Source organism: Volvox carteri (assembly GCF_000143455.1).
Source record: "Volvox carteri f. nagariensis unplaced genomic scaffold VOLCAscaffold_3, whole genome shotgun sequence".
Classification (NCBI taxonomy): domain Eukaryota; kingdom Viridiplantae; phylum Chlorophyta; class Chlorophyceae; order Chlamydomonadales; family Volvocaceae; genus Volvox; species Volvox carteri.
In genome coordinates, this window is record NW_003307546.1 from 1,790,736 (window position 1) to 1,855,723 (window position 64,988).

Below are 64,988 nucleotides of genomic sequence, written 5' to 3' on the forward strand. Positions count from 1 at the left end.
GTTGAGACAACACGTCAGTCCAAAATGTGAGTCGAAGCATATGGTTCTGTTGAGGTTGAGGAAAAAGACTCCAAAGTCGACATCAGAATAGAGATGGCTTCTCGGCTGGGGCTGATAGGCCGCTGTTTGCTTACCGAGATGTTTATGCCGACATGGTGCCCTCAAGAGACTCGAGGGATGAGCATTGGCCTGTCGCCTGCAAGCAAAAAACATGACCATTCATGAAGAAGAACGATTAGAAGGAAGGCATGCTGTCGGAAGCTGGTGTCGAGTAGGTCCGCGACCGTAAACGATAGTGGATAAAAGTGCAGCCCGCAGCCACTTCTGTTCCCCCTTGCGCGCAGTCGCACACGCGACCTAAGCTATGACAGCAGTATCTACAAAGGAAGGCCTGCGCTAAACAACAAGCAGGGGCGGCGCGGTTACCTGGAGAAAGGTTCGTGTCTACTGAGATCGGAGCGGGAACCCGCGAGCTAGGTATCAACAGCTGCAGGAAGTCATGCAAATTAAAGAGAACTCTGCAATCTTTGATGCGTTGAACTCTCGAACCAAGTATGCAACATCAGGGGGAAGACCCTCGCCCGACGGGCCCCCTGGAGCATTGGAAATTCTCCTCTTGTCCTCCATACGTGTGAAACTCGTTATAATATATTATTTCTATTTCTTATGGTTGTCATTGGTTACAGGGTTTGCATGCTTAGCAAGCGTTTGGAATCTACTGCTCTCTTTCATCTCGTCTATGTGGACGGAGGATTGAGCACCACGGCAGACCGTCTCGGTTATGGCTTCGCGGACATATAGAGTCAGGCTTCGTGCCGCGTCTATTTTTGCGTGCGTGAGGAACCCTGCAGCCAAGTTGCGTCACCATAACGTTCCCTGGCGCGCTGCTCGCCTCTGTTATCGACAGTAACAGCGTATACACTAGCGGCCTTTTACTGTCGGGTGACTTTGTATATCTTCTGTGAAATTGGGGCCACCACGTGAGCAGTAGAAAGGGCGAATGTCTGTAGATGAGTGCGAAAATATTAAAATATAATTTTACGTCGAGGGAAGGGCCAAAGACACGTGCTAGGATAATGCCCCCTTGCATTCGAGCGCATCGCTGAGTTCTCGACATGAGGAGCCACAATTCCAAACCCCGGCTACTCCCTTCCCTGAAGCGATATCAAGCTTTATGAAGCACATCTTATTGTTTGGCAAGACGAACCATTCCCAAGAGGGTCCTTGGAAAGGGTCCCTTGCACGAGAAGAGTCTTGCCTTGCCGGGAAAACGCCTCGAGGAAATCCTTGCCCTCCCTTCAGTACTGCCACATGTCCTGTCGGCCTATCACCTTTCGTCTCTGCTGGGCTCCGCATCGCCTTCTCATCATTGCTCGCACAGTTGTCGCCCTGCTACAGCAACCTCCCACCTTAACCCTCCCCACTCGAAACGTCTCCCTCCCTCAATCCTAACCAGTCAACCTGGGAAAAACAGTATCGGTCTTCACAGCATTTGTAAAAGCCTCACGAACAGCGACGGCGCGTACACGCGACTGCGCAAGTCTGCCTCATCCAGGTCATGCCCCGCCTCCACGCGTCCCCACTCATCCGCTTGGAAATCCTCTTCCAGCCGCGCAGCCGCCAACGCCTCCGCCGGCTGGATATGCCCCCGCAGCAGCGCCGCCGCCAGCACCACCGACTTGCATGTGGAAGTGAGCTGTTCAGCTGCAGCCAGATGCCAGGCGTCCAGGTCTGCTCCACCAACTCGGCCAGCCAGCAAACGAGCGAGCACCCGGAAACCCGGACGCGACGGAAACCGAGAAGAACGCAACCGCCGTGTCAAACAAGGTCCAGCGGAAAACGGCAAACGGCAAATCAGGCCGAAAGATAAAGGGCAGAAGCGGTGAGTGATAAGACGCGCGGAAACCCGACATGCAAAAAATGAACATGGCAAGATGTGAAAAGCAGATTGACTGGGACTCGGGGACTGGAAATGTTGGCCGTCTAGCTGGTAATATGAGAGACAACGTCTGAAGTAAAGATACAGCGTAAAGCCTGCAGGGCTTAACTCTGCTACACTGCTGCCGGGAACTATCCTCTATCCGTGGGAACCGTCAAACTGCTCTAGACCGTACACAAAACAACACAACGCACCACAGCAAACATACACATACCGCATTTCCTAATCCTCACGGCTTGGTTCACTACATAATACACATACATACGTACATACATTCATACACACATGCCACGCAGGGGCAAAACTGGTTGGGTTTAGATCCCAGATGCTCCTGACACGTTCTCAAGCCGGAAAGGGTCTTCCATTCCTGCGTCCTCCCGTACCTGCCCTCATTAGTCGGGCCCACCTTTGCCCATCGACTCACCACCCGCATCACAGCCCCGCTCCACCCCACCCCAGCCCTCACCCTCCAGCCAGCCCCGGACTCCCTCCACCAGCTCCTCGGTCTGTGGGCTGCCCGCAATGCTGCTGGACATCACGAAGCGCCAGCCCAGGTCTTGGTGTAGCGCGTTCAGAAGGGGCACGAATACCTGATGGATGGGCGGGGTTGAGGGACCGAGGGCCGAAACAGGAAAACTGGTAAGGACAAGGAGGGGGTAAGGGGGAAATGCATACGCATATGCATGAACGCCGTCAAGCTATGAAGCCGTTTTAAGGAGCCGCACAGTTGCTTATAGCACACGCACGTACGCACACACACACATACAGCACTTCGGCCTGTTCCCATATCTTTCAAAGCACACAGATACACGCACACGGGTCACCACGACACGCACACGACACACACATCGCCGCACACGCCTACCTGTTTCTGGCGCCGCGCCAGGGCGCCCTCCTCGTAAAGACAGCACGCGGAGTCGGTGTGGACGTAGTTAAGGATGTGCGCGATGACCTTCTCACGGGGACGCGGCTAGCGGACGCGGAGGGGACGGTAGGGACACCGGCGGTAGGGACAGCGGCGGAACGTGGACCGGGGGGAGGACCCGGGAAAAGGAAAACGAACGACGATCTCAACCAAAGTTGGCGGAGGAAGGCGGGAAGGCGGGACTTCGGAAGGGACACACACACACACACACACATATATACATACCTAGTTATGTGCGGTCTACACAATTTCCCAAAAGGACTGTGACGAGAGGGTCAGTCACCTGTGGGCATGAACCTTTCGTTGGCGGGAGGTCTGAGTCGCCACCGCCACGACCGAATCAAGCCAAGTGGGTGGCAAGGCACCCTCGCAGCCGCCTCTCCCTAGCTCTCCAGCTCCCAGGAAAAGAGCTGGTGCTTGACCCACCCAACCCAACCCAACTGAACAAACTGGCCGCCTGGCAAAGAATGTGTTGTTTCGACAGTAGGTGAGCATATCCGACTGCCCCTCCGTACCGGATCCCTCACGTCCCCCGTTGGAGGAGATGAGAGACGGAGCGGAGCAGAGCCGGAGACGAGGATGAACCAGGGCAGTCCTGGGTTGCGAAAAGTGTGCCGTACGGCAGGTGTCGTATACCCCTACTACGCTGTAATATACCGTACCTGGTCTAGCGCATGCGCCACCAGGCTCATCATGGGCATGGTATGCAGCTGCGGTTTGCCCTTTTCCTGCGATGAAGGAGGGAACGATAGCGAATCGAGGGATGGGGCGAGGGAGAACGGAGGGTGGGAAGAAAAGGGAGCGGAGGGGAGGGCGGGGTACGTGAGCGATTGTGCCGGTGAGGGCTTTATGTACAGTTGTTAAAAGTGGCAAAGCTAATAGTAATAATGATAATGATGATGTGTGAGTACAGTAGCTGTAATGGCGATTGAATCAATCGCACGCCACGAGGTCGGCAGTGTAACCCCCCAATCAAGTTGAAGGTACTGTAACGAGGGGCACGCGGCGTTGCGGACCTCACTTCTGCAATCCCACAGGCAGATATAAGCATAGGTTCAGGACGAAGTGCGGCGGGCTGCGGGCTGCGGGGTTGGCGAGTTCCAAGTGTTTCGCGGCATTCCCTCGGTTCGGAGCCCGTACCTGCCATTCCCACTCCGCAGCCACCGCTAATGCTAACGGTAAAGTGGGAAGCACCGCGAGCCGCTTCCCCGGAGTTCGAACAGGTTTAGAATCCAGCATGAGCTGATAGCCCGCCTGTGTGTCAAGGCCGGGTGGCTGGATTGCTCGGATGAAACGGGGTTAACATGCGACACTCCAAAAAGACATACGTACGTTATCGTGAGACGGTACAACTTTTGCTGCCTTGTAGAACCTAGACGGCGACTGCACTTGCGTGCCGGTGTGCGCATGGCGACAGATGAACAAATGAGGTAAGAGCGCCGACAGATGTGAAATCGCAGGGCGTGCTACGGAAAGCACGGCGTCGGTAGCATGTCTTGAAGTCATGTTGAGCACGACGCGTGATGGTTGGAAGCTCTCTGGGATGCAAGGTTTGGCCAATCTGAAACCCGTGTATGCCGTATTACAATTCTTTCTTGAGATAGAACGAAATGTGATGGCGACTTATCAGGTAACGTCATTGCAATATTATCAGGTTTATCGGCTTAATCCTTGCGCTACAAGTACTCGACGCGCACAGGCCCTCAATTGCCACAGAGGCTACAAGTCACATCAGCCCTTACGTGACGATCCTATTAATGTACACCATCATAGTACTTTAGTTACAGGCGAAGTAAATAACTCTCTGCAACGTAGCTTACGGAGAGCGGCGGTAGGCACAGCGATAGTCGGACTAAGTTATTATGAAGTTTAAGCTTCCACAGTATGCGTTCATCCTCGGCTCAAGGGGGAATGTCAAAGATCACGTGCGACGTTTGCTGGTGGAACAGCATGAGGTGGACCGGACGGTGTTCAAGGCTATGGTGACAGACAAGTCACTGCCGCTGGACATAAGGCTGCAGGTGCAGCGGCTCTTCGAGACAGAGGTTCCCCGCGATTCTGCCGCGACGCGTGTCGTCAACCGATGTGTGCTAACTGGTCGCGCGCGCGGTGTGCAACGCTTCACACGTCTGTCACGTATCATGCTCCGCCAGCTGGCGCACAACGGCTTCCTCCCCGGCATCTCCAAGGCATCCTGGTAACGCTTCTTGGCAGGGGCAGGACTGTAACCCCTGGCCCTTGGCTGTGAGGGGCGTTCAGCCCTTGTGTGGCAGCGATTCACTGTCCAATATCGAGCTTCACCGTGGTGCGAAGCAACAAACCCACATTTGCTGACGAGGGGAGACAGCTTAGAGATTCCTCAATCGATGTCCCAGTTGGGCGGAGGCGTGTGGGAGTCTATGCTTAGGCCTTTATGACCGCCTTTATCGTTGCTTGACAGATGTGAATCACCGCAGCTGTTGGACGTTTCATTCCCAAACCTGTGCTGTGCTGAAGCGCTGGTCGCACTGGGCCGTCCTGGAGGATATCGCCGTAAGCGAGGCAGCGTGGGAAGACGCGTGTCGGGAGGAGCATCTGGGGGATCTCAGGGCAGGATGGGCACTTAGCGGCATACAGGTCATGGTGGCGAAGTTGTGGCGGTAGTGGCGTATTGACCGATCCAGCGGCAACCGAGCCGGCTGCCGGCTCAGCCGCCTTCGGGTAGCGCTGTAATCCCTAGGCAGGCATTGGAAACGGTGTAGAGGTCACGTTGGTGCGGGATCGTAAATACCCTGTCGTCATGCGAGATGCCACACAGGTGGCTAATGCAGAGGCACGCTGGTCCTGCTTGGCATTCTGACCCGCGGGTCGTTCATAAGGGCGTTGGAGCGGGTTAGGTCAAACAGTGTATCGCGCTGCTGTGGACTTTAACGGGGCACTGGTGGTTATTGCCAGCCTCGGGTTATCGGAAGCAGTGTGTTTGTTCTGTTTGCATCAGGTGCAGTGAACCAATTCACAGTGCTGCAGCTGGCATTGCCCAGCCCACTCCTCTTTCCTTACAGTGCAATACTGCGAAGCAAACAACATTATGAAATGCGAGACACGTCCCTGTCCTTCCACAAAAATCGAAGCTCACCCGCACTCAGCAAGGTTATTCTCTCAACAATAAAAGATTCAACGAAGGCCGCCGTGCCACCGCAGCATCAGCGCATTCGTGCAGCGGACTGCGATCGGCGCCAACACTCTCCCTCTTTCTCCACGCACGTTATACCAAGGCTGCCGCCGGATATGCCGTACATGCCAACAAAGCACGGTACTGTACAGGGCGGCCCGGTGTACTGTACAGTAAGACAAGCTGCTGAAGTAAACACCTCCCTCGGCTTCAAACACCAGATGACCAAAAATACGACCAACAAATTCTCTCAAAGCGCAGGTACAGAGGGGCAATTACCCGCACGCTCCTCTCATCCCACCTCACCTCGCCCTAGCACATTTGCCTACACCTCGCCTCTTCCGAGCGCCAACGTTAAGAGCACAAGCAACGATTCAATAGCAACTACTATATTACCATGCTACCAATACCGCTGAAAAGCCTTCCCGCAGTTCAACCCTTAGCTATCCATCTTCCAGCCCACCAAGCGCCGTCCGGAGGCGCCCTCCGCTGCCTGTTACTTTTAACCTTTAACCGGACAGTAAACTCTTAAACCCAAACGCGGTTCAGCTCATCAAACGACCCCTCAAAAGAAGATTTCAAAGAAGCATTCCGCACCAGCGTAGGTCAGCTCAGCACACACACACAAACATATATTACACACACGCAAACGCACACGCAACGGCACCTCCTTAGCTGGGGTGCCGCCCACAACATGCACAACGCAGCCACAAGATTTGGGCCACTGCGCGCCCACGGTGGCACTGCCCGCCGTTGCAAATCGCTCTCCCTGCGCGGCCCCGCGGATCGGTCGTCCAATCAAGCGGCACCGTGCGATGAAGGAAACCCTGCCGGGCCAGCACAGAAAAGGGCAGTGCAGCGCCGAAGCCGCTTTGGCGTGCGCAGCCGAGCCGGGCCCAACTCAGGCACGTCAGCGCACCGCTAAGCAAAAGATGCGGACAGGGCAGGACTTACCGACAGACAACCGGACAACGGCAATCTACCGTACCAAAGATGGACGGTAGAACAGCCGCCGCCACAGGCAGCCTGCGGCCCTGAGGATGCGTAACGCTATGTGACGACGTCGACAAAACACCGTGCAGGAGAAGCTAACCATGCCAAAGACGTCAGGCTACCGCTGCCGCCGAAGTTGGCACGGCCCACCTCGCCCTTTTCCCCCATCCATTTCACATCATACCAACCCGCCATGCGCATCCCCCCCTCCAGCCTCCACCAGCCCGCAAGACTGGAGACGTGCCCCTGTCCATTCAGATACCCAGATACAATACGCGTGGAGATGCGCCGAACAGGATGTAACCTAGCTGCACCGCCGCTGCACCGCGCGCCTGCCAGTGTCAGGACGTAGCTGGGAGATACGGGGCCCCGATACCAAGAGAATACAATTAAAGCAACGACAAAATAAGGTAACTGTGGCCCTGCGGGGTTGGCGCTCTCTCCAAAGGGGAGCCCGACTAGGGGCTTGAACGCGCCGCGCCCAACCACCCGCCCCGCTGCGGGGTACGACAACAGGGCAAAGAATACGACACAGAAAGCGGCATGCGGCATGTCGCAGTAGCGATAGGTAGTAACAGTAGTGAGTTGACCAAAAGAATGCCATACGCCTCCTTCACGCACACCGTGAGGGCCTTCAGCAGCAGCAACAGCAGCAGCCGCTGCTTTGGTGTGTTGCTGGTGCTTTTGCTTCTGCTGCTAATCCTTCCCTCCTTTCGCTTCTGCTGCTAATCCTTCCCTCCTTCGGAGCCACGTATTGCATCCCCGCAGCTGCAACGAAGCCGGATTGGTGAACAACAGCCCAGCACAGGATTCGCACCATGACCACCAACCACATCCAGCGCAAACTATGCCTTTCCAAAACAAAACACACGCGCTCTTAATATCCATGGGCGATTCTAAACCCCCTAGCCCATACCCCGGCGTAAAGGAACCTTTTATGCCGGCCCCTCAATTTGCAGACCTCCCTTTGATTCTCTTTCTCCTCACAGTGCCGCTGCCCAGGTGCCATCTCACGCAACTGCTGGGACCGCTCTAGACGTCTGCACTTTCCCCTCACACATGCCCTCACACATGCAACCGTGTTGAACTAGGGCCCAAAATGCAGTGCGGTAACCCCGGGAGGTGATATCGCAACGGCCTGCCTGGGCCACCACATCATCCTGGGCCCACACAACGGCGCCAGCCTCTGGCCGATGGCAACTCGTTCTGTCTGTCCCTGCCATCTGCTCGCCACCCATCATGCCGCACACGACTGGACCCCCCGTTCAGGTAGTTCAGATACTAGGCACTTCTTTCTTCGGTGCCCAACAACACCCTTCCCTCCGTGTGACCATTCCAGAGCCCAGCCCCAGAGCTGGGATAGCCGGGCCATTCATCCCCCGAGCCTCGCTGCTAGGGGCCCGAACTGACCCAGGCCACAAGCCGCCGTTCACAGGAAGCCAAAGGACTTCAGGGCCACGAGCGCCGTCAGCGCCGCGGTCAACGTCGCCGACACCGCATTGACGGCATTGTTGTCCAGCAGCTTCATGCCCGAGATGTGCACCACGTCGGGCCCAGGGCGAGACATAACGCGGCCGCGTACGGTGTCGTACCCACTGTACTGCAGCGTGGCGCCCAGCAAGGAGTCCAGTGCGCTGCCGAAGAGACCCGCCATGAGGCCTATCGGGATAAGGCGCCACTGGCCCGCCGCCACGGCACGCTGGCTTTCGAAAATCCACAATGTGGGGGACAGCAGGCCTGTGGGATTTGCCAAAGTCCACGCGAGTGAAGCCAAGAAAGGAAGTAGGGGGTATCCATGGCCAGAAAAGGTGGGGAGGTCACCTGGGCAACGAACGGAAGTTACACAGGATGCCATGCCAGGAGAGTGAGGAAACGTGCCGGCAAGGGGCACGTCTAGGTATGCCAGGCGTTACCCCTTACAAACAACATTGTTTGCCAAAGCGACTACACTTCCCCCCTCCTGCCTGCCATCTGAACCCGCCCCAACCGACCGACCGACCAACCGACCGACCTGCCAGATAGAAAGCCAGTCCCACAAACATGCCGCCCATGATGGACGCACTGAGGCCCAGCAGCGTCACACCGCCATTGGTACCCCGCCGCACTGGCCGCATCGTGGTGATCAGTCGGGGCGTGTCCGCGGACAGCGGACCGAGCTCACTGGCCCAGGTGTCGCCGCAGCAGCACGCGTAATAGCCCAGGAAACCGCCCATCAGCCCCGTCAGCGCAGCGGCGCGCCAGGGCTCCAGGGCGGGGCCGCTGGCGGCGGCGACGGCGGGGCCCAGCGGCAGGTCGACACAGCCGGCGAGGATGCCGTACACGACGGCAAGGATGGTGGGCACCAGCCCGTTGCACAGCACCTATGGAAGCGAAATTGCATGTTGCGGCGATAACGGCGAGGGTGTGTGGTCAGTGACGCGGGGAAGGGCCGAAGAGTTGCACAAAGTAGGAAAGTGGAGTGGCACTGAGGTGGATGCGGCCTGGGCGATGGGGCGCAGCCCAGGATAGCGCCAAGACACAGACCCTCGACGGCTATGTGGGCGATCCTGTCTTCGATACAGCTAGTTAGTTAGGATGTCACGTCTTGTGTGCCAAAAACCTGGCAGACGCGCTGTGCCCGGGGCTTTCTTTTGTATTCCCCGACGAAAGCTGTAAGCCCGGCTGCAGTGTAGGCGCGGCTGCAAACAGGTCTCCGTACAGTCCCATAACCCACATCCATGCCATGTTCACTGCTTTTTCACTTCCAGCCAGCTGAACCACCACCACCACCATCAACGTCATGTTGCTGGCGCCCGCGATGTACGACCGGGGCCGGTGTACATCAGGCGCAACGTCGCTTACGGGATTTGCGACGACAAGTCCTGCCCTGTCTGCAATAGATTTCCCCATTTTTTCCCAACGTCTTGGTCTGTCCGCCCTGCGGGTTGGCTATCCCAGCCCTCCTAATCCTTTCACCTTCAGGTTATCTGTACTCCCCGTCGCCAGTAGCCCACACACAAATCTGGCATAAGCACAAACCATGTACGCAGCTCTTCACACTCCCAACACGACAAGCAATGCCTCCAGCCTGGCGTTCACAGCTCCGAAGTATGAGCAGAGCTGATATCGTATCACGTACTCACTCCCCCGCCTTCCTTCCCTGTCTCCAGCCTAATAATCCATACCTGCACCCAGGTACGCTGCCCTCCCTTCTTGGCGTTCTCATCCAGACCCTCCTTGAGCTCCTCTTTGTAGCTGGTCAACTTGCTGGACGACAGGAAGAACGCAACAAGCGTGGCGCCGAACCGCAGGCTTGCGCCAAGGGTGCCGAAGCCAACTACGAACGCCGCTGCGGCACCACTGGGGGACAGCGCGCCGCGTCGCAGCCCCCAGGCAGCGATTGCCGTCGCGCCCGCGGCGGCGCCGACCCACTGTACGGCAAGGCCAAACGCGTGCGATGCCAGCATGGCGAACGCCATGGCGCCGAGCGCCGCGCCGCTGCGCGCCACCGCCAGCACCCGGCTCCAACGGCCCGGTGGCCGCGTCGCGCGAAGCGACTCCAGGGCAGCAGCATCTAGGGAGCTGCTGAGGCGCTGGATATCGTCCAAGGAAGTTTCGGCGCGCTCCAGGGCGGCTTGGGCGCGTGCCAACGCCGCCGTTACCTCGGCGGCAGAGTCGCTGCCGTTGGCGGCGGCGATAGCCGCGGGGTCAGGGGAGGTTGTGCCGTCGGCCGCCGCGGCCCCTCTGTCGACCGTGCTGGCTTTAGTGGCATGGTCTCCGTTACCGCCGGCAGCGTCCGCGGTCCCATTGTTGGCGACGGGGAAACGCGTGAAAGGCGTGTTGACTTGGCGGTAGTGTTCGCTGTAACTATAGCTGCGGGAGGCAAGCCCTTGGCTACTGCTATCGACGCCGTGGGAAAGCGCCGGCAGCACGCTCGAGTCGTCGGTGTCGTGCACAGACCTCGAGGATGATCCCGGTGCAACTGCACTATCGGCGGCCGCGCCACTGCCGGTAATGCTGCCGTTGCTGCTGGTGCCTGCGCCAATGGTGCGCGCGGGTGCATCTACGAAGGCCGCACTGGTGGAGAGCAAAGCAGCTGCCGACTGGCCCGAACCCCCGCCACCAGCTACACTGCTACCGCCGGTAGAGACGATATTTGACCGATACTGACTCGATACTGAGGCATGGCCGTTGCTTGCGCCCACTGCTGGAGGCGTCGCCGGGCCGTCAGCGAAGCGGTAAAGAATGGGCGCGAGAGTCTCGTTGACATCGCTTGAGGGAGGGAGACCCGAAGGGCCCGGACCAACGGCTGCTATAGGTTGCCTATGCTTTCGAAAGGTGCGGACTAGAGTAGGTGGCGCTTGTGCGCCATAAACGGCGACTCTATACCAACGCTGCCCAAAGCGGGCGCTGCATGTGCGCATCCGAGCGCCGGTTGGGGCCTCCATTCAACCTAAAATTTATCAAATCATGAAGTGAGGAAGGGACCATTTGCAGGTCACAAGCGAGCGCAGGCGTGAGGTCCAAGCTAAACGAAAATCCGCACCTTTTGTTCAAGCTATACAACAAATTAGGCAGCGACTGCTGTGCGATACATCTGAAGGCATTGAGTCACAGTTGAAGCATTCCTAGCCGGCAGGATAGGCAACACTGATGAAGCCAGCGCACAAACAGGTTCTACACAAGCAGCTGTAGGTGGTATGGACAGCAGGTACACTGAGGTTAGAGTTCTTAAAGTAAGGATGGAACAGAAGCGAATGGGAACACTGTGGACAAAGTAGGTGTTTTTTCCTTGACAAAGCAACCCTAGATATTTGCCAACAAGGTCGAGTGGACCAAAATAATCCTATTGTGTGACAGTTCTACAAGGAAGTAGTTGAGTGCAGGCACCGTTATCGCGGTGCAGTTAATCAGTAGACCGTACAAGGGAGAGGCATCAAGGTCCACCATACTTTCGCAGGCTGCAATCTTAGGTTAGCTTACCGCTAGAATTTTAACGGAGCTTGCTTTGCGCGACGCTTCAAAGGGGTCCTCTCGCTAGGCTCGCCTTAGCGCACGATCGATAACCTGCATGATTTTCTTTTAATTAAGAGCTCCATCGCGCGAACTGCGCGGTTGTTTTGCTGAACTGAAAGATGTTGGCGTGCGCGACAGTCGATCATTGCGATGTAGCAACGGCGTTGGGCACTGCTCCTCACCTAGCCTCTCGCACGCAAGCTTTGGTGGACCGCATAATTAAGGAAATTGCGCTCAACCCAGAGCTGGGTTTCGTCCTCGGTAGGTCAACTGTGTTGGCTCGGCAAGCGCTCGTCCACCGCTCCCAACCCTGCACATCCTTTCTTCCACAGGCTTGTCGCTGATCTTGCCCTTGTTGCGATGGGTCTTCGAAAGGACAATTTACAAGGTGTGGGGGCTTCCTGACCATCTTGCGCCTTACAGTTGCGCCGTTGGGCGGGACCCCCTAGCCAACCGTCGCGTCGCAACTGCTTTTGCACACCTATTTGAAGGTTCCTGATGATCCTAATCCAATTACCCCTTTGCTGGTCTCAACCAGCCATGCCCTCCTTCTGTACATCTTATCTCCACTGCCCCAAAATCCGGACCCGGACCCTTTGGCCACGCGGACCAACGCAGTCCTCCACTTGGCACATTGTGGACTTGATCCCACCAAGAAATCTTTATGCCAGCGCAAGCACCATGCCCCCTGCTGAAGCCCATGCCCACTGCTGACGCCCCGCATGCCGGTGTTGTGACTCTGCAGCCCATCGCAAAGCGCGTCCTTCGAGGGGCGAAAACAGAGCGAATCACCAAAATGTGTGAATCCCTATGGAAGGTGCGAATGGAAGCTGCCGACGGTGGCCGGCTCCTGGCCGGGTCTCGGGGCTTTGGGTACCATTATAACGGGCCGGGTTTCTCGGGCCTCCTGATGCCAACAACAGTATCTGCCGGCAGCAGCAGTTGCTGCTGTAGCAAAAGCACTTTTTCCGACGTCTGGAGCACGTTTCGATTGCTGCAATAGTGGCAGCCATTCGATAGTCCGCGGCTCAGCGTCCAGCTGCGGCCATGCTGCGGAGCTAGGGGCGGGCGGGCGGGCGCCCGCTGAAGGCGAGCGTGCTGAAACGACAATGATGCTGATGCAGTTACCATCTCAACTTATACATACACATGCCTCAGCGGTGGCACAGTTCAGCATGCACCCTGCCCTGTGCTGCAGCCGCTCTGTCACCCACGGCACCTTTGTGTGCCCCGCATCATTCCCCGTCTGCCAAAGGGCTTGTTCCGTCTTTCCTCCACGGCGGATGAATAGAGGGAAAGAGACATGCAGTCTTGAGACTTGATCTGTAGCTCCCAAGAAGAGGGAGAACCTCTTTGCGGGACCTTTTCGTGCCTTGTTGGCGTTTGACCATCCCCGTACCCCCCTCTAACCAGCCTGGGCCTGCGGAATTTCCTTTCCGTCCCCCTCCGCCAGGGTGGACCTGTTCATATGTTTGCACGTGCTGGTCTCCACGCAACTCACCACGATCTCGGCCGCGTGGGTTAGATATCCGCTATCCATCCCTCTTTCCCCGCACTCTTCTCTCTGTTCACATTTTCCTCGGTCATTCGCTCCTTCCCATTTCGTGTTTCTCTTGTGTTGGGCTCTTATTACCTCCCTAAGTATTTCCGAGTCCATGCATCACCAATGCTTCCCAGTTTCCCCCAACGCCTCTCGCTCTCTCTCCAGATGACGGCATACGGTTCCATGCTGCTGCTGGAGGTGGCCATCGTGCACCGGGAGTCCTGGTTCTGGAGGCCCAAGGACTACTGGGTGGGGTGGCCTAATCAGCCCGAGCTGTGAGTGTACCGACCCGTGGGTCATGTCTCATGTTCGGGTGCGGCAGGGGCAGCGTTGTCGGGCGTTTGCCAGCGCTCGGGAGACGGCAGGATTTCCGGAGGAAGGGCCAGCGTTGCGGCAAGTGCCAATGCCAATGCTGCAGTCGGAAGGATGGTATTGCGGTCAGCAGCAGCGACCTGCGAGGGCCAAATATCGCACAGCCTTCGGCCTCATGGCCCTTGAGGGTCCCCTCAGGGCTCGTATGGGCCCCCAGGCTACACCTTTTGGGGAGTCAGACGCAACTCCAAAAGGTGTAACATAGAGAGACACACACACACACATAGACACATTAGCTGGGGACCTGATTACCAATAAGTTGGAGCTGAATTTCCGCGGAGGTACTCCGGGGCGTAGGAGGGCTGGGGAGGGGAGGGGAGGGAAACCGTTATCCTGCCTTCCGTGTGGCCGTGGTTGTATCACAGGAAGGAAAATTCCATGTGCAGGCATACTGTGTGTCACTTTCGTTGGGCTCAAGGTTGCTTGGGGCCCAGGAGGCCCCAGGCAGGGCCAGGGTCACAATTCTAGCATTTAACCGGGCAGTTCAGCCCTAACCAGGGATCTTGGCTTTCCTTGATTGCCTTACCTGGCAAGGCGGCCCTCTAGCCCTGCCTGTCTTGCCATGTCGCACCGGCCTGGAGATGTCGCACCCACTGCTTTTCACCTCGTGTCTCCGCCCTCTTAACGGATGCATAACGTGCTGAGGCAGCACGGGTTAGCCTTATCCGGCCCCGTCACGCTTGGCGGGGTGAAGGTTTTCCTTCAACATCCACCCCTCTCCTCCGCCAGTGTCCATGTCCCAAGTCGCGTCTGGGCAGCTACCTAACCACTGCGCCGCTGAACTGCGGCACCTTTCTAGCTGTGGAGCTCCGCACAGCCCTTTGAGCAGCCAACTTATACACATCCGACCCTCTCGAGATCTGTGCACATCCGCCACCGCCCATGTTCTCCTGTGCCGTCCTGTCCCATCCTCCGGCCTCCCTGGGCTGTGACCCCAGGCCTCTGATGCGGCTGTTGTTCGGCGTGCAGCTGGCCTACTACATTTCCACCACCTTCACCCTGGCGCTGTGGGAGGTGCCCCGCAGCGACTACTGGGTGATGCAGACGCACCACTGCTGTACCGTGGTGCTCATCTATTACAACTACGTCAGCGGGTACGTGCGTGCGCCCTTCAATGTCGCGTGGGGTGGGTTTTAGGGTAATGGCAATCGGGGCCTGACCAGAACAGAACATGACGCAGGGTTACTGCGGGGGGGCCAGGGCCTCCGTGATAGCGCTCGGGTTGTGTCCAGCTGGCTGCCCTGCGGGATGTGGGAATGAGAGGGATGCGCACCTAAAGGTTTTAGAAGGATGCCTTTTGGGGTTGGTCCCACCCACTACTATCGAGCTCCGCTCTCTTTCTCTTCGCCACTTCGCGTGTAGTTCGTGAGGCTTGCAGATTTGGAACTGAGGGTGGCCCTCGGGGAACCACCAAACGATGGTTCAACCTACTTTTAAGTATGTGAATGTGTTCGTATTTAAATGAAACATGTCTCTTTCCCTCTTCCTCTCCCTCTCCGTCCCTTCATTCTTCCTGACCGACCGCCCATCGGATTAATCGCGCCTGCGCGCCGCCAGGTACCAGCGGTGGGGCTGTCTCATCATGCTGCTCCACGACATCAACGATGTAATTATGGAGGTGGCCAAATGCCTCAACTACGCTGACTTGCACACAGCAGCCAACACAGCCTTTGCGCTGTTCGTGTCGGCCTGGGCGGGCTTGAGGCTGTACGCCTTCCCTACCTTCCTCATCCGGTCCACGTTGCTAGACAGCGTGCGCGTGCTGGGCTACACGCCGCCGCACCACGGCCTGCTCAACAGCCTGCTGTGCGTGCTATACGGCTTCCACATCTACTGGTTTGGTCTCATATTACGAGTAGCCTATATGACGCTACGGAAGGGCAAGGGCGAGGATATAAGGGAGAAAGAGGAGTGATGTGTGGGCGTGAACGCGTGCCTGCGTGCATACGTACGCTGCTTAAATAAGGGATTTAGCTCCCCGTAGCATGCATGGGGTGGAAATAGAGGGGACGTAAAGCAGGGCCGGGGATTGAAGCTATAGGTGCGCATGAGGGAACGAGGATTGTTTTCGTGTTACAGGAAGGGTGAGCCGGAGAGTTCTGTCTTGTGAGCTCTAGGGTGGAATGTGTGTTGCAGGACTCTGTGTCGTGGTGCAGAGGTTGGCAGGATAGACAGACGTACCTAGGAGAGGGTGATATGTTTGTAGTGCGGGGAAGCATGCGCGTCGAGGATTGTGGCGGCTGGGGGGAGACTTGGACTTGAGACAACTGTTGGGGACTGTCAGCATATTAGTCAGGCATGATGTTAATTATAAGGTTAAGTTGGCAGTGTCAAGATGCAAATTCACATGCTTACGGTCAGGCGCTGCTCTGGTGACTAGGCTTTGCATGTGCGGGCAGCTTGATTCGAGGGCTCCGTAAGGAGAGAGGGGGAAAGGGGCCATCGGCCCTGCGATAAAGGGGCCAAATGAATTCCTTGCGGATGGTGCCGCCGTCCCAACACCGGAAACCCTGCATCTATGTTAGGATGGCTACTGAGAGGCCCGATCAGAGATTGCGCATTTCAAACCGCAGCTCATGAAAGGAGCACCGCGGATTGTGGTCGTCTTTTTGGCTGCTCCCCTGTTGGCCACCGCATGCCGCCGGCCACATAATGCTCGATCGTCGATGTTTGGGTCTTGATTCAATCACTCACGTCGATTAACCTCTCGGTGTCACGCAAAAGGGCGGAGTTTGCGCGGGCAATGGGCCCTAGTTGCTGGGCCCAAAGCATCTGCATGATGACATGACCAATTTCTTTCTCCTCTATCTTTTGGGCACAGGTTGTTCAAAGGAATATGATGATATTTTTTACGCGTGTATCCGTGTCTTTGCTGTGTCTCTCCTAAAGTAGGGTGTGAGGCGCGTGCAGGTATTAAAGACGATGTGACCAGGGGAGATATACTAGGGTGTGACTCTTGAACTAGTGACGTGCCACCACCACCTGTTTTAATGGGCGCTGCAGACGGTCTATCGGGTTCATGCTTTGGTATGGAGAGCGCTTGCTGAGGCTCAAAAGGGCCGCAGTCGAGAGCCAGGTGCTGAAAGCAAGTACCGGTCAAAATCCTGGGACAAGCAGGTCCCCTTCGAACGCCGATGGGATGGAGCCCGTGGGTGTGCACATGGAGACACACGCACTGGCATACACATACACTGGCACACATACATATGCTGAAGAACGAAGGAATAGAAAATGAAATTGCGTGCTGCCCTGGAGAGGGCGTGTGACGAGTCGTGAGAAAACAAGGCTGTATGTGGATTGTGGGTCATCCAGATACCATCGTCTGGATACGCCCCGGAGTGTTGGAGAAAGCCAACCCGTAGCGAGCAGGCGAAACCCCCTTATATCTGATGTGATACATGATTTTGCTCTATACCACCCTTTTACTATCTTTGTAATACCCTTCCGAGCAGCGCAGCATTCGGTTGCCAGATTTAATGGAAGTGTCAAGGCATCGGGCATGGATAGGTCCACCTTAACAATAAATGCTATATGTGCGCTTGTTGGGGACATTCGCCGTTATCCAGTGCTTTAGGCTCACGCCCTCCTGCCCGCTAAGTTTGCCAATATGCACCCGACACAGCCTCGGGACTGTCTAGGTTAGAACCTATTCACCGGGTTTCGGATTTACTTTATATACACACTATCCTATAGTCATCGAGGTCATCTTCCGGGGAGCCAACTATCAAAGGTATTCGGCGCAGAGTTGCTGCTGGCTGGGCGCTATGACTGAAGCCTCCGGTTTCGGTGCGTCCTTGCCTTTCAGGAAGTTGTCATGATTGACGGTGTGGATACGGTATGCAAGCATGCGTTGCAAATTGCTGATTGCTATGGCAATAAAATATATTACACAAAGCATAAAAGCCTTCGGCAAATCATCCTCTGTGGAGAAAACGCAAGGATGTGTAATGGCCGCAGGCCCAATTTGTACAACCAAAGCAACTTCAAATCACGCATGACTTCACCCTGAATGAGTCAATGGTAAAGTGTGCATGGAAAGGCAGGCGTTCTGAAGTGGGCGGGACACAGGTGCTAGACACCAAAGCAAAACCGCCACGCGTAATCAGGACAACGCCACAGCCGTAGACCCGAGAACTACAACCCCCCGTTCGGACCCTTTTAAAGATCCACGTTGATCCGACGCAAATCAGTATATAATCACGTCGGAAGGTAAATACACACTTCCCGACCCAGTGGCTCTCAAACATGCAGCATGGAATGGATGGGAAAACTGGCGGTTGACCCAATTAATATTCCGTAGCCATCCTAAAATTCTCGGGATTATAATCATATTCGCTAATGCCCAACATGTATTCCAGCGCGACACGTGTTCCTAGGACCAGAGCGACGAGGGCTGCGATGGCCAGCACCGCGGTGACGGGACGCTTGAGCATCGACTGCAACGGCCGCAACATCACGTATCCTGTCCCAAGCATGACGGTGATGAAGTAGCGGCCATAGCGCAACAGATTGCTCCAGATGTCCTGCTCCGCCAGCTCCGCCAAGGGTTGTGTGTGCACATCGCTCAGGTCCGCCGCAGACGCTGCGCCCCCGCTCGCTGCCAGACCAAAGAGTACCAAAGCTGCTGCTGCAACAGGCTGAGCTTTTTCCAGATCGAGCGTTGCAAGGGAGCGCCACCATATGTTATCAGACCCCGACGTAGAGCATTCATGACCACGCTGTGCTGTAATACGGGCATGCTTAGCGTGTACGCGATAACTAACTCCTTTTAAGCAAGGCGAGCTCTTGAATGGCCGAGCGGCTCTGATAGTAGACTGCATTTCTGGTACAGTCTAACTAAATGTGTATGCAGATCCAGTTCACGCTATATATCGTAGAAGTTGCGCCTCTAATCTGAGCGGAGTGTCCATGTTGCAAATGGAAGACTCTGATGCGCCGTACCAGTACGATTCTTAACTCAATTGCGCGGGATGACAATCCGTCGCGGAGCGAAGTATTCCGGGGTCTTAAATTCCCTTCGATCACTGTCGACTCTCTTTACAGAACTTTCGTTAGCTAACCCGCGCTGGACTTGGATATTCATATTGAAAAATCAAGGCAAGGTTCGGTGCTGTGCAGTTACGCTGCTTGCTTTCAGTTTCGGACAGTTACAATGTTACTAACCAGATTGCCGACCTGAACGAGATAATTAATTTTTTGGCACCGAAATCCACCAGCCCTCCTTAAACAGCTGACGGCATGGGGAAACAGCCAGGGAGTCTCGGGTCGCCTTCGCTGCGAAAACAAAGGGATCTAGATGAATCCTCCCAACAGCACCAAAACCATTCGCCAACCCGAGGCGCTGGCTCAGACATGCAGTGCAGCACCCCTGCCATCAGCAAGCGGACAGGTGGTACATTCCCCATCGCTTCAACATGCACCACCATCCGGGCCGACGAATCCGCGCCAGAACCTGTCACCAGTTTCCAAGCCCTGGAAAGTGCCAGTAGCCTGCTGCGGGAGGCGGTCGTGGACGCGGGATCACAGGTCGCGGCACTGGTCCCCCTGCGACCTTCCTTACGGCGTATTAAGGACGACCTTGTCCGTGTCCTAGACGAAGCCGTGAGCTCCCACAATGGCAACGCTTCTCTGCTAGTCCTCGGGCCGCCGGGCACCGGCAAGACGCTGGTGGGTTGAGACCATTATCCTAATACCGTAGGTCTCAACACGAGCCAAAAACATTCTTTCCCCCTCTTCCCGCCTTCCCAAGCGCCTCATATTGAAAGGGGCAAACAGAGGCACGGGATGCTGATTTGCGTTTGGTCCCCGGCTCAAGAGGTCATCGAAATGACCCAAATGGCGTTAACAGCTGCCTTCCTTTCCTGCGGGGAGTCAGTAGAATGTTTGTTGCACAGGCTTTCTTTGCTGCCTCTCAAATTGCGACACCTCAAAGTTTCTTATTACCCGTTTCTTATTTCGGAGCGCACTGCAGGTTGTTGAACGTGCGCTCCAGGTGGTGTGTGCCAAACACAACGGCCCTGTCGCCGCCACAGCTGGCACTGGCACAAGTACTGTCGCCACAGAAGCCGCTGCCGCCACGGCCACAGATCCCACAGGCGGCCCTGTCGCTGTCCACAACGTAGGCGTAGTACGGCTGAACGGCCTGCTGCAGCCGGACGAACGTACGGCCTTCCAGGAAGTGGCTCGACAGCTCTGCCGCGACTTTGGCCAGAAGTTTGTCAAGTCAGCCACGTTTGACGAGAACCTTGTTTTCCTGAAGGGCATGCTGCACGCGCTGTACAAGTGAGGCACATGGCCGCGGGAAATACTTGTGGCCATGTCAGGGTTGTTGATATGGGATACAGGCATAAGGTGCATTGGGACTTATTTGGGTTAACCGTTTGGGAAGAAAGGGAAGAAGAAAGAGGAAGAGATGTTATGGCTCCGCCCCGTCCTGCGGTCCTGCATCCTCAGGTGCCTTAAGAAGGTGGTCTTCGTCGTGGACGAGTTCCAGCAATATGCCAAGAAGGGAAAGCAGCAGATGTTGTACTACCTGTTGGACATGTTGCAGGTGTGGGAGAGGGAAAGGGGTATCGTTTAGGAGTGGGTCGCCGCCGGGCTACCTCTTCCGGGAGGAGAGGGGGCCTTGAGGCAGGGGACAGCGTCGCCGGTTGGGGCAATTATACGAAAAACCAACAGCGGATGCAGAACTGATTAAGACATACCATCTGCGCGTTCCTAATTTGACACTATTTGAGCGTTCAATTGGCTAAATATAGTGGGCAGTTCGTGGCAGGGAAAGTCAGGGCTTGGCGCAGGACGTCCTTGGGGTGCGGGAGGATTTAGGGACAATCGGGAGCATTGGCGAAGCTATTAGCATGAAAGGCAAGCCATGACGGGGCCCGGCGGCTTGGCTCCTATGCATCATACTGGGCATGGTAAACTGGAACACCATTTTCTATGTGCAAGGACCGCAAGACAGGGTTTCGCTCGCGTCATAAATCCTTCCTCCCCCCAAGGCCCCGTCGACCGCGGCGTTTCTGCCGAAACCCGCCAAGGATCCGCACCCATGCATCGTACTCCTCCGCGCAGTCAAAATGCTAATTCAGATTTACATGCAACCTAAATACGAGCGAAGTTATATTTATTTTTGCCGCAGCGCACATTGAACTTTGCAAGACCCTACGAAAGTGCAAGCAAGAAAGCATAATACAGCAACCGGAAAAGAATTCAAATCCTGCTTTCGCAGGACAGCAAAATCCAGGCCGCGGTCATCGGCATTAGCTCGGCACACAACGTGGCGGAGGACCTGGAGAAGCGCGTGCTCAGTCGCGTGGGGCGGCGGCGGGTGCTGGTGACCTTCCCAGCAGCCACACCCGACGAGGTGCGACCCTGGGATGAGGCTGGCATTAGGTTGACACTGCGCAGGGAAGTGGGTTATGGCTATGACGGCGTTTAGGAAAGGGCCCAGGGCGGGTGGCGTCCGAGGGCAGCTGGAAGGTCTTCCGGATGGGGATGTGGATTTGCTGAGCAGGGCGAGCCCGGAAGGGGTGCTGGAGGATGACCGGGATGCTGCTGCTGGCTGGGGCTAGTGGCTGAGGTGAAGGTGTATTGCTTACCAGGGAAGCTCCTTCGAGGTTGAGAGAAGGAAGGGGGTGTGTACTGCACGGGGTATTGAGATAGTGGTGCTAAGTAAGGGTATGCATGGTCCGAATCCACGAACCGAGGGTCCTGTTTTGTGGTGGTGTCCTTTCTATGGTGGTTGCATGTGTCGCAGCCGCTTGGAGGATCCGCGGCTGGTGGCAGCCCCGGGGGCAGCGCCGCAAAGAGCCCCGGCAGCGGCGTCGCAGCTGGGTCTAGCGGCGGCACTGACTCGTACGACGGCCTTTTGTACGACATGTTGGCGCTGCACCCGGGCATGGCAGGCCTGGCGGGGCTTAGTGAAGCGGCGGCGGCGGTGCACAACGCGGCCGTAGCGGAGGCGCTGCGTGATGTGCGCGTCGCGGTGGGTGACATGCTAGATAATGTTTTGGGTGACGTGGTGGTGACTTGACGAGCTGGATCCCGTCGCTGTATTAGCCGTACAAATCTAAACCCGCAAGTCAATGTTGGAGCTTGAGCAGACGACGCGACGTGAAACCCGCAACCCCCATCACGTCACATTAATGGAACTGCCGTACGTACAGGAATGCCTAAAGAAGCTTGCGCTCATCGGAGCGCCGCCACAGCACTTGGCGTTGGTGGCGGAGGCCGCGCTGGCGGCGTGGGGGGATGACTTGCGGCGGCAAGGTACGGCATCAACGGCGGGGCCCCCGGCGGCGGGGTCGGAGCTGCTGCTGCGGCGGCGGCAGGGCGGGTCGGTGCAGCCGCCGGTGCTCGGAGCGAGCCATCTGGTGCCAGCGCTGGGGCCAGTAACGGACGCACCAGAGCGAGCCCTGGTACGAGATCGCATATGAAAGAGAGATCTGTCGTGCGAAGCCCCGCCGCTACACTCACAAGTAGCCGGGTCCACCTGCCCCAGGGCGGTGTGGGGGTTCGGTCCTAGCATCGGTCACGACGCGTGGGTGAGCCCTGGAGGGCGGTCCTATGCCCCGTCATCCCTGTCACGACTTGTAACCACATCCGCCATTCTGCCGACCCTCCGGCTGACCTTCCCCCCCTCGCGGCGTACGTAACAGGTGGATGTGGTTTCGGGGCTGCCGGTGCTATCGCTGGTGCTGCTGGTGGCAGCGCATCGGTTGCAGCGCAAGGGCCAGCCGATGTGCAATTTTGAGGTACGGCAGGGCGAGTGCGGGTACGGCAGCATGCGCCGGGTTCGGTCAGAGGTGCATTACCGTGATGGCGGGGGCCCTCAGCCAGCGCCAAACCCGTGGAAACACCTTTCTCCGGGGATTTACCCCACACAAACATCATCACACACACCTCCCAACCCTCGGATAAACCGCACCAGACATCACACAACTACCTCATCTGCTCTGCGAGCCATGTACCAAAGGCTCCACTATCGTCCCTGTCCCGATCGTTGTCTGGCCCGCCGCACTGCGCCGTACCATACCGTACTGTACGGCACCTCAGATGGTGTGGGATGAGTACCGCTCAATTCAGGGACAGCGGGGCGCCATCGCCTTCAGCAAGCAAGCCGCCGCGGCAGCATGGCAGGCATTACCGCTCAGCGGATTGGGGCACTACACGGACGCCAACGTCGAATCACGCGGGCGGGATCTCTCGTACGCAGGTACGACCCTGATACGACTCATGGCTACACCAGCTTTGTCCCCCATGCCATCCTTTCGCAGCTGCGGTGGCTGCGTTGGCTGCCTGAGGGTTCCCTACGGAACATGCGCGCCGTAGCACTTGCACATTACATGCAGCTGTACGTGGCATAGCACACCATAGCATAGCGCGGTATGGTGTGCTGTGCTGTGGTGTACTTGTGTTTTTGGTGCATATATCAAGTTTGATACACCGCGTCTTTCCGAGCTGCGCGTCCCTCTGTTGCTTCAAATCCGCAGTGCAGTCCGCATCAACAATGTCTGTTGTCCGGGCCTCCTTGCGCAACTGCCTCAGCTATGCGGCGGCTCAGTTTTGCGCCGTTTTGGCAACCATACGTCCATCCATCCACCCGCTCTCTCACAACCACATTGATAATCGCACCCAAGTAAAATGTATATTTTATTTACGCAAATGCGCTGCGTTTTGGTGTGGGCACTGTGGTCCTTTGTTTCACATGAACAGTGTTCGCTCCGCCTGTTTTACAAAATTTATGTCATGCCCTTTGTCTCTTGTACTTCGCATGTATTGTACTTCGCATTCAGGCGTGATGCTGCTTGTTGGCGCTCCTGACCTAGACCGGGGTATTCGTCAACACCCACACTGCCCGGATGCAGTGACTCGATTCCACATGCAAGAGATCTAAACTGCAAGATGTTCCCTGAGAACGACCTAAAGGACAAAAACCTGCTGAACCTTGCTGAATGGTGCGTGATATTTTTTGCTAGGAGATATTTTGGGGAACAAGGCTCTGGGGTTTCTGGGGGCCTTTCTGCGGGATGCCGATAACCAGCTTTCCTGAATAACCAGTTGTCCTGAAATGTGACGAGCGAGAGAGGGGAGTGGGGTGTGATGACGATGCTCGTGCAACCTAATGGCTCAGCGACGGCCTGGGCTGGCCTGAAGTCCGGTGTTTAGTTGGGGGCCTGGACCAGGTGTGGATCTGCAGATGTCTGCATGATTCGCTCGTGGGGTTGTTCACGGCTCTGTACGGCGGCCAGGTCACAACAGCCCCGTACCAGAGCAGCTTCAGAGGCGGCGGCGGTAATGCTGAGCGGTCGGGTTGGTAATGGGTGAAGGTTACAGGTGTGGCGTGGCATTGACTGTCTTTGCGCTGTGAGGACGTGTGCTCGATGGACTGTGCCGCGACAGGCCACTGCATGCCGCAGCTTTGGCGGGGTATGACCACGGGTAGGAGAGGGGAGGTGGACGATTCTGACATCCTATTACTCGTGTTAAACTCCGGCAATGGAGATGCGCCGGGATATGCCCGAATATGCCGATGCGGGGGCAGGCACAAGCAACGGGCGTGTCACGTTGCACAACCCCGCGCACATCAGTACTCGGCGACTGCGTGGGACAGGAGAGGTGTGTGGGTCGACGGAGGAGGGTGTTGCGAAAGAGCGATTAAAAGATCGTGCATGGCCTCTTTATTGGTGGTTTAAAACTGGGCATTTTGTGGGTTAGCCTTATTACCTAATGCTTAGGGTTGATGCACGTTTTCCCTTGCAGGTTTAACGGACCTAAGGCCTATTGATTATTACGGAATTAAAGTCGCTGCTTCTCATTTTCCTCGGTGCCCAGACACAGGCCCGCGCCTGCCTGCTTTGGTCGCAGCGGCTAGGATGGCAAGGAGCATGACAAATAAGTGAAATATAGGCCACATCGGGCAAGGTTACAGCAGTGGTAAAATGCTATGCCGCTAGCTGCGATGGAGCAAGCAACCTATCCGTCATTCCCCGCACCCTTACGTCACGCAATCCCTTCGTCAAAACACAGACTGCTTTAAGGGTGTGGGAGTCTGCTGCCATCACCCGGCTTGGCCACTCACCTTCTTTTCCCGTTTTGTCTCATTATGGGTCGGCCCTGAAGTCATCCGCTCTTTCCTAATAGCCCTATTATCATCTGGGAGCCGCACCACACCGTCTGGGCACCCGCATCCGCAGGTGTGCAACCACCATGCTGTCGCTAAGACAACACTAAGCAGCAGACCGCGCTATGCAACAAGTAACGCCGTGCAGGGGTACTCAATCCGCAATTTCATCCATTCGTCAAACCGTGCGGCCTAAGCAGCACGCCGACAGGCGGCAACAGCAAACAAAGCTTCCCTCGAACAGTCCAGCGACCATGACGCTGAAGGGCAGCAACACAGCGTGTACGGCTGGGCTGCAAGATAATTTTTATGCAAGCTCCTAAATAGGCGACGTTTCCAGGGTGATAGCCCAGCCCCCAAGTTTGCGCCGATACCCTACGAGCTCTCCCTGCAGCAGCAACAGTACTCAGCCGACCATCCGCCCGGCCTGCATGACATTCCATCACCGCCTCTAACAAGCTCCTCTGCCAGCACATCGGAGCAAGCTGGCAGGTCACCTGCATACAAACCAATCCCAGTACCTTCAAGCGCCTGGCGCGCTCCTCAACAAGGACTCTATCGACACGGACCTTGACGCCGAAACCCGTTCCGAAAGGCCCTAACCGACCCTCCTCTAATGCTGCGCAACGCTGAAGTTTGCTCAGCGTTGCGTCGCGTTGAGCAAATTCCGCGGCACTGTAGCTCCATTCCTTGTCCGCATCAGGCATCTGCGCATCCCCCCATACTTTTAGTCCCCTACCACCTGACTGCCGCATGTGTGACTTCCCGCAAAGATGGGCACCGCAGCCCCTGGGTCCAGGAACCTGCGCACCCAATCCGTCAAACTCTAGACTCGAGAACAGCAACAAGTTGCGCCGCAAGCTCAGTGGGGCCGCAACCCCACACCAGCATATGCCCTGCCGGGGTCCTGCCATTAGTCCTGAAGACCCGGGGCATCAGATCCTCCGCCGGAGCCGCCGCCGCCGCCACCGCTGCCTGCGTCAGTAGGACCCAGCGTGTCGTCCATGCCGCCACCGGGCCCTGCCGCCACGCCATCTTGCCCTCGCATGGCCGCCTCAATCTGCGGCACAGCACGGCGTGGGTCGATGGGTCGATCGGATTGGGGAGTACTAGGAATACACAGGCCGCAGACATAACCCAAGCACGGTGTGCGGATATGTGGATGAGCCGAGGATAGGGGCGGTGGGGTCGCCCAGGTAAGGTACGAGCAGCACACGTAGAACACGCACGTGGGCGCTGTTACATGCAGCGGTACTTTGATTTGGGGCTCCGGCAAACGTGGGTATGGACTCGTGGATTGGTGCGAACTAACTAATTATTACCCCCGTCCCCAATTCCGCAGCAACAGCTGCTGCAGCTGCCGCAATGGTGCACCACTCCGGTTGGCCAGGGTCCCACCTGTTTGAGCAGCCGGAAAAGCTTGGCCGCCTCCTTGATTCGGGAAAAGTTGATGCAGAAGGCCTGCACCTCGTGGAGCAGGTCGTGGATGTTGATCACCTTGTTGCGGATGAGCGACTGCAGGAAGACGCACACTAACCGCACCAGCCGGTTCTGCACGTACTTATCCTGCAACAGTAGCAACAGCAGCAGTAGCAACAGTGGCGACAGCAGCCACACCAACAGCATTACAGCAGCAGCAAAGAAAGCACAATGCGCGAGGGGACTTTTTCGGAAAGCAGATGAAGAGATAAAAATTCAAACGGCCCGCACGCGGGCTGTCAGGGACTGGGAAAAGTAACACACGGCCAGACCAGAACGCGAAGTCCATTGTGGTGGAATGGCTGTACGGCCAACGGTGCCAACACGTGACCGTAACTCCACTACAGCTGCCGCCGTGCTGGATGAATACGGTGGGAGATTGAGGGAGGGGACCACCGCCGCCGTCACGCAGCAGCAGTCACGCTACTCACGTTCCTGAGCATGACCAAAGCAAAGTTTTTTTCTTTCCATTCTGCTTTGCTGAAGTTTTCGTGGACTCCAAAGTGTCGTGCCGAGAAGCGCAAGGTGTCCACAGCTTGGCCTCGCAACCACGACACAGTCCTTATTCTAACCAAAAGCCCAAACCCTCACGACGAGCAACACTTAACGTGCCGTTGCTGCACTGCATGTCCCATTTTGGACGCCCTAAGGCATACCAGTGACGAACATGTTTTTTACACCAACGGCTCCCGACGTAGCTCCGTCCGGAATCCTCAATCCAGGAAGGCCTCAGCCAAGCTGCCCAAGCACCCCACCCTCCGTCCCCCAAGCACTGACCTGCGTGCTCTCGCATGACGTAATGCAGTTGGTGATGTATAGGTGTACGAATTCCGTTGGTACGGCGCCGCTGGCGGTCAGCCGGTTGACCACCTCGAGTGAATGCAGGCTCATTTCGGAACGCGCCAACACCGCAAGGAACTGACTCGCACGCTCCGGCCACCGCAACAGTCGCAGCAGAGCCTCCGTCGCCACAACCGGCGCGTTCTCCACCAGCGCCGGCAGGTGCCGCGGCGTCAGCCCCAGCCGCAAAGTGACCCGTGGGTCGGCGTCCAGCTCCGCAAGCAGCAGCTGCTGCTGCGCCGGCAACAGCGGCCCGCGCAACGCCGCTGTCAGCAGGTCCCGCGCCAGCGGGTGTGCGCCGCCGCCGCCGCCACCGTTGCCGCTTGCGGACCGACCACCAATGCCGATTGCGGCGGTCGCAGCGGCGGCGACGGCGGCCGTGCCGTCCGCGTCGCCCAGGTCCGAGTCCCAGAGCAACTCTCCATGTAAGTCAGGATTGAGCCATTTCAGCTCGGACGGCAGCGGGGTCAGTACGGCAGGCTGGGGGCGCTCCCAGGCAGGTTGGAGGCCAGAAACGCCAACGCTGCTTAAAAGCAGTTGTGAGAGGTGCGCCGCGGCGGCGTCCGTACCGTCGCCGGTGCCACTCGCCACCTCTGGCCGCTGGGCATAACTCTGTTGGGATGCCGCCGCTGCGGCGGCTGGAGTGGGAGCACTGAGCTGAGGACTGGTATCAGGCACTGCCCGATGAAGGACCCCCCCGGCGAGGCATCCTCCTGGAGAGGGTGTGGGGGTCTGGGCTGCTGTGGCGGCGGAAGGGGCCGCTGGCGGAGCCGCCGCTGGCGGAGAACCAGCGCGAGCTAGCCTGCAAGCCGACAATGAGATAGTCAGGTGGAAGACGCGAGCCACAGGCCTTGCTCGGGGACCCGTACTGCCCACGAATCAGGCTGCCCACGTGGGACCCTAGATGCTTCACGTGAGAAGAATTGCCGGGGTGGACATGATGCTACAAAAGATAGCACAACGAGCAACCATCTCCCCTGGCTTCCCAACCAGAGGCCCCCGCTCCATCCCTTCACTGTGCCTGCCACGACCTGCTTCCCGCATCCAGGTCCCGTGCCTCTGCCGTGTCCTCGCGACGCTCTTTTTTCCCCTCCGCGCTTGTCTCCTTGACTTCTCCCCCACCAATTAATTCGCCATCCGGGCCTAGACTATTCCCCTCTCCCGTTCCTCTTCACCTTCCTGGCCCTACCTGGCTAGGGCCCGCTTCTGGATAGCTGCGATGTCCGCAGTCTCTAATAGCCGGCAGTCGCAGGAGAAGGCGTAGGAGCGAGGGGACAGCTCCGCAACCTGCACACCGGGAACGGGGGGAAAAGGAAGGGGAAACGGGAAAAGCAGCCTCAGAAGTTCGTTTTAATTCAGTTAACTCCCTGGAAAACCTCCCCAGTCTGGTAAGTAACATCCGCTCTGTCGAGTTCTTGACGGTCCTACATTGACGACTATCTCGGCTTCAACAAACAATAAAGCGTTCATTCAGATCTTCCATGGATGTCTTGCTAAAGTCTGTGCACAACCTCTTCCAGCCACCCCACCGTTCGTGAGAAACGGGAGTAAGTTTGCAGTTGATCGTGGATACACACGGCTGGAGTCCCCTGCCTACAACACCACGCGATGGTTTAGCGGAAGGTAGACAGTGCGTGGCGACCCTCGTCCTAAGTGCCCATGTTCTCATCTTCTTCCTAAAAAAATAAAAGAAGGAGCGGCTGCAGGGGTCCCCAGAGGGGCTGGATGTGGCGGAATTCGGAAGAGAGTGGCGCTGGGCCGCCGCGCCATCGCGACAACTCCACACACAGCCAGCGCCGCCGCCGCTGCAGCAGCCGCCGCGACCGTCGCTGCCGCTATTGCTTTAACCCATCGGAATCCCTTAAACGCAAGCACTGCCGCCGCTAGCGGCTGTCGCTGCTGCTAGAGCTGCGTTTCCCCCGTGACAGCTTTCCGTACATGGTCTGACACCTCATGGCCTCTTGCTCCTGCCGCGTTGCAGGCTCAGGCTCCCAGCTCGTCCTTACGCCCAGGACCTGCTTCTATCCCCTGCATCCGCGGGACGCTTGCCTGCATTCCCGCTTATCCACAAGCAGTTGTTGTCCAGCCATCCTGCCGGCAAAGCCACCCTTGATCTGGCGTGTTGCGGCCAGTTGGCCAGGCCCCGTCCCTGTTCGACTGACCCTTAGATTGGCCCCCCAGGCCCCCCACCCCGACGGCACCGCATACGGCGTGCCTACCTCATGTGGCAGCGGTCCCTGCAGCAGCTGGAACAGGAAGGTCCGCTCGACGGGAGGCGCTGCGGTGTTGCCGACGGCCTGCAGACCGTGCGCCCGGCGGTGGCAGTGGCGACGGCGGAAGCGAAGGATTAGGGGCATGGGTGACAAGGGACAGATCAGCCAGAGCATGGCGAAAGCAGTCGTAGCTCTTGGTCGCGCAAGAGCTGACGGACGGTGCAGGTGCCCCTGATAGCTGCGCACAGGGAAGGGTTAAGCACGGCTCCCCTGCAGAGCCTTTCGCGGTGGCTGGAACCCCAACTTTAGCATGGGGGCCCTGTCCCTTCTCTCATCTCTCCCTCACCGACTGACAACGCGCTATCGACATTCGTCTATGACATAGCCCCACTCGTCCATACGTTGTTTCCCCCTTATATCTGTAACTACGGATCTAAATCGACAATTCCTCAGCATTCCATGTTCCTCAGTTCAAGCTTCCGTGCCGCCGGGCCCCCTGGCAAAGAGATGGCGCGAGGTGCTAGGTCGTGTGCAGCGCAGCACAGCCAGGCAAGTTACGTACGAAGGGGAAAACGGTGGATTGCAGGGATCACTCGCACCGACCTGTGCAAGGAAGGACAGGAAGGGCGATGTTCCGTGAACGCCCACGTCGCAGAGGGATAGAAGAAACCAAGCCGCAAGGCGCTGGGGCAATCGCAGGATGGTTGGGTCCTGCGGGGGAGATAGCCAGCGCCGCGCACAGGGCCAAACGGCGGCCCGAGCAGGTGCGGTCTGTCAGAGGATTTGAGTGCGGTCTAATGCTTGTGAAAGGTGAAACCATATGTGTGTTTTAGGTGGAGCACTGGGGCGGCGCGGCGGAGTTGCTTGCTTGCCTCGAGCAGGAGCACGGCAGCGCAGCACGCGCGGAAGCGGTCCGGGAAGGCTGTCTGGAACTCCCCCTGAAGAGTCCGCAAGCTCTTACACTCGCTCGACAGCAAAAGAGATAACAAATTCTGCGTCTCCTGCTGAGTCAGCAGCTGCATGTTTTCTGAGCGCCGACCTCCCCCGCCTCCATGCTACTCGGCCAGCGTCGGAAGGCAGCTTGCGGCGTCGGGTTTGTGGGTCGTCAAGGCAGATACTGTAAATATTTTGTTACTGCGTTAAATTGAATTTCTTAATGCTGCCTGTGCCTTTTAAGCAGGTCTACCCTCTTCAAGGGACGGTACCCAAACTCTATCTGTAACTTAAATGACGCGCAGTAGACCAGTCGCTGTAAATTGAGAACTCAAAGCACGGAGGTCTGCATTGCAATCAATGTCATGCTGGGGAGGATTTCTCCCTGCCGAGGTGCCGTACACGGCAAAGAGACTTCCCGCACAAGATTTGTACTTTTCTTTCTCTGAACCCTTTGCAAGTCAGCTGGACACGGTTGTACCTTGCCGGCTAGTAAGCCGCGCATCCCAGGTAGCCGCCAATTACTCACTAATTCTTCACGGGAGGGGCTTACTACTTACGTGCTAGGGCGAAATGAAGCTCCAGATGTCTCAGCCTCAGGCCTTGCGCGCTCGGCCGCGTGCTGGTGCGCTTCGGGCGCTCCCTCGTCGCCATACGGTGTCGGTATCTGCTGTTGCCAGCGAGCCGCGGCTGGTCGTGCCTTCGTCGCTCCAAGGGGGCAGCTCATGGTCTCCTAACTCTTGGCGCAGCAAGCCAGCTCTACAGCAGCCAGAGTATCAAGACCAGGCTGAGGTCGTCAAGGCGTGTGAGGTGGGTCGGAGCAACACTCACGGCAGCGCCTAGGTGCAAATCGCGGAGCTGAAATAGGGAATGTTTCACGTTACTGACCTAAGCTTGAGATTTCGGAGATACGTAACTATTGCTGAAGTGGGGTCCACATCCTGATTGACTCCTCCACTCCCTTGTCTCCGACAGGAAATTGCACGGATGCCTCCCCTGATCTTCGCTGGAGAGTGCCGCACTCTACAGGAGCGCCTTGCAAAAGCAGCAACCGGCGAGGCCTTCGTGCTGTTCGGTGGTGATTGCGCGGAGGCTTTCAGCCAATTCTCTGCCAACCGCATCCGCGACCTGTACCGCCTGCTGCTCCAGATGAGCACCGTGCTGGCCTTTGGTGGCGGTGTGCCCATCGTCAAGCTGGGTCGCATCGCCGGGCAGTTCGCCAAGCCGCGGTCCGCGCCCACGGAGACTATAAACGGGGTCACCCTGCCCGCCTACCGTGGAGATATTATTAACGGCCCCGAGTTCACCCCAGAGGCCCGCCGCTGCGACCCCTGGCGCCTGGTTCGAGCCTACAACCAGTCCGCGGCCACCCTCAACCTGCTGCGCGGCTTCAGCTACGGCGGCTACGCCGGCCTGTCGCGCGTCTCCCAATGGAACCTAGATTTCATGAAAAACACCGCCGAGGGCCACGCCTACATGGACATTGCCAAGCGCGTGGACGAGGCCATCCAGTTCATGATCGCCTGCGGCATGGATACCAACATGCCCTTCATGCGGGAGACGGAGTTCTACACCTGCCACGAGTGCCTGCTGTTGGACTACGAGGAGGCGCTCACGCGCATGGACTCCACCACTGACCGCTGGTACGGCTGCTCGTCCCACTTCCTCTGGTGTGGTGAGCGCACGCGCCAGCTGGACCACGCACATGTGGAGTTCATGCGCGGTGTTAACAACCCGATTGGCGTCAAAGTGTCCGACAAGATGGACCCCAACGACATTGTGACCCTCATTGCCATGCTTAACCCCTCAAACAAGCCCGGCCGCCTGTCGATTATTGTGCGTATGGGCGCACGGAAGCTGCGGGAGAAGATGCCCGCGCTGATTGAAGCGGTGCAGCGCTCGGGCCAGGTTGTGACCTGGGTCTGCGACCCGATGCACGGCAATACGGAGACGGTGTCGGGCTACAAGACGCGCCGCTACGAGAACATACGGTCGGAGATTGAGGCCTTCTTCGATGTGCACGAGCAAATGGGCACCGTTCCTGGTGGTGTGCATTTGGAGATGACGGGCGACAACGTGACGGAGTGCATCGGCGGCGGCGCCTCAATTAGCGAGGACGACCTCAACTCGCGCTACCACACGCACTGTGATCCACGTCTGAACGCAGAGCAGTCGCTGGAGATTGCCTTCTACGTGGCGCAGCGCCTGCGACAACGTAAGAACACTGAGGGGGCCATCGGTTAGAGGGTTGGTAAGGGGGAGAGGGAACCCCTACCGATAGCTTCGCTCCACACTCTAGTGCATGGCGTGGGTTGAGACGTGCGGTGTGACCCTGATGAGCCCTGGGTCGAACAGACGGTTGCTCACGTTTTATGAGATCATGGTAGTACCGGCTAGCCGTAGGGCACATAGACACATAAGAAGATATCAATGCTGGATAGGATAGGAATGGCATCTGTTCTCCGCACCGGTGACCCACGAAGGAAGTTCGGCTTGTTCCATCATGCTTCACCTTTTCAACGACCGTTACGCACGTTTTATCAGACGGCTTATTCTTGTTCTCTCTTGCAGGACGGGAAAACCTTGCTGCCAAGACACCGGCAGCTGCTGCGGCCAGCTCGTAAGCGGCGCTTTGTAGGTTGGGAACAGGCAGCGGCAGCGGAGTGCAAGTAGCAGCGGCGGCGGCGAGCTGGACGTTCACCGAGTCACCGATGCCGTCGCTCTGTGCGCCCCTTTCATGGACCGTGATGGATCGTTGTAATATTGCGCACGTGAGCCGCACCTTGGCGTGTCGCCGAGCTTCCGCTCGTGTTTCAATCCCCGGCTTTATTGCCCCTGGGTACAGCAAATACAGGTGTCGACTATCTTCGAGATGCCGGTGCACAGTACTGACCCCACAGGGCCCCGGCATCTGACGATCTGCACGACAGTGTTCAGGTGTTAGATGAGCGGGTGGACCTTTGTGACAGGGGCTGCGGCCGTGTAGTATTGCATTGAACATTACCCATAGCCCCGTCGCATCAGCAGGATGGGGAACGACTGCGCGCGTCGTGAACATGATCTGTCGTCACCTGTCTCGTAAACATTTGATGGAAGGGAAGGATAAAGCACGGGGAGTCGGAGTACGGGGAAGCTGGCGTTAGTCGATGATGTGGTACGGTTGCGCAGACGTGCTAGGGGGACTGTGGCAGCTCTACCACGACACATCTGCCTCGCTGTCTGATTGGGGGGGCGGGTTTGACTTGAGTGTCGTCGGTGTTGTGTTTGGCAGGTTGTGATGAGGTTTGTTTGGTATCTTGTTTAGCCTGCACGACCTCCTTGCGTGTGCGGCTGCTGTACTGGCCGTGCTTGCGGAATCGGGTGGTGGGATGTGCGGTTCGGAGGCTGGGTTCCGAGGCGCCGGTGTGATGTTGTTGGCGGTGCTGCGGTGGTGCATTCTATGTAGGTGACGCTTTGAGCGTTCAGCGAGGTTTGGGCAGCCTCTGGACACCGGTTACCTTTCGCCTGTCAGGCGCGCAAGCCCAAGGTGGACAGGTTTGGGGGTGCGGCGTTGGGGGTGCCGTGGACTGTTGCCGGCAGAGCGACTTGCAGGGACTTGTTTAGGGACTCTTTAAAGGTCCTTGGATATCTATTAGAAGAGACTATCACCTGGAATAAAAGGCAATGCGGCATGCGTCAGAATGAGTTGCTGCCGCTAATAAAGGTGGGCGATGACATTATGGGAGTGATGACAGTGCAAGGGAGATATTCCGAGGTAGCAGATAGGGGCGAGTTCGCGTTTAAATATTGGCACCATGGTGCCTCTGCCGAGCCTTCAGGACCCCAGGGGATAGAAGGTGCATGCGGGGACGGTTGAGACCAAGGTCTTGCCCTCCCTCCTGGTTCTGCTCATGCCAACACTAAGCGTGGTTAGAACCGATAGCGGCCCCGCTGCCCGTTGCAGTGCACGCGCGGAGTGTTCTGGTAGCCTTGCCTCCCTGACACGGCGGCTCGGAAAATGCACCCTTATCTGCATCTCAGACAGAATGCCCCATATCATCTTTGTCAGTGAAATCCGTCGTCAAAGCAATTCTTGGCTCTTTTTAATTCTAGTTTTCTCCAGCGGAAAGTCTTGCACAGGTGTTTTCAACATGGGTGCCCTGGTCACCGTTGGTCCGCAATTCTAACTGGAATTCTAGGATGGTAAAAAAACAAGTTCGGTTGCACACAGGCACCAGGGTTGCATGCGCTATTACAAAGCAGGACAGAGTTCAGCAACGCCGTATTCAAGGAACGGCAGACTGCCCACGGCACAGTAATGGCGGTAAACCTCGCTATGCAATCAGTACAGAACTGGACGCATGGGCGAGCCAAAAGCGCAACACCGCAACCTTGGACCAAAAAGCCTACGTACCCGAAGTAGCACGGTATTGTCAGCGCTCAGCTATTAACTAATTCCGTACTAAGCCTGATCCCCCACGCCAAAAGTCGCCAATTAACAAACTATTGGAAAGCTATATGAGGCAACAGGAAGGTAAATTTCGCAACTCCATGGCCCAGCGCCTAATCTGCAAACCTCTACAAACCCTTCACCTGTCACCCTTGTCCGAAACAGAAATCTTTACGCGGCGTGTCTTGGGGCCCCCCATTGCCCTGCGCGGTATAGTGATCGTCAGCACGCCCCGCTCCAGCGCTGCTGCCACTCCGCCCACGTCTGCATCATCAGGCAGTACGAAGGAGCGGCTGAAGCGGTAGCTGGCCACCCGCGAACATGGGCCGCCGTTTCCACGGGTGGACTTACGGGCCGGGGGCTGGGGCCCCGGAGCAGCCGCTGTAGCAGTGGATAGTTGGACACATCAGCCTCGTTAGCACTAGCGGTAGTATGGACCGCCGAGTCCGGACTCACCACCTTCTCTGAGGCGGCCTGCTTGTCGTCGTGGCTGCTGTGCCCTGCCTCCGCCTCCGCCACCGTAGCTGCTGCTGCCTCCCCAGCAGCACTCCTGATGCGCGTCATCTGGCGGCTGCCAGCGATGGTGAGAATTCGGTCGGGGCTGACATCCACGCGGATGTCCTCCGGGCCCATGCCTGTTGCGGGGGAGGTGGCACGGTGGAACGAGAAGGTGGAGGGCTAGGCAGAGAGACCAAAAGGACTCAGCAATAAGGCAGACCGCTGCCATGTCATGAGTGGAGCCTACCTATAAGTATTCATGATGACACATTGGGTTATCGGGTTTTTTTCTTGGCTAGCGATCTTGGGAGCTAGGGAGGGAAGGAAGGCAAGCGGTTGCATACTATAGCGTACTTGCATCCACATCTAGGCATTTGCATCTGGGCATCCGCATCAGGCAGCCACACCTAAGTGCAAGAAATTGCATGATTCTTTGACACATTGCTGCCAGGCTGATGTCATCACCCACAGGCATGCGCCTGCGGATCAAACCCTTAGGCAAATACGACCTACCATACGGGTAAACCTGGTGAGTGAGTATTAACGTTGCTTGCACGTTACAGTATGCGCCCTTCCGTTACTATATGTTAACAGCCTTTTTGATGCTAGCTTTGTATTGATTTCTCCATCAGCTCTACATTGAACATTGCCGCCGTCAACCCTTTGCGCAATCCGCGCTTGCCAAGACGGCTTAACACGGCAACTGGCTTATAATGCCGCGTTTCAGCCAATCATGGCTGACCCTGGCAGTTATGTTGACGGTTTCGGACTCTATTCCCTTTCCTGACATCCTAAGTTGCCGTTCCGGCTTCCAGGCATGGTTTGCCATCATCGGTTAACGGTGCTGTACGGCAATAAAGTAAAACTTGTCAGATGGATAGTGCTTTTGTGAGCAGCGGTTATTGATCGCACTGCATGTGCGATTAATACATTCCGCTTTCCATAGGTTTTCTTTTAGCGACTGAGAGGTATGCTGTGTTTCTTTTAAACTTGGCCGAGTTCTTCAAATGGGCGGGAACGTTCCTCGTGGATCGCTATTTCCAGGAGAATGATGAAACCTGAGCTTAATTCTTGTCTGCCAAAGATTTATCATCCTAGGAATGTCGCTGGCCCATCTATTGTATCTTTGCAACCTCTTTGGCTCCGACGAACACTCAGACTGCACCGTCTGTTTCAGCATTGAGCTCGATGGAACCCCTGCTGCTAAACGGCCTCGTACTCGGAAGAGCACCGCACAGAACCTGGTCGACGCCGGGCGCAAGCGAATTGAAGGTGTGTTCGCAAGCTGCTTCCACCGCGCCTTATACTTGGCCCATTATGTGGGCTCCAACCTCTTTCTTCTTTCATTAGGAAACCTTTACCGTTTCATTCCTTCACCCTGGCTTACCTCGCCACTCTCTCTGGTGCTCACCCACTCCGGTTACGTCAGTCATCCAAAGCTCCTGAAGCCTCTCCTCACCTCCCCTTGATTCGTTAGCTAGCCCGCTCATCCTCTCCTGCTGCTGTCCCCTCCCCCTCCCCCCGGCTCTCACCGCACCCCCTCGCGCTCTTCCACCCTCACAGACCTCCCGGCGCATCTCCTCGTGCTGTGCGGTGGCTCAGAATACTTTTCCGCGCTCTATCGTACATGGCGTCAGGAGCAACCCCACCCCTGCCCTCCTCACCACAAGCCCCTTACCACTGCAGAAACTGCCTCCAGTCGGGGGCCGTTAGAGCTGCCTGTCGCCATCAGTAGCGTCAGCGAGCTCCCCCATGTCCGCGCCGCGATCCGCTTCATCTACACGGGCAAACTCCCCCACGGCGCCGTTGCGACGGACCTCCTCCAAATCCGCCTTCAGGCGACGCGCCTCAAGATCACCGGCTGTGTGGAAAATATCGACGCAGCCATTGCTGTCCGTGTCACCTCGGCAGCTGGCGTCATGGAGCTCTACAACTGCCGGCACCTGCTGCCCCGCGCTGAGGAGGCCCCGCAGTCCATTGCCGAAATCCTGATGGCCTGCCGGAAACAGCTGAACTGCAATTGCAGCGAGTACCTCTCAACTTTGCAATCCACGGCGCTTGGGGAGCTGTTGGTCTGGCTGTTCCCGGATGCCCCGTCCGTCCTGAGCAATCCTGACGTTCGGAAGCAGATGGAGGCGCTGCCGGGGCAGGCAATGGAGGCCCTCCTCCGTGCCGATACCTTCGCCACAGACGACGAGGCTACCGTGTTGCTGATGCTGGCGTACTGGCTGGCTGCCAATACGGACCCTAAGATGACCAATGAGACACGGTTGCGACTGTGTCGGTTGGTGCGTCTCAGTCATCTGAACACGGCCTACCTCCATGGCTTGCTGCCCAAGATCCCATGGCTCCCAATCTCCCGGCAAGAGCATATGTTTTTGTGCCAGTATGTTGCAGAGACGGATAGCTGCCGCCGGATGTCGCTGCTGGCGGCGGCGGCGGGTAAGCACGACTGCAAGTGCCCGTGGTATGCGGCACCCCCGCGGCCGCAGGCGCGCGCCGACGTAGGCCATCCCTACGAGTGGACGATCAAGGAGGAGGACCTCGCGGCCTATGTGGATATGGCTACGATCAAGATTCCGGGCGGCCTATCCGGGTCTTTTGCCAATGGCGCGTCGCGGCTTGTGGCGCAGGGCTTTGAGTGGTATCCAGGCGCTCTGTGGTTTAACTCGAACGGCGTGCCTGAGGTCGCACTGAGCTGCGCTGTACCGGCCCCATTCGCCGTCCTCACGACCGCAAATGATGTGGTTGGAGTGGCTAGTGTCCACGCACAGGTGGCGGTTTTCCGTTGGAAGAAAGTTGCTCAGAAACAGAATAACTGCAACCGTCTGTATACAAGAGGCAGCGCCGCGGTACCCACGGCAGCGGCAGCGCCGCCACGGCGAGAGGTGGCTAGCAGCAAGATGTACGGCAGTGCTGACGTGGTGAGCATTACAAGTGGGCAGGCCGGGGGTTCCAGCTGGCGTTTGACTGTGTTTGGCAAGGGAGTCGAAAAGGCACCGGGGGCGTCGGCACGATTAATGCAGGAGCTGGCGCCGTACTTTTACGACCGCAAGCTAAGTGGTTCTGTCACATTCTTGGCGCGTTGTTGACAACGATTGTAAACAAGGACTGTCAGCTCCTCTTTCCTCTCCTGGAAACACTTTGGCGGTGTTGTTGTCCCCCCTTGTTAATGTGGGGACTGATCTGTAGAAAAGCTGCGGACATACGCGGTGGAGCCCCTCGGGGCCCCTCGGGGCGGTCTGTCCATTAGGTTCCGCAGAGGGGGGGAAGAGAGGAGAGAAGGGGCATGCTGTCGCTCACCTTTGGAACGGAATAATTCTATCATGACCACGCAACCCCGCGTACTTGTGACGCAATATGATGCGTTCCGGAGGGGACGAAAGGGTACACTCTTGCACCGGGCGCTGAGTTTGTGTCCGTGTGTATGTCTGTGTGGCGACATTGCTTCCTGTGATGGGGGTGCGAATTGTAGTTGTGTGGATGCAAGCAGCTGCCAGCCGGCCGCTTAGGGGGAGATTATTCGGGGCCGAGTGATACGAGGGGCTCCGCACTGGAGGGGGACTGATTCTCAGCAAGAGAAGAGTGAGAGGCGGTCCCACGGGGGTGGAAGTGGGGGATGGTGACGACGGTACTGAGAGGCTTGGGGTGTCGGGTTTGCACGGCTTGTTTGGCTGTGAGCCCCGGGGGTAGGTCCTTTATGAGGCCCATCCTCGCGCGCTTCTGGTGGAATCTGATATAGTCCTCGCGAGGCGCTGTTTTTTCTGCTACGTGCAGGTGCGGGAGTATCGCGGAACCAGCCAGCCAGCTAGGTGGGTGGGTGGGTGGGTGCGTGCCTTGGACCCGCGTGTTCCCCCCATGTTCGGCAATGAGGTGGGGTATGACTTCCTATTAAGAAAACCACCTAAAGACGCGCCCATCCAAGGCGTGTACATTCTACAGAACGTTTGCAAAGCTGAATTTTGCGCTCCGAAACCCTAGGGAACCCTCCAGAATCATAGACAACTTACGTTTCCCAGCGTTTCCCAGCGTTACGTTTCCCAGCGTTACGTTTCCCAGCTCAGCGTTCGTTGCTCAATTGTACAATGCGACAATTATTATTGTGTTGTACGATGGTGTAGTTATCGTGCGTCCATCCAAGGGCGGTTTCGGAGTCGTCTACCGCGGAAAGAGCGCGGGTTTGTTATGTTATTGTTTTTATTATTAGTTATTGTTAATGAGGCGTGATGTTGCTTCCTGGCGGGCTAGAATAGTTGGTGTTGGTGTTGTGTCGCTTCCGTGCTTAAGTGCGTTTGTTGACTCTCGCAAGTATGTTTACGGACGGCACAGCGAAGTGTTTAGACAGGGTTGGGATGTTGATAAGGTTTATCTTATGTTGGATGTTGCTATTTTCTGATCACTCGGGTGTCAGCCCAATAAGGGCCGGGTTGTGGAGTGAGCTCTTGTCCGTAAAGTGCCCGTTACGTTACACCGAGGTCTGGAATTAACTGCTGTCGACGCTCCCTCTGGGACATCCTCGCTTGTGCCTTGTGGGATTTACGCATCACCTCGTAATGTTTTTGCGCCGATGATGCGCCGATTATGTTCGAACAAGCCAAGTAACCGACCTACAGTTGAAAGTCGGGATATGTAAAATACTTTAAATCCATAAAGTGTATGCGGATTGAGCATGCGTGCCACGCGCTTGCTTTGATTCCAGTAGATGGCTGGTACTCTCGCCGAGCGAGGGTCGTTGGTTGGTTGGTTCACACCAAAAGGTTAAACGAATTCCGGTTTCGCTAACGATATCAATTCCTCAATTTGCGCGGCGTCGGCCATTTCTGTAGCTCTGCGGTTACGGCCTTAGCGTCTCTCTTACTGGCAAACGCAGCGAAACGTATAGTGCCAGGCGTGGGAATCAATATTTTTAGGAGGAGCAAGTCAATTGCTTTTTGCTTCATACCATACAATTGATCGGTGTATATTTATTTCTCCAGCTGTAAAATGTCGGCAAGCTTACACGACGTGGCGTTTTTGCTTGCGGACTCGTTCTTGAACGTACTGCCTCAGCTACTTCGTGCCTACTGGATATTGGCATCGGCCTCAGTATTCGTGACTATCCTTCCCATTCCTGTTCCGCGCGCGTTCAAGTAAGTCGGCGCAGGCTGAGTAAGCCATTCCTACCACCTTGGTCCATAACGCCGACGCCGACCCCAAGTTTGTAACGCCGTGCTGAGAGAAGCGATGGTAATTTTGGAAACGCTTATCGCGTTAATTGCAGAGCTGCTGTTAAAGTGGCTGCTGCCCGTGGCAAGCTATGGTATGACCGCCCCGACGCACGCGCGCTGGGCATCCTCAAGGTGAGCACCTTCCCCAAACCCACATGCAAAGGGGAACACCCTTCGTTGGGCAACGACGCCACGTTTCTTGCAGCGCACGTTGCACGCACACGCACACAGCCGCACGCAGCAACTGGGGCAAACTAGTTGCCGCATGCCAATATGCTTATTCCTGTCGGTATGCATCAATTGCTAATGCGTTTCGTCTGTGTTGCTAGCTATTAGAAGCAGATAGAGCTTACGGGGGAACCGCGTGCGAACTGAGGAAGTTCAAGTTTTGCGAGCCCCCAGCCATGGAAGATGTAGAGCATGTACTCTTGGAGTGCCCCGCATGTAGCACATGCAGGGGTTTTCTTCGTCTTATTACTCGCCCCAGCATCCACAAACACTACCTTACAGCTTTGGCATTTCCCCCATCGCGGCGCAAAGCATTAAAACACACCATTTCGTAATATGTTGGGGTTCCCCTAAAGGGAAAGAACAAGAAGGGAAAATCGTCCCATCCTGGGATTGCCTTGTTTAGTTCCCCTTTAGGGGATGAACCAAAGGGGAAGACAAGGGGGACAAGACGCATAAAACGTAGTATGAAACGGCATAAAACGTAGTATGAAATCTAAGCCAAATCTTTTGGCGCCATCCACATGCCCTGCTACCCTTGCTAACCCCCATTTCGCTTCGGGGTACAACTCATGCGACAGGACGTGTCGGTTCCACAGCAATTTTTCGAGCACTTTTACCTGATTGGGGCATTAGCCAACACGGTGCTGCTCCAGGTCTACATCTTTGTGTGCTGTGAAGACCAGAACGGCAGCACTCTCAAGGTGCGCTGATGGGCGGGGGGGGGCGTTTCACTCCCTCAGCAGTCACAGCCGTGCCCATCACAACTTTTCAGTTGTTTTACAATCTCGCCATAATCCCCCACGTATCCCGTACATGTACAAACACACGACACGACACGATACCTGCCGCAGCGGGACTCCCTGTTGGCTCTGCTGCTCTTTGAGCTGCACGTGCTACGACGGTACTTCGAATCGAATTACGTTATGCACTACCCGGAAAGTGAGTTTGGGGCGCGTCGGCGATTGACATGGCGGTGGGTTCATGAGAGTCTCTTTGGCCGTTGTGTGGTGGTTAGCAGCAGTTAGCGGTTACCTGATCTGTCGAAAGGAACTAACCCACATGACCACAAAATCAGAGGCTGTGTGCCTGGGGACGGGCGGGGAAGGGGAGTAGCAGGTGCGGATGGTCCACGTCTCTATCCGTTCTTGGCAGTAATTAAGCACAGGGCAGGGAGAGGTGAAACTCGTTTTGTGCAAGCGGGGCCGTCGGCTGACACCGCCAAAGGGGCCCGCTGTGTAGGTCTTCCATCTACAGGAAAAGCGGAGGGCTTGAGGGCTTGAACAAATCACGCAGGTCTTGCGGTGGGCTACCTTCCGTATTCAAAGCAGTACTTGAAGCATCCTCTTCATTCCATACCCGGAAAGACCCTACTCACCACCCCCAACCCCCACAACCCACAACCCACTCCCGCTCTCGGTCGCTGACGCAGGCGCCCGCATGCACCTGCTGGCGTACCTGTACGGCCTGTCGTATTACGTCGCCGTACCGCTGACGCTGCTTCCGACAGCCGTCCTAAACATGGATGCCCTCCGCAGCGCTTGGGATCTGGTGCGTACGACAGAATACGACTCTGCGTGGGCGTTAAAGTCTCCCTACCAGACCCGGACCTCACGTGTTCCCTTCGTTGAGAGTGTCCGCGCCCGCCCGTATCCCGGCTTCCATCCATCCCCCTAACCACTTCGGTTCCCGAACTTCTTCAGATAGACTTCAGACTTAGGGTTTTGCGGTGTCCTGTGGTTTCACTCCCTGGGCCCTGTGTTTGGTCCCCCTCCGACCCGGGTGGTTCAGGCTGTTGGTGCGGGTAAGGAGCACTGGCAACTGGTTGACAAGCGGCTGTGGGAGGCCGTGGCGACACCCCACCCGGGCCTGCCCCGCCTGATTGCGGTAAGGGGGGGAGGCCCCGGAGGGGAAAAGGATGGCGGGGGTTAAGAAAACCCGGGAGCTCTGAAAAGGAGGGACTCTCCTCTCCTGGGGGGAGGGAGAGGGAGGCGTTTGGGCACCGGGAGCGCGGATGAAGTGCCTCATGCCCCGTTGGTCACCAACCTCGTTCGCGCCCCGCAGTATGTCTACATTATGTGAGCTATTCCTGGACGGCTTAGCTGGTCGAAAGAATCCTAACCATTTCAACGAACACGCACCAATCAATCTGCTAACTGAAACCAACCCTCTCCAACTGCTTTTCGCGATTGAAAACGCATCGCGTTCTTCAGGGCGTGGCGTTATTCCTGTTCGCCAGCGGCCTGCAGTACTGGAGCCATGCCGTACTGGGTCGGCTATCTAGGGAGGGTGGTAAGCGCGTGCAGGAGGCCCAGATGGCCGACACCTTGTTCCCTCCCCGCGCCGGAAACAGCACCGGCGCCGGCCCAGCCGATCAGCGCACTGGGACTGCAGGGGGTGCAGGAGCGGCTGGTGTAGAGCAAGTGGATCAGAACCCGGATGGCTCTCTGGCGGCGCCCAAGCTGACGGACGTGTACAGCATCCCGCGGGGCGGGCCTTTTGAACTGGTGGGCATGTGGCCGTGGGGTTGTTTGATGTGTACGGCATACACGTGCCAGTGCGGGTCCCTCCGCTGGCCCCCCGGGGGTTTCACTTCCGCTCCAAACCCTCTGGTCCACGTCACCAATGGTCCTGGTGTGACCGAGTTTGCCCGGTGATTTGATCTTGCAATACGATTGCCTTATCCTTTGGCGCACCTCCCAATGCAGCCGCTCTCCCTGGCTTCTCTGCTTCACATTTCCATCCCCCCTGGCAGTTTCAGGTTCATTTTCCGTCCTGATCCTCCACGTGGGTTTCCTTCCTTTACTCTTGTTCAATTCTTTGGTCAGTTTATTTCGTCACTGCATATCCATTTCTGCCCTTCCTGCTCTGCCCTGGTGGGCTTACCTTTTCTCCTTTCCATTTCCCCCTCCGGGGCCCTGGCCTCCGTTCACAGTGCGAGTGATGGCCCTCCGGCGCAGGTGAGCTGTCCCCACTACCTAGGGGAGATCCTGATCTACGTGGCCCTGGCGCTGGTGACCCGCGGGTCGGTGGGCACACTGCTGATTGCCGCCTGGGTGGTGAGTTCGGCAGAGATCTGAATGGTGTCCGGGCAAGGATGGGTGGAGGGGGGTTGGGAGGTCGGCATTGCCGCGCTGAGTAGCAGCGGCTCTCTCGCATCTCTCGTTATCTTGTTTTGTGGCTTGTCTTGTGACTTGCGTCGCTCGCGTTCTAAATGAAATGTGGTCGCGAGGTTGGGTCAGACAATGCTCTGGTGGTGGGCGATCGGTGATGGTGAACATATCAAGCGTGCTCCCATGTACGCGCATGGCACGCATTTCGGCGTGCACGCCCTTGACATCGTCTGTCTCCCAGCCTGCCTGCATGCATGCATGCCAGACTGCCAGACTGCCTGACTGCCTGCCTGAGATTGGCATACAACCCAACCCTCTCTCGCACAACCGTACCAATGCTACCCATGGGGAGTTGTTACTTCGTCGGAACGACCGGATGTTGCTCTTCGTTAGCGTCCCCACTGCCTTACAACTTCGGCCATACTATGTCATCTCGCCACCATCCTCACCCTCATTCCCTTGCTTGCTAAGTGTCCCACCCGCACCTTCTTAATCCCCACCTCAATGCTGGTGGCCATCGTAACGACCCCCGCAGTTGCTAAACCTCGTTCTCGCGGCGGACGCCACACAGCGCTGGTACCACCACCATTTCCCCGACTACCCAAGGCGCCGTGCCGCTCTCATACCACTGCTGTTTTGAGCAGCTCGGGGTGTGTACGGCGCGATGCACACGGACATATGCCCCACGTCGCCTTACTTTCAAAACCATATCCGTACAGCGGGCAGAAGGCAACGCGATGGTATTGGCGCCTCCCTTGGGACGGGGAGCGCCAGAGCGCTGGTGCGATTGGATGATGTTTTGAAGCATGATTAGGGCTGTCTCTGAGGAGCGTTTGGATGTGGGTCCTGTGTGGGGCCCTACGGAATGCGAAATTCTGTATTCGAGGGATTGCAGGGAAGGGGTGGTGTAGGCACGGTCCTGTTTTGGAGCATTTTTCCCTTTGCTTCGAAGGCTTCTTGTCTTGGTGAACAGCTCCAGAACCCATGATGAGTTTAACTTCGCCAAGTAAATGTAATGAGCGAATTCATGAAGTGGACGGACATTCTCTGCGAATCAGATTTTGGCATGTAGGCTTCGTGATGTGTCATTGCCTGTGTCCTGTCACTATGTTGTGTTGTGCTTTGCCACGTGGTACAACATGGGTTGATACCGTCTTGCAACGTCCGTTGCGCCGTGGCGTGGGACGTGATATGGGCATCGGGAGTTGGTGAGGAGGGGTCACTGAACGTTTTTTGAGCGCAAGCCCGCGCCGCCGCGCGGAGTGGCATCGGTCCATCCGACTCCTAGGGCCCCGGGCCCCTGTTTGCGGGACTGATAATCTGCCTGCACGCCTGTGCACTTACATACCCCGTGCACCTAAACTTCAGGTTTCAGCTTTGGCCCCGGTCCTAGAGTTACTAGAGTACTTAAACGTCAGTAGCAGAGAAAGTAGCAGAGAAAGGCGACGTGCGAGACCAGCAGGCTGTATGTGCCCACGGGTGCTCTTGTGGGAAATGCCGGCAGTGCCCAGAGGAGCATTTGGCAGGCATGCTTCGGCGAGGTCCAACTTATAAAGGGAATTTGTTATCAATACAAATGGGTAAAGGCATTGCTTTCGAAAATTCCGTTAACCTCTTCCCGCACAGCCTGGCCTAACCCGCCATACAGGTATCTACTGAAGCAGAGCATGGCTTGACACACGCATGCATGTCTACAGCAGCACGGGGTCAACATCTAAAGGCGGAACCCACAGCGATAAGAAAACTATGTTGAGTCGTCAGGGATGCGGGGGGGATTCGACGTTGCAACCCCGACGCATTTCCTGGGCCACTCGTGAAAGCCCAGGAATCACAACATTTGGTGGTTGTTGCGACGTTGCTACAACGCACAGTAAAAACCTTCGTAATCGAGCCCCGTCCAAAACATCGCAGTCCAGTATCGCCTCTGCCCGCTTGCAGGCGTAACCCAATAGGGGACGTGTACCGGCGACTTTCAGATTACCCCTGGCAATATTGCAAGGGTTGTCCTTAAAACCCTGCCCCACGCACGCAGACAACGCCACCACAACCCGCAACGCATCCCGCCAGTTTCGGTGGAATACGTAACAGCCAGGCAACTGCGATACGTAGCCAAATGGCAGGCGTTCAGCGTACGGTGTCGAGAGGTTCACAGGTACTGCAGATTCCATTCGATCTGGGACGCCCCGGTAACCGCCATGCATCGTACGGACATGCCACCAAGCCGTAGAAACACGTAACCACCAAAACATCGACATCACCGATGCTAGGAAACCGGGATGAGGAGAATTCTGTCCTGCAGTGCGCTGGCTGCACCAACATAATTACCTACAACCAACGACAAATAGTAGTTGGGTACTAGATACGTTTGGTGGCCCTCTGCCCAGCTTCTCGAAAGGATGAGATTGCATTCCCAGGCATTCACTCCCTAATGGCGGTCCATACGCAAATCCGACTAATACGCGAATAACAAACCAACTAAGGTTCACAGGTAAAGGACCAGACCGAACCGGTGAACGCCTTAAGAGTGTTGCATGGAGTCATGTTTGTGTTCACAGATAAGATGATGATGCAGAGCCGGTCCTTACCCGTGCGCAAGGTGGCCGAGGGGAAAAAGGCGTGTTTATGTCGCAAGCACGGACAAGAAGCACAGAGATAGCGGCCCAAATTGTCGTCTCCTATGCCGGCAAACTCGCGCGGATGCGGCGTCTGCTCCAGGCCGCCAGGATTGTCAACAGTCATGTGACATCACCACTTGCGAAACTTAAGGCATATTTAACCAACCCCGTGCAGGATGGTGTTGGTCAGTGTACCATACCGTGCCATCAAAGGCCTAAAGAGTACATCGTGTGTGGTCGTCGACATGAATTACGTAAACACCATAAGAACAAAAGGAGCCGACAGGACGCCGTGATCGCCAGCTTCACCACCAGGCACGCACCAAAACCATACCTGCCGACAGCTACAAGGGCAAGAACCGTGCATGTACCCATGAGTCGGCTGGCACCTTCGCGGGCGACCAGCCCGCTACCTTGTTACGTCCCATAGCCCGTCCCCCATCCTTCTACTCTCAACTTTCCCTTACCACCCTGGAACTGCCAACCATGCTGTTTCCTATCGCTTCGGGCCTTTGGGGTGTGTCACCCCACCACTGCAGGCCTCTTTCGCAGCGTGCATGTCTAAAATGAGCAAACCATCATGCGCAATGGTGTAACGTTTCCTGGGTTCAAGTAGATGTTCAAACTCCGCGAGCCATTACGCCACCATCAGCATTAGCAGCAACCACGGGGAGCTCGGGAACGACTGACCGACGGTAACTTGTCGGGATCGATGGGGGTGCATAACTAGAGAAATTGTCGGGACCGATAAGAATCCCATCCCGAAACGCAATTTGCACTTCGTCGACTCGGGCCCGCCACATCCTCCAGCACGTAGACAGGGATCCACTCTGGTTCCCGAGGGGGTTCCTCTGAGCAGCATTCCGCTCACCATCGGTCGCCCGGGTCTACGGCAGCAATGCGCTGCATCGCGCGCAAGCCGCTGCCTCCGCCAGTATGCGCGCTGGATAACCCGCGCAACTCACAGCGAACATGAGAACATGATCACTTTGCACGTGTTCTAAGGACCCTTATCCAGGCTTCTCCCCTGGACGGGGGACATACCCACTGCATCGAAGCAAGCAACAATGCGAAGTAACACGCTGTGGCGCTTGACGGATTGGATTTCAGCGTCAAAACATTGCATATTCTCAATGCGTCTGCGCCAGTAGTCAAAAAAGAATCGCCCTCAGGATACAAGGTCATGGGATGCAAACTCTGGGCATCGTGGGCAAGCAGTGTTTCCCCTGCCGTCCTAGGTGACTGCACCCCTTGCAGCACTAGTTACTGGCGAATGCGCTGCTGCTCCAGGTGGATAAGGCCTCGTTACCGTTGGGTGAAGGTTTTCATGCATCGTACTGCACGTATTGCCGGAGTACGCCACCCTTGATGCCCGTCCGCTTAAAATCCTTGATCAGAAGGTTTAGCCCACCGTGCTTCAACAGCAGCTCGACCTGCAGGCACAAAGGATGTATTAAGAACCGGCGTACATCTAAAAGTTTGAAGACTCATTAGGGACAAGGTTTTATGATGAAGAAAAAGCTTTGGGTGCGTTCGTGTTGCTAGGGCCTTGTTAGCGTCATATTGTTCATCCTACTTCCTTTCTGCCTCTCACCTCGCTGTCCTCCATTTTGAGCAGCTCCGGCTGGTTGCAAGACCGCATGTCCAAGAACCGCAAGCTGCCGAATGCGGCTCCTCGACGCACGCTGCTGAGGCCGCTCATCAGCGCATCCCGCAGTCCCGCGCTCTCACCACCCACGTTGGCCTACGAATCGACAGGCGTGATGCAAAGCTCAATGCAGCACGAATGCGACGAAGACAAGGGATGGAGCGGCAAGAGAAGCATGGCGCGGCGTAACCAAGAAACCTGACCAGGGAGCTCACGGCTCAGAGGCGCTCGTGCATAGCTCGTTAAACCGTGGCGAGAGCTGCTGCCGTCAAACCCTTCACCCAGTGACGCGACCATCCCCTGGCGCACCGTCCTGCTACGTCCCTGCTCACCCCCATGAAGCAGCCCCGAAGGTCTAACCGCTCCAACGTCTTGAAGCCCTGCCGCAACGCGCCCGCCAGCGCCACCAGCGCGTCGCCATGAGCTGGCACGGCACGGGAGGTCCTGCCGCCGTTGGGCCCGGACGTGTCAATCAACAGGTGGTTCCAATCCGAAGTGTCCTGGGAGATGGCGTTGCCGCTGCCCTGGACCACACAGCCCAGACTCAGCTCCTGGCGGGCGGAGTAGAAAACGGGGAGAAGCAGAACAGCAGTGCGCAATGAAATGAGCCGGGAGACGGAGGGCATTAATTGCCGCACCGCAGGGATGTGACCGTGGCTGACAACGGAACGTGAATCCAAACCGAGCGACGGACAGAGCAACACCCAAGATGCCATGGATGCTATGGACGGTCAAGGACGGAAATACTTCACTGCCCGACGTCCAGCCTACCAACAGGCCCCAAGAAAACATGCTGACATGGCAACGCTTGAACCAACAGCCAACGCCACAAACGGCGCTAGAGCCGTCACCCCGGCGCGGCTACGAGTGCCCTGAGCCCAGAGCCCGTCCACACCGCAGGCCCACTCGCCGACACGTTCTCGCTCTCGCGCAACCCACCCGGATGCTCCCCGCCCTTGTGAGCTGATCGCCGATGAGCGCCTTGCCCGTCTGCCAGCCAAATCTGCAGCACTGCGCCCGCAACACGGTGAGCCCCTTGTGGCTCATGAGCTTGACGAGAGCGGGCGCCGCCCTATCACCCATTTCGGGATTATAGCTGATGTCCAGGTCACGTAACCCCTCGGCCGTCATGCAATTATCCGCCAAGGTAATGGCCGAGGCGCCGTCCATGCCAACCTGCGAAATGGGTGCCGCAAAGGTTCCAAATAAAAAAAACGGCCGTGGCATAAAACAGGACAGTCCGGCGCACATATCATGTTGCATGGCACATGGTGCAGGGTCGTGACGGACAGGCACGAGAGCAATAAGAGGAAGCAAGGAAAGGCCGGGCAAGACAGGGTCGGGAGGTGAAATGTGAATTAGTGTGGTAGTCCCTGCGCTAACTTTCCCTCGTTACCGTCCTGGCAAGCAAGCTCCACGCTGCTGCGTACCTGTCTAAGCTTGAGCACCGCGAGAGTGCGATTGCCGGCCAGGGCCGGTGCAAACGCCACAACGCCATCGGGTCCAAGCTGGGGGCGAAAGTGACGACAAGGTGCAGGTCAGGTCAGACCCAGGCCACGTGTGCTCATCATCTAGATGTTGCGCAAAACCGGTGTTGAAGCGGATTGAGCAACAGCCCACTCCTGCTCATGCAACTCGTCATAGCACACGGCTAACGGCATGATATGGTTCACGCTTGCGTTATATGGCCCTCCCATGTGCATGCGTTCTGTTCCTAATCACAGGTCAAATCATGACGCTCAACGAACAGGGCAGACACCAGCCAGCACAGAGCTTGCGCTGCTGCACACTTGACCGGTTAGACAACGCAGCCAAACTGTACCTTGTTGTACGACAGGTCCAAGTGCGTCAATACTCGATTGGTCGACAGCAACGACGCGTAGGCGGATACCGAGGTGCGACCCAGCGATCCACCCGTGCCTGCGCACAATACACATGGAGAAATACACGGGCGGCAGGGCTTCTCCTTACACCATGACATTTACCAATAGACCACGCCACCCTCAGCTCTGGACCGAGGCCAGCGTAATAGGATAGGACAACGCCCAGTCAAGGTTGCTGGCGGATGTGGGTCCCAAGCGATAGCCCACCTGGGATTGATGCCAGAAGAGGGTGGCGGCCGACCGCTAGGTGCCTTAACGCCGGGTGCCCTGTCAACCCCTTGGCCAAGGTGGTCAGACCGTTGGGTGTCACGTCCGTCTCGGCAGCTGTATACACCACCAGCGATTCCAGCTTAGGGCAAGACTGTGGAACAGAAGCGGGTACGCAGACCGGCAGGCGAGCAGCGCTGAACGGGCGTACACGCATTAAGCAGTACCACTCATCGCGTGAGAGCGGAGAACATCGCCAGAGGCGTGGTACTTGGGAGGTATATGCCGATTAACGCACGGAGCTCCCATTTCTATACGCCCTCACCATCGAGGGAAGGGCCCCAGTACGCGAGGTTTTGCTGTGGAGATGATCGGGGCTTTCCCTCATCTGCACGTCGTCGTGATGGAGCATGCCAGCGATATGTGACGGCGGCCGCTGGTGGGGTCATTCGGGCCTCATAAGCAAGCGCAACCAAGTTATCACCCTCGACATGTTGCCCATCTAGGCTGCTGGGTATCAGCAACGTGACTGCTAGAAGGTGACGGCGGATAATAAGTCCACGGCCTGCATCTTCTTCTCCCCACACAAATCCGCGCTTCTGCTCTGGCGATGCTATAACATGACCCGTGGGTCACCTCACCTTGACTGCATCCGACAATAACATGAGGCCGGTGTCCCGGATTCGCTCCACCTCCTTGCCTGCGGAGTCGCGCTTGGGCATGAAGCGCAGCGAGGCATTGGAGATGATGATGCCACGCTCCAACAGCTTGCGGCCCTCATCTGTCTCACCCGTCACCACGGCCCTGAGGCACATCAGTGGAACAGCAAAGTGAGCATGGCCCGAAGACGGACGGACATAAGTGACCATAGTCTCGTCTCGGCACACCGCAGGCGTATAGCGCCTACTGGTAGGCTACAAGCGCCCGTGCCAGATGAGAACAGGAAGAAGGCAACGGGTTTAGCAAAGGGAGATGGGGAGACGGGCAGGCAAGCGAATATCATCCAGCCTCCCCTGAGCCAACCCCCCTCACACACATGGGATCTTGCAGCTACGGCTGTCAGCCGCAACAGCTGCGGCAGCAGCGTGAAGTACACAGCACACAGCGGGGAGCAGCTACAAGCGCACCGCACGCTCTATGCGCGCAAAAAAGACTCACCGCAGGATCATGGCCTCGCAAATTTCGTGGTACAGCGCCGTGCGTAGTGTCTGGTTAAAGCGATTGATGCCCAGCGTCCGCTCCGCGAGCGCCATGATGTAGTCGCGGTCCTTCTCCATGGTCGCCTCGGCGTTGCGAACATCCAACATCTCCACCACTTGCTGCTCGGACCAACAGACATGAGGATTAGGAGCGGCGTATAAATAACGCAGACGGTGCGTGATGCTGAGAGCATGTTGCAGTGAGGCACACAAAACGTGATGCAAGGGTGGAGATCATCCACGCGGCCACGATGCATTATTTCCACGCGGCCACATAAAGGAAAGCCAGCAGGGGAAGCGTTAAGCAGGGCGGTACCGAAAAGATATGCAGCAGGATGGAGTCAAGACATTGCCTGCCAGACGGCAAACGTTGACCAGTCCAAGATGCATACGTCTGCAAACATCATTCTAAGAAAGGCAAAGCTTAATACGAGGGATACCGCAAAACCTACCCTGGTGAATAGCGGCAGCAAGATATCAACTTTCGCAGTCGAGTCGAAGGAATCGGTCATCAGGTTAATCTCGCGGTTTAACGACAACGCTGTCAGCGCCTCGAACAAGCACCACACACGCCTCACGGACAGCGGGTTCCGCCAGGGCGCCATGGAGAAGAGCACACCACCCTGTACTCACACAGGCGAGGTGGAGAAAGATACAAGGAAACGGCGGAACGTCAAGAGAACTGCTCCATCGGGCAGCGGACATTTCTGGGGGTGGTGCAGCGGTTCGACAAGGATAGCACGTGGTGTGGGAACTGAACACATCAGGATATCGTTGGGGATGGGTGGCCTTAGATATCTTAAAACCATTCTTATAATCGATGCTGTGTAGCTTATCACCTTCGTCCCCTTCGTCAGGAAAGCTGGTCGCACACACGTGCAGCGTAAAGCTTATGCCATTTCCGGCAGTCCATGCTGCGATTCTCATTCTCAATCCCCCGGTTCCGCACATCTGCTCCCGGTTCCCCCATTAGGAGCAGCTACGAACCCCTTCCCCTTGCCCAGGACGCATGGAAACTAACGGCACCCAACGCGCCGCAAGCGCCAGAGCATCGCATGCTGCATCCCCCTACCCTTGACCTTGACTCCGCAGGTCCCAGGATCCCGACCTCCCCCCACCTTGGCTGCCTCAATGACCCCCTTGAAGTCCGCGTCCGGGTGCTCCGTGAAGTCACCCACAAAGTGCTGTGTCACCGCAAAGATGTCCACCCAGTAGAACACGGGTACAAACAGCCGCCCGCCGTCCGTCTCTGGGGTCATGTCGCCGGCACGAGTGCACATGGGACGGAGCACGCAGGGCGGATGAACTCTGCTGTGCTGCTTCTGCGGACCCCCGGACCTCCCATGGAAAACCCCCATTGACTCATGTCCCAGACCGACTTCAAGCCAGCTCATGTCCCAACCGCAAACCGGGTATGAAAGGGGGGCTTCGCCTAAGCTACAATCCAGGCCTAGGCTACAACCCGAGGGCTATGGGCTCACTCCTTACTTCGAGTGGGGCTCAACCTAAGTTGATTCCCTCTAGCCGATCTGCATTCCGCAACTTAGCTTCGACTAAATTCCAATTGGACTTCATCTCAACTTCACCTCAACTTCTTTCTGGCTTCATCATGGACTCGGCTTCGTAAACAGCTAATCAGCTCAACTTAAGGCTTCGGCTTAACAGCGGGGCATTCATGCTGCTTCAATCTCCCCGAGCACCCGCCACAGGGCGCCAGCAAGGACCCCATTATCAGGCACGCCCTCGCTGCTCACTTCCGGTCTGCGTTCTGGATATGCCCACGGACAGCTACAGCTGTCCATCATCATTAAAATGAGGAACCTGATGAGTCGCAGCCTTGCCAGGGTCCGCGTGTTGCCCTTTCCTATACTCCGATACTCCCTTTCCAAGGTTTATATTCTTTCCCAACCCAATTCTGTATCCCAACCCCCCCCCTTTTCCCTTCCATACCCGGCAGCTCGTCGTAGTGCTGCAGGATCATGCCCACGAGGTCCCCGAGCTTGTACTGCCAGCAATGGCTCACGAAATACGTTACGGGGCCGTAAATCTGTGGCCATGTAGGTTCGGTGGATGCACAAGCAACATGCCGAGCATGAGCAGTAGAACAGCACATCCCACATTTGCACACAAGGTGCAGCGCGGCGATTATGGCTCAGTTGCGCCACGTCAACAGAGCACGGATCTGATTTTTAGCTGTTTAAACACAGCAGAAGGTGCATTTACGAAGCGTTGGCGCTGATCACAAAGCGTCAGAACACGTTCAGAGTTCGGCGGCTACTATTTTACCGAATACGCTCTCCCCTTTCCCACGATCCGGCGAATGTCGGCCTAGACACGGATGGTGGCTACTGCACTTCCTTGACAAGAGCTGTCACATACTCGCGTACCTTTTCCCCCGATGCTCGCCGCCAGTATTCGTGGTTACCGTCCCGCTCATGAAGGTCTGCTGTGAAGCAGTCCCCTTCAACGCCCTCCAGCCGGCATGCGCCCGCCAGCAGTGCCCACAAGTAATTCGTCTTCATCGACTGTTGAAGGGGAAGGGAAAGCCGCACAGCCAAGCCAAGGAACTCTAAGGAAAGGTGGTAAGCAGGTCACTTGTAATTCGCACCCCCTGACGCATCCATGCGCATGTACGGGTATTCTGTCCAGACCCCTCAAACAGAGGCGACATCGAACACCATGTGAACGGACAAAAAGCAGAGCAAAACAGGCAATTATCACGCTGCCCTCTACAAACCTGTATAACCGCTTAGGCTGGTTTCCCATGCATATTTGTGGATATAGCTTGCATGTGTCACTTCCTCTACTTCTAGCTGATACAGTAAAAGGCCCAGGAGAGAGACGCGCAGGCCCTAACGACCAACGCAAGTTAAACCTGAAAAAGGAGACTGGGGCAGTTCCCACACAAGCCACGTTCCCGCCCAGTCGCCCAGCTGCCAAGCTTCTTAAGCAACTTTACCTGCGCCACGTTGCTGTATTTTTCCCATTCCGGAACCAATCTAAACCCAAACATCAGCAAGGCATAGGTTCCGCTAAGAGGTGAAGCACAAGGTGAAGCACGATAAGGCGTATGCTCGTTCGTAGCCGCACCGAAACCACAATGCTAACCCAGGGTGCCAGGTGCCTTAGCTCCGCTGACTCGAATCCTCGAATTCAGGGTCCCCCCACGATGGGCAAAGCAATAATTGGCCTCAACCTACCAAGCTTTCCGGTTTAACGAAGTTGGACATGACCTCCGCCACGCTGCGGTCTCCCAACAGGACCTACATGGCGGTTGCACAGCACGGTGTCGCAGCTGTCAGGACCACAGGATCAATATTTGCACGCCACAGAACAACAATAGCACGCGCCAATGGCCATGCAACCGAAACCCAGATTAACAACCTACAAACCATTGGATTCGGAAAGAAGAGCAGTAGCCCTCCCAGCCCGCCCAGCAAGCCGCCCGTCGCATTTCGCTCTCGAGGGCGGGGCTGTTTTCACATGCTAAATGCAGGACCCATGCATTACCCTAGATTCCATCACCGCGAGGCAACGTGCTCGCATACCCTGCCAAGGAAGCACCATTTTTAAACAATCTTTGTCACGCTTGCCTGCCCATGCCCATCCTAGGCACACCTGTGGTGCGGCGCGTATTCCGGCTTTGCTGCTCCCACTCCCCACCGAGCCGTTGCTACGCTCCACGTTCGGAGACTCCTTCCCAGATTCCAGAGCCTTCCGAACCAGGATAGTACTGGCGCTCACGTCGCCCCTGGTCAAAGGGCGCGTTCGGCTGGCTTCAGCTAAAGGCGGGAGCCAGCTCCCCCCACTGTCCTCTTCCAAAATCCGCGTCGTGTCCCAAGATGAGCTGGTGCGAGGAGAGAGGCATGCGTGCATGAAGACGGCTGGCAGGAGCGTCTATTCCGTAGTTGCCCTAAGTACTTACTTGCGCACGCGCCTCCAGGAAAGCACCAAAGGCCCGCTTCGGCACGTAATATGCACCACACTTATGCGGTGTCTGGCTACCCTAGCTATGGGGATTATAACCGAGTCTACATCCTCCACCCTTGTCACCCATCCTTGTAAGCTGAAGCTCCGGTGCGCAGGCATGGCTGGCTGCAATCATGCCCATGCAAAAGTCTCATGTCCCATACAACACGCTGCAAAGCGGTTCTGGTTCGGACAGTGCAATCACTCGTGCAGTGGAAGCTGTCTGCACACGCAAAACCTGCACTAAACGCGTTTCTGAACCCTCACGAGCTTGGCGCAGCGACCCAAATCCGCACAGCGGCCGTGCTGTCAACCTGTCGAACTTCCGCCTTCCGCGCACGTTTTGACGGCGCCAACTGGAGGTTAAGCTTCCACGCACTCATTCGCAGCGCATCCTGTACGCCGCCCTTCAAGATACGCCTTACACCCTGCCCACGCTGCCCCAGCTGCTACTCCACGCGAAGCATTAACATACTCCTTGTCTCACTCCCACTGGGCGCATCAAGGAATGGCAGGAAGCCATGTACCCATCTTAGGTTTGTCCTCGACAATACCCCCTCAACCCACCGCTTGCCAGTTGCCCCACTGGCAGAACCCGCACGTCCAGCCACGTGAAACGCCGCTGCGGCATGGATGGCAGTGAAGATACCGGTGTCTGATCGTCGCCCCGTTCCGACTCCGGCTCCGGCTCCGGCTGCGGTTCCTGTTCCGGCCATGCTGGTGCGCATGGTACTCGGCCGCGCAGGGGACTCGGCCCGAAGGGGCCCAGATATTGAATTAGCTGCAAGCGGGCAGAGGAACGTAACATTGCGGCTAGAACATCTTGCAGAGCCGTGCATGCACCCTTGGAAACCACAGCACATCGGATCGAAGTGGTGCGCCTGTCCGCCGTGTGCCTGCCGTCATGCGAGCTATGTTGCAAGCTTTGATCAGACCCGAAGTGCGTGAACAGCGGTAACGGCTATAGCCCTAGCAGCGGCAAAAGAGCAGCTCAGGCCCAACGGCTGTGGTCCTGGTCATGCATCTGGGTAAGGTTACGATGGTTATGTCATGTGAAACCTGCACGTCGAGAACTGCATGTGATCACGCACCTGGCCTGGAGCGAACAGGTGAGGATGTAGGTGACAAATCTGCCGGTGAATTCAAGGACTGTACTGGTGCAGCTGCGGAAGCTGTGAAAGGAGTGCTGCAGAAGAGCTTAAGCAAGAACGGGTGAACCGCTCGCTCTCGTAAGCCCGGCTGGGCGGGAGGCCCCATCTGCAGCCATGCGAACCAAACAGGGCAGCGCAACCGTTGCCGTTCGACATGTCATCCGGGTCAGACCTTTGGAAGCCCCACAGTCCGCATCCACTCTGCTAAGCAAGGCGATAGGATAATATACGTAAGCACATATTACCGCAAGGGTCCAGGCCTGAGCGACAGGCCACCCGTCCAACGAACCGAGTTGCTGGTGATTCCCTTTGCACGTTTCCTAGGGACCGGGCGCTCAGCAAATTTGAGCGCGTAGAAACACTGGCCCTGTATACATACTAAATGTGCGCCCGAAACGCCTGCTCGTCACCACACTTAGGTGCCATCCACCAGGACATTGACCCTTAAGGCTCTTCTGCTCACCTTCTGGAACAATGGAAAAAAATTAAAGATGTCTTATAACATGCAAGCCGTCTGTATACAAGCCACGCGTTGTTTCAGGCCTAGCCCGGGTACGCTCCTTCCGTGTGATCCCCAAGCCTGGGCAACGTCAATCCTGGAAAAACTGTAAAAGGTACGCAATTTTTGTATGTGGCCTAGTTCACACCCACGACTCCATCCGTGGCCAAAGATGTAATTCTATCAGTCCCACAAAATCGAGAAAAGGAAATGGAATGTTATTTGTTTTGTGGGGTTATCTATATGTTAATGACTGTAACCGGTTCGCCCGTGTGTGCTGAACCAATGTTCGCTTCAGCTACGAGGCTAGAGAGTACGACTCCTCCCCCATTAGCACCCAAGGCCTACCTGGCCCAAAACGACCTAGTATCCCTCCATTGCGAGTATAAAAGCAGATATCATCCCACGTCGAAAAATATGCTGGTAGTCGCCGCTTTACGCTTTAAGACCTTCTTGCTTCTAGCGTAGTGCCTTTGTTTTACCTTGTCTAAATTCTTCATATATCCGAGATCAATAGCTTTTTGCTACTCATCATCGGCCCAGCAGATCGACTATCCCCAGGCTGAGGCTGGCTGCGCAGGCTGTTGATTCGTACGCCTCCAGGCTCAAATAACAGGAGCGATCAAGGACAGGACAGCAACGGTCTTGTTGCCTATATGAACTGCATTGTGTTCCAAGCGTCGATTTTCCGCCCTGCCGGGCCCAGATAGGCCCCGGCATCTCCTCGAGTTTCAACGGGGCAGACTACACGGGAAAACGGGCTAAGACCGGCCTTCTGCACTGTATTGGGGATCCACATCACGTGCAGCCCGTCCATCTAGCCAGCTATGACGGAATACCACACTGTTTACAAGGGCCCGGAAGGCGAGACAACGCAGTGGGAAGACATCCAGCGTCGGCTAGGTGAGGTTGGTCACAAGGAGAGCAGCGCGCCATGTGACACGCATCTCCTTCATGAATGGCGCCTTATTGCTCGTAAGATCGCTGCACAAGAAGTCCCGCGTGCATTCATCAGCGGGGCCTGGGAGATAGCGGGGCCCGGGTACGTTTTATCCATACAGGCAGGCGCGTGTGCCCTGCAAACCGACCTCTTTGAACCTCCTGATTTCAAGGCCAGTTCCGTGCTTTTTTGAATGACAGGCAACATCCCTCCGAAACCGCCTGTCTGGAAGCCTGACCCGTACAAACCGGAGGTGGAGGCAGTGCGGGACGTGGCCTGGGTGGAGCGGCGTGATGAGGCGGAGCTGCATGAGGCGGAGGACGTCTTTGAGGACGACCGCTTTCTGGAGGACTACAGGTGGATAGGAACAGAGCCCCGTGCCCCGGGGTTCGCACCTCCAGCCTGCTTTCTCCAAGGCCTGCCTACTCTGCCTCTCTTCTCCATCCTAGACTCTACTACCTGGTCTAGATCCTGTTGCTTGGTCATGGCCCCGGCGTGCCCCTGGCCCTGGTACGTATGCTAGAGCCTGGTCCTCCACCCGCCATTCTCCTCCTGCCACAGGCAGCAGCGAATCAAGGAACTCCAAGCTGCAGCAGCACGGCCACGGTTCGGCTCTGTGGAGCTCATTCGCGGCGGCGAGTTTGTTGAGAAGGTCACGAACGCGGGCCCGGATGTGTGGGTGGTGGTGCACCTCTTCAAAGACGGGTGAGGTTGCGAGCGCTCGGAGCGTGCGGCCAGCCGAGTCCCCGCCAGGGCTCACGGCAGGGTGGGGCTGTGAGAGCTTGCTGGGGAGCGGGTCGGCAGTCTGGCTACGGGTGCGGGCCGGGGATTGAAAATGTGACGCAAGTGACAAGATACTATGTGAATATCTTCTGAGGGGTGATTGCATTTCGAGGACTGCATTCGGCTTACTATCGACAAATTGGGCTGAGCTCCATGGTGGTGTCGTCTAGGTGTCTGGACGAGGTATTCAGGTGTATTCACGCGCGGGCAGCCCCTTCCCGCCTGAATAGGTCGCGTCGCCCCTCCACGCATAATAGTTCCGCTGGGTGCACCGCCATGTCATCTTTCGTTATATTAATCTGGGTTTCTCCTCGCCGTGTTGGCTGCTCACCACTGGAAAGTGATGTCATGCCATGTCAATCCTCGCACCAGGCACGCCGGCTGTGGGCTGCTGCAGCAGTGCCTAGACGAGCTTGCAGCCAAGTACCCCTCCACCAAGTTTGTGCGCATCGTCTCAACGGACGCCATACCCAAGTATCCGGATGCGAACCTGCCCACGCTGCTCCTGTACCATGACACGCAGTGCTTGAAGCACTCTGTCGGCCTGAATGTGTTTGGCGGGCCCAAGCGAATCACTCCGGAACAGGTGAGGGTGGGCGCGTACCTGCCTGCCTTACCTGCCTACCGGCCCGCCTGTTGGCATGTCGCCATGTGCGGTCTGCTTACTTATATGCCTGTCTGTTGCCTATATACCTGTTCGCTTGCTCGTTGGCCTGCTTGCTAATCACCTTTCTGTTGGCGGCATGTCCGCCGTCGCATTGGCACGGTTACACTTTTTACCCCCATTAGTCATCCTCGACGGACACCCTTGCTCCGCATTAGCACCTCGCCGTTACCGCCGCCTACCGTTTCCCGTCCTCTTACATCAATTTTTCCCGTCCACCCGCTCAACCTGCAGGTAGCGCTGGTGCTCAACTCCTGGGGTCCCGTGTGTGCGAGTCCCGAGGAAGATGAGGAGCAGGCGCAGAAGGCGCAGGTGTTTCGGGTTCGGGGCATGGTTGCGGGTCGAAAGTGGCGGCGGGGGGATGTGGGTTCCAGAGCCGCCAATCCAGTGATTGGCTATGTACTAGATGGGCAATGTGATAGGGGGAGGACGGGCAGGGATGCAGGGCCAGCTTCATAGGCCCCACGCAGGCGGCTTCAGTCGCAGCCGGGCCACCTAGCGAGTTGGACAGATGATTGCGGCAGGCGCGTTAGGAGTCTGTCATGGTGTTCACAGGCATCTTTTGTGCAGGCGGCTTGAGCAACTTAAACCCCGCCGTCTTGCCGGTGGCCCTAACTACTCACTCTTATTGCAGATCAAAGCGATGGTGGCTCGCATGGTGGACAACAAGGTGGACGGCGGAGACGACCAAGATGAAAGCTCGGATTTTGACGACTGATGATTGACCCCATGAGGATGGTTGTGGGGGAGGTTTCTCCCAGCTGAGCTGCGTTGTGATTCATTCAGCTCGCAAGTTCGCAGTGTATCATACTGGAAAATAGGGCGCAGCATATGCACTCGTAAGTGCTGCCGCAGGGGTTGGCTTCGTTGCTGTTTGCCATCGAGCTTTGTGTTTCTGCACCGTTGCATTGGGAAGAACCGCAAGTGGTAGCGGCAAATGATGAAGTGTTTTGCCCGGTCGGGTAGCTCGGTAAGGCGGAATGGGGCGTGGGTGCTGTCCTTCCTCGGCTACATGAGGGAACGAGGTCTATACACAGATCGGACATGCAGGAGTCCGTTCTTTTAGCGGTATAGCGGTTAGGGGCGTAAAGGGCATTTGGATTTCCTGAAGGATTAAATTCATGCCATTTTCTGCCTGCCTGATGAGGCTTTTATAACCAAGTATGCCGGCGTCATGATGAAGACAGATTTGATTGCACCGTACATTGGACAGTCCAGCAAGATGTGCTTTGCATCTTCAATATGGCTATCAGTGCCGCAGCAGGGGCACACCCGCTCCTCCCTAGGTACACAACGACGTATCTTGCGCGCTCTGTTAGCCGCCAATGCCCAACAGCAAAGCCTAAACTGCATAAGCTCACAAACTCCCTGAACGCGGGGTAAATGTTGTGATGTGCGGGAGCACCTCCTTCCTGCCCGCTTGCTCAGCCGCCAGACCTATCCAATGTTTTAAATTTCACCTTGTTGATTCCCGGTTGCTTACCGTCTGACGGGTACATGTCTGGCTAGACATCTAGACGCGTATGCTTCCAACCGCTCATCAACCAATCCTTGAACTCCGATACCATATCTTCAGGCATTAGCTATATCATTAGCCATTTCGCTCCTTCATCTGCCTCACGTATCCCTTGCGGGGCCTCTTTCCATATGGCATGCCTCAGAAAACTCAGAAAATGGAGGATGAGTGACCCCCATCCGCCCCCTTCGGGGTCTGAGAGAGCCTCTACGATCTCCCATCGCAAACCTTACCCACGATGTAAACGGACCCTGTTCCAAAACCTCACAATCCGCTTGACAACGTGGTAGTGTAGGGGTAGCCGTGACAATTTAGTGAACGGGAGGCGGTGTGCTGGTCTGGCAGCTCCCACAATTTGCCGCATGAACGGAGCTGCACCGCTCCATCCTTCAGACATGCCTCAAAGGCCCCCTCCGCAAGGTTACTCGCATCAGTCCGCCTCCTGAGCCTGTCCAAGACTGTAGCAAAGATAAACGGGCCCCACACTTGACACCCGTACAACAGTATTGCTCGTACCTGCGTATCAAAACTCCTCATCCTCACATCTGGGGCAAACAACTTTAGCTTAACCAATTACGTACTCAGCACTAACATAGCTGCCCTGGCTGTGTCTTACAATTGCTGGTGGCAGGCACGAAATGGTCGTTCTGGCCCACACCCTAAACCCAGATATCGCGTGTTTTCCTTAGCCGGTACGGCCCCATCAGCAAGCCTGAGCTCATTACACGATGCTTGAACAGCACTCCTTGTGTCGCTGTCGCTCGCAAAAACGAGGCGTTTACATTTCGACACATTTGGCCGCAACCCAAAATCATTACGGAACATGTCCACGATTTAGAGCAGCTCCGCCATGCACTCCGGTGTCGTTGCCAGGAGACTAACGTCATCAGCATAGGGGCGGATGGACACTCGCTCATTGCCAACCTTAGGTGCATCCTCCGGCCATGCCCTGGTGCTAACACCGCCATTCATATTAATGGCGTCTGTAAACGTTTCAAACAGCGGATAGCCTTGTTTCACACCCTGCTTTGACTCAAATTTGCCCCCAGTCTTGCCATTCGTCTTGATGACCGTTGTAACCTTGTCGCACGCCCGCATCAGCAACTGCAGCATGGACCCTTGCTGGGCCGCGTCACTGGGCAGTAGTGGTCGCCCCGAAAACCGACATGTCCCTCGCCACGTTGGTCTGTCTTGCTTTTCCAAAGGATGATCTCTGGACCCACGCCTGGTGTGATGCGCAACAGGTTGTAATGTACTAGCACCCGGCGAGGTCATCAAACCGCAGGAATACGAACCAGCACAACAGAGCACACATGACATGCATGCGGGTCTGCAAGTCAGGTTCAGGGCCGTTAAGGGGAAAATGGAAGTCGACCAATTGCCTGATATCCACCTCAGTAATGACCATCGTAGACCGCAAAGTAATCACACCAGAACTGCAATTCTTTAGCGACTCCGACAGACAGGGGTCGGCGGTGGTTGTAGGACCAGACCTTGACTTCTTCTGCGACCCAGCCGCTCAAGTACCGCGCCATAAGCACCGAAAGTTCGCCGAACGAGTGTGACATGGATAGAAGGGTGCCAGCAAGTGCTGCAACATCGTGCACCCGGTGGGGAGTACCTCTGTACACCTTGAGAGTTGTGCTGATCGTCTTCTGTACCGCGAGGCGCTTCCCTTCAGGTACGAAAAGGGAGCCTTTGACAGTGTCAACTACGGCGCCTAGGTACTCCTTCTATTGCGCCAGTTCTAGCGAGCACCTCTGGTCACTAGCCAAGAATCCCGCGTTCTCCAAGTCGGCGAGGACTCGTGTTTGCTACAGCATTAGGGCACCCTTATCCTGGTGTGCATGTATGCTATCGTCGATGTAGCAGGAGCAATGGTGTCCTTCAGATCGCCATAGCTGCTGCAGCTCGCGAGTGACTTTGGTGAAAACGCAACAAGCTGGTGCGAGCCCAAACGGCAACTGCACAAACAGATAAACATGCCCTTGCCACGCGAAGCCCACGCGAAGCATGTCGATGTGGTGATATCCAGACTTATGATCCCCAGTGAACAAATAGTCGTTAGGTTGCAGCACTTCACCGAGCGTCCCCAGGGACTCATACTTAAAGCTCGGCATCACAAGATGCTTGTTAATGCAACATGCATCATATATTGGACGGAATTTACTAGTGCCCTTTTTAAGCACAACACCGAGGGGCAATACACAGCATGATTGGTGGTCGACACGTTGCACGGCAGGGTGGTACAGGACCTTCCTGAAATGGTCGGGTTGCCGGTTTTCCCCTTCCCATGCCCGTCGGGCCCACCCGATAGCGTTTTTGCATATCTTTCAATTTCTGTCGGGTGCCCCGATAGCCCATCCCAAAACCTGTTGGGTGACGCAAGAAAGAAATTTCGCTGTGTGCCGCTTGAAATTACATTAATTCGTATTTTATATGCGCAGTTTCCAGTTCTCAGTTTGCAGTTCACAGTTCTGATATGCACGAACACACACACACACACACACACACACACACACACACACACACACAGCAACACATGCACGCCTGCACGTCTGCCTGTGAGCATCACAACCCGAGCTCTTCAAGGAGACCCTTAGACACCGTAGGACGGGAGAGGAACATCTCCTCGTCCTCCTCTACAGGACGAGGCAGCAAACGTTCGAAAGGGTAATGTAAAGCTGCATATGGTCTTTGTATTAACTTGTCAATAAGGTCGAGATAAGGTAGTGTGCCCTTCACTTATGTATCCAAGCACGGATCCCTGTACAGCAGAGTCAAAGGATAAAGAAGAAGAGGCAACAAAGTGAACGAATGCTACCACTACATTACATATTTCCATCCAGTTATATTTGTATGAATGCCATTATGTATCGCTCTAGCTGTCCGTCGCTGGAGGGCCAACCGACGACCCACCGCGGTCCTAGCACCCCTAACCCTGTCGGGTCCCCCGACGGGAGCCCTCCGGGCCCCGTCGGGGGCTCCCGATGGCGGCTTGGTGTTTTCCCCCTTTTTCGTCGGGTCCGCCCGATAGCATTTTCCAAAGCCTGTCGGGATTTTCAGCACAAGTGCCAATCCTGTCGGGACCCGATTGGACTGTACCACCCTGTTTTGCACGGCCCCAGTTGTGACTAATTCGGTGATTGCAGATGTCACAAATTCCGCCTGCTGTTGAGCCGATGGATGATTCAGCTGCAAGATGGCTGCAGGAGTGTCCCGGGACCACAGTAGGGGGAAACCGAACAGGATCCATGCCATGACCAAATCGGACCGTGTGAATGTCTTCCAGAAGGTTGTGTTGGCTTTTAGCTGGCCCCTCATTCACTGTGCTTGGTAAGACCTAGGTTGTTCCAAGTTCGCCAACCCTTCGAATTTTGCTGTAAGCTCGTCAAGGCCCTCCATACCTGTGATGTCCTGGGTGCATCCCAGTTCTGTTGTATCCACTTCCACTGTTTAGGTGGTAGTGAAAACTACCGATTAGTGAATGGAGGGAGGCTAAATGCCTCTGCGTTAGGACGACCCGTACAGAAGTCTGTACGATCCGAGGATATAGTCGTCAACGCGAATTATCACCAATCGGTGCAATCGTAACCCAAGTGGGTCTACCAGTGACAAGTGTCACGATTATAGCAAGAGCGCTATAACCCAGTATCACGCGTGATAAAGACAGGCAAGTGCCCGATTAGAGATGGGCCAGCGCCCAGTTAGAGATAGCCCAGTGCCCAATGGTTAACCAAGTAAGAGCGAAGATATTGCCCAGCGGCAAGGTGCCAGAGAATTGGGGAAAAGTCCGAGGGTAAATATGCAAGTATGCCACAACAACTCAGCCCCCGTTCAAGAGGGCGCGCGTGGACTCCGGCCCTCGTCTAGCTGCGGCTGTTGCGGGGACCTCCCGGCAGCCGGGACGCGGAAGCGTTCCTGGGCGAAGAGT

The 64,988-nt window shown here is 56.5% G+C and overlaps 12 protein-coding genes across 12 annotated transcripts in view; 7 read left to right on the plus strand and 5 right to left on the minus strand.

Annotated features, from left to right (window-relative positions):
• The window catches only part of VOLCADRAFT_103027 (uncharacterized protein), a gene marked incomplete at its 3' end in the record, with an annotated part of 4,580 nt that extends 2,876 nt beyond the window's left edge, over nucleotides 1–1,704 (minus strand). The window contains exons 1-2 of the mRNA XM_002946562.1: nucleotides 1,527–1,704; nucleotides 135–196 (exon numbers count right to left, since the gene is read on the minus strand). The remainder of the gene's footprint in view (nucleotides 1–134; nucleotides 197–1,526) is intronic.
• A 3,022-nt stretch (nucleotides 1,705–4,726) lies between these two features.
• mrpS14 (mitochondrial ribosomal protein S14) lies at nucleotides 4,727–5,065 on the plus strand (the record flags this gene model as incomplete). The annotated part of the gene is made up of 1 exon (XM_002946393.1): nucleotides 4,727–5,065. One exon carries the CDS (start codon nucleotides 4,727–4,729, stop codon nucleotides 5,063–5,065), a length of 339 nt encoding a protein of 112 aa, XP_002946439.1.
• Nucleotides 5,066–8,476: 3,411 nt separating this feature from the next.
• VOLCADRAFT_44503 (uncharacterized protein) lies at nucleotides 8,477–10,421 on the minus strand (the record flags this gene model as incomplete). The annotated part of the gene is made up of 3 exons (XM_002946563.1): nucleotides 8,477–8,745; nucleotides 9,020–9,368; nucleotides 10,173–10,421. Coding segments are annotated over 3 exons (867 nt in total), but the record flags the coding sequence as incomplete, so codon positions are not given.
• A 2,282-nt stretch (nucleotides 10,422–12,703) lies between these two features.
• On the plus strand, nucleotides 12,704–15,833 carry VOLCADRAFT_55921 (uncharacterized protein; the record flags this gene model as incomplete). The annotated part of the gene is made up of 4 exons (XM_002946394.1): nucleotides 12,704–12,820; nucleotides 13,712–13,821; nucleotides 14,857–15,012; nucleotides 15,476–15,833. 4 exons carry the CDS (start codon nucleotides 12,704–12,706, stop codon nucleotides 15,831–15,833), a joined length of 741 nt encoding a protein of 246 aa, XP_002946440.1.
• A 2,100-nt stretch (nucleotides 15,834–17,933) lies between these two features.
• On the plus strand, nucleotides 17,934–23,831 carry orc4 (origin recognition complex subunit 4). Its single transcript, XM_002946395.1, has 10 exons — nucleotides 17,934–18,486; nucleotides 19,512–19,585; nucleotides 19,951–20,200; nucleotides 20,372–20,468; nucleotides 21,147–21,281; nucleotides 21,675–21,902; nucleotides 22,084–22,335; nucleotides 22,576–22,671; nucleotides 22,973–23,132; nucleotides 23,713–23,831. Exons 1-10 carry the CDS (start codon nucleotides 18,437–18,439, stop codon nucleotides 23,811–23,813), a joined length of 1,443 nt encoding a protein of 480 aa, XP_002946441.1. The 5' UTR covers nucleotides 17,934–18,436; the 3' UTR covers nucleotides 23,814–23,831.
• Nucleotides 23,832–26,351: 2,520 nt separating this feature from the next.
• On the minus strand, nucleotides 26,352–27,650 carry VOLCADRAFT_56095 (uncharacterized protein; the record flags this gene model as incomplete). Its single annotated transcript, XM_002946564.1, has 2 exons — nucleotides 26,352–26,606; nucleotides 27,297–27,650. Coding segments are annotated over 2 exons (609 nt in total), but the record flags the coding sequence as incomplete, so codon positions are not given.
• Nucleotides 27,651–30,966: 3,316 nt separating this feature from the next.
• On the plus strand, nucleotides 30,967–34,605 carry VOLCADRAFT_109577 (uncharacterized protein). The gene is made up of 3 exons (XM_002946396.1): nucleotides 30,967–31,315; nucleotides 31,481–32,720; nucleotides 33,077–34,605. Exons 1-3 carry the CDS (start codon nucleotides 31,079–31,081, stop codon nucleotides 33,127–33,129), a joined length of 1,530 nt encoding a protein of 509 aa, XP_002946442.1. The 5' UTR covers nucleotides 30,967–31,078; the 3' UTR covers nucleotides 33,130–34,605.
• Nucleotides 34,606–35,073: 468 nt separating this feature from the next.
• On the minus strand, nucleotides 35,074–35,859 carry VOLCADRAFT_116013 (uncharacterized protein; the record flags this gene model as incomplete). The annotated part of the gene is made up of 3 exons (XM_002946565.1): nucleotides 35,074–35,295; nucleotides 35,391–35,569; nucleotides 35,787–35,859. The coding sequence occupies 3 exons, from the start codon at nucleotides 35,857–35,859 to the stop codon at nucleotides 35,074–35,076; spliced, it is 474 nt and encodes a 157-aa protein (XP_002946611.1).
• Nucleotides 35,860–36,532: 673 nt separating this feature from the next.
• On the plus strand, nucleotides 36,533–38,524 carry VOLCADRAFT_86735 (uncharacterized protein; the record flags this gene model as incomplete). Its single annotated transcript, XM_002946397.1, has 2 exons — nucleotides 36,533–36,704; nucleotides 36,996–38,524. The coding sequence occupies 2 exons, from the start codon at nucleotides 36,533–36,535 to the stop codon at nucleotides 38,522–38,524; spliced, it is 1,701 nt and encodes a 566-aa protein (XP_002946443.1).
• A 1,726-nt stretch (nucleotides 38,525–40,250) lies between these two features.
• On the plus strand, nucleotides 40,251–44,620 carry VOLCADRAFT_103030 (uncharacterized protein; the record flags this gene model as incomplete). Its single annotated transcript, XM_002946398.1, has 9 exons — nucleotides 40,251–40,561; nucleotides 40,693–40,771; nucleotides 41,449–41,571; nucleotides 41,722–41,809; nucleotides 42,300–42,418; nucleotides 42,659–42,754; nucleotides 43,081–43,374; nucleotides 43,828–43,926; nucleotides 44,516–44,620. The coding sequence occupies exons 1-9, from the start codon at nucleotides 40,416–40,418 to the stop codon at nucleotides 44,618–44,620; spliced, it is 1,149 nt and encodes a 382-aa protein (XP_002946444.1). The 5' UTR covers nucleotides 40,251–40,415.
• A 3,300-nt stretch (nucleotides 44,621–47,920) lies between these two features.
• Nucleotides 47,921–56,229, minus strand: VOLCADRAFT_86737 (uncharacterized protein; the record flags this gene model as incomplete). The annotated part of the gene is made up of 16 exons (XM_002946566.1): nucleotides 47,921–48,028; nucleotides 48,190–48,339; nucleotides 48,576–48,794; nucleotides 49,183–49,419; nucleotides 49,674–49,751; nucleotides 50,066–50,163; nucleotides 50,334–50,487; nucleotides 50,975–51,137; nucleotides 51,492–51,652; nucleotides 51,985–52,155; nucleotides 52,651–52,781; nucleotides 53,483–53,579; nucleotides 53,920–54,057; nucleotides 54,733–54,795; nucleotides 55,151–55,379; nucleotides 56,069–56,229. 16 exons carry the CDS (start codon nucleotides 56,227–56,229, stop codon nucleotides 47,921–47,923), a joined length of 2,358 nt encoding a protein of 785 aa, XP_002946612.1.
• Nucleotides 56,230–57,831: 1,602 nt separating this feature from the next.
• Nucleotides 57,832–60,708, plus strand: VOLCADRAFT_79158 (uncharacterized protein). Its single transcript, XM_002946399.1, has 6 exons — nucleotides 57,832–58,054; nucleotides 58,292–58,448; nucleotides 58,653–58,796; nucleotides 59,247–59,460; nucleotides 59,773–59,850; nucleotides 60,173–60,708. Exons 1-6 carry the CDS (start codon nucleotides 57,979–57,981, stop codon nucleotides 60,254–60,256), a joined length of 753 nt encoding a protein of 250 aa, XP_002946445.1. The 5' UTR covers nucleotides 57,832–57,978; the 3' UTR covers nucleotides 60,257–60,708.
• The last annotated feature ends 4,280 nt before the right edge of the window (nucleotides 60,709–64,988 follow it).

Bases quoted from the DNA above. Each gene is read 5' to 3' on its own strand.
- VOLCADRAFT_109577 (XM_002946396.1), top strand. From the start codon at position 31,079: ATGAAGCTCCAGATGTCTCAGCCTCAGGCCTTGCGCGCTCGGCCGCGT. The intron at 31,316-31,480 runs GTGGGTCGGAGC...TGTCTCCGACAG, and splicing joins AGGTCGTCAAGGCGTGTGAG to GAAATTGCACGGATGCCTCC. The intron at 32,721-33,076 runs GTAAGAACACTG...TCTCTCTTGCAG, and splicing joins GGCGCAGCGCCTGCGACAAC to GACGGGAAAACCTTGCTGCC.
- VOLCADRAFT_79158 (XM_002946399.1), top strand. From the start codon at position 57,979: ATGACGGAATACCACACTGTTTACAAGGGCCCGGAAGGCGAGACAACG. The intron at 58,797-59,246 runs GTGAGGTTGCGA...TCCTCGCACCAG, and splicing joins GTGCACCTCTTCAAAGACGG to GCACGCCGGCTGTGGGCTGC. The intron at 59,461-59,772 runs GTGAGGGTGGGC...CTCAACCTGCAG, and splicing joins AGCGAATCACTCCGGAACAG to GTAGCGCTGGTGCTCAACTC.
- orc4 (XM_002946395.1), top strand. From the start codon at position 18,437: ATGTCCTGCTCCGCCAGCTCCGCCAAGGGTTGTGTGTGCACATCGCTC. The intron at 20,201-20,371 runs GTGAGGCACATG...CTGCATCCTCAG, and splicing joins ATGCTGCACGCGCTGTACAA to GTGCCTTAAGAAGGTGGTCT. The intron at 20,469-21,146 runs GTGTGGGAGAGG...CTGCTTTCGCAG, and splicing joins ACCTGTTGGACATGTTGCAG to GACAGCAAAATCCAGGCCGC.